At 43.8% G+C, this 70,861-nt stretch overlaps 4 protein-coding genes across 13 annotated transcripts in view; 2 read left to right on the plus strand and 2 right to left on the minus strand.

Annotated features, from left to right (window-relative positions):
• The first annotated feature begins 6,335 nt into the window (after window positions 1–6,335).
• On the plus strand, window positions 6,336–12,058 carry hpxb (hemopexin b). The gene is made up of 10 exons (XM_030071094.1): window positions 6,336–6,394; window positions 6,856–6,878; window positions 7,781–7,849; window positions 8,286–8,437; window positions 8,723–8,876; window positions 10,100–10,312; window positions 10,987–11,079; window positions 11,205–11,335; window positions 11,461–11,608; window positions 11,832–12,058. The coding sequence occupies exons 1-10, from the start codon at window positions 6,336–6,338 to the stop codon at window positions 12,056–12,058; spliced, it is 1,269 nt and encodes a 422-aa protein (XP_029926954.1).
• A 2,023-nt stretch (window positions 12,059–14,081) lies between these two features.
• LOC115372291 (radixin-like) lies at window positions 14,082–41,429 on the plus strand. 2 transcript variants are annotated; one of them, XM_030070051.1, is made up of 15 exons: window positions 14,082–14,288; window positions 17,708–17,801; window positions 25,979–26,062; window positions 27,491–27,586; window positions 29,412–29,534; window positions 30,503–30,654; window positions 31,073–31,156; window positions 31,972–32,118; window positions 34,485–34,581; window positions 34,753–34,916; window positions 35,399–35,529; window positions 36,217–36,377; window positions 36,575–36,667; window positions 37,562–37,798; window positions 38,272–41,429. In XM_030070051.1, the coding sequence occupies exons 2-15, from the start codon at window positions 17,790–17,792 to the stop codon at window positions 38,434–38,436; spliced, it is 1,746 nt and encodes a 581-aa protein (XP_029925911.1). In that variant the 5' UTR covers window positions 14,082–14,288; window positions 17,708–17,789; the 3' UTR covers window positions 38,437–41,429. The 2 variants fall into 2 exon arrangements, with proteins under 2 accessions (XP_029925911.1, XP_029925919.1); XM_030070059.1 differs by lacking the exons at window positions 14,082–14,288; window positions 17,708–17,801; window positions 27,491–27,586; window positions 29,412–29,534; window positions 30,503–30,654 and having other exon boundaries at window positions 26,004–26,062.
• A 1,215-nt stretch (window positions 41,430–42,644) lies between these two features.
• Window positions 42,645–62,479, minus strand: LOC115373856 (probable ribonuclease ZC3H12C). Its single transcript, XM_030072456.1, has 6 exons — window positions 62,282–62,479; window positions 51,779–52,713; window positions 51,241–51,380; window positions 50,816–51,050; window positions 50,097–50,203; window positions 42,645–49,759 (listed from the first exon to the last, which is right to left on the minus strand). The coding sequence occupies exons 2-6, from the start codon at window positions 52,642–52,644 to the stop codon at window positions 48,159–48,161; spliced, it is 2,949 nt and encodes a 982-aa protein (XP_029928316.1). The 5' UTR covers window positions 52,645–52,713; window positions 62,282–62,479; the 3' UTR covers window positions 42,645–48,158.
• A 3,424-nt stretch (window positions 62,480–65,903) lies between these two features.
• Window positions 65,904–70,861, minus strand: part of LOC115371907 (mitogen-activated protein kinase kinase kinase kinase 4-like) — a 45,148-nt gene continuing 40,190 nt past the window's right edge. For all 9 annotated transcript variants that reach the window (XM_030069563.1, XM_030069546.1, XM_030069591.1 and 6 more), the window contains 6 exons: window positions 70,256–70,390; window positions 69,718–69,818; window positions 69,411–69,560; window positions 68,856–69,015; window positions 68,186–68,325; window positions 65,904–68,042 (listed from right to left, as the gene is read on the minus strand). In XM_030069563.1, coding sequence (XP_029925423.1) covers window positions 67,959–68,042; window positions 68,186–68,325; window positions 68,856–69,015; window positions 69,411–69,560; window positions 69,718–69,818; window positions 70,256–70,390 — 770 coding nt within the window. In that variant the 3' untranslated portion in view covers window positions 65,904–67,958. The remainder of the gene's footprint in view (window positions 68,043–68,185; window positions 68,326–68,855; window positions 69,016–69,410; window positions 69,561–69,717; window positions 69,819–70,255; window positions 70,391–70,861) is intronic.

The raw sequence follows: 70,861 nt of genomic DNA on the forward strand, positions 1-70,861 counted from the left end.
TGACTGCAATGAAAGGAAGAGGGAGGGAAGAGAGACGAGATGGGGGAGTGACAGAGAGAGCTGGAGGGTGTAAGAGCTGGAGGATGTGGGACAGAGCACAGAGAGCAGCGGAGGTGGAAGCATACACCTTGAATCCAGGTAAGATCCGTTTTTTTTTTTTTTTTTAAATGACAAAAAAACCAATATTTTTCATATGCACGGATGTATTCTCAAGCTATATTCTAAAGTACTGCCCGTCAAATTATGAATGAAAGCATCTGTCAAGCATTTGTTCTTCTTCAGAAACTTCAAATATGCAAAAATTGTTAATGGGGTCATTTGGTTTTGACAGCCTTTTCTTTATTAGCCACTGAAATGCCTTTCATTGAGCATTTCAAAGAGATCTTTACCTGTGAATGCTATGCTTTGCTGGGTAACTTGTGTTGAATAGGTCCATTGTTTTGGTTAGATACACTGGAATGCCCCTGAACATCCTGCATAATCCTCTCAATTATGAATGGTATCATTTATTCTATAGTCTCAGCACCTCAGCTTGGGCCATCCGGTAACTTAGCAACTAGTGCCTCTCATTCAACATTAAAGTGGGGTAACGTGAGAGGACACAGTGGCCTCACTCCAGGAGAGTGACTGGGATTTGTTACTGACACATAACCTACTTTTTCCCACATTCCAACAAACAGATTGATGACTGTTAGCCCATATGTTAGTTCGTCTGTGAAAAAAAGTAGCTTCAAAATCATTATTTAATTTACTTTTTTTTTTTTTTTTTTACATTGTAGCATTGGTGTTTTTTATGATCTCTTGCCCTCAATTTCTTTACGTTCTTTGTTTAACCAAAGACTCGACTGCCCTACATAAAAGACACCTAATGTCATCGATAGATAACCTCGTTCATCTTTTTTTAAAATGTGCGAAACTGTTTCTTATCTATTCACACTCTGAGGTCATATGTTTCCAGGGGGACCTTATTGTGAACACGCAGGAGGTAAACTGACACCTCACCCTTTCATCCTTGCAAAAGCCTCGTTGTTTTGCTCCAGGGGGTAAAAGGCTCTCTCTACCTAGGTCTACATTGTTAACCTATACATCCTGGCACTCACATTTACCCCACCAGGGACGAAAATGATTCATTTTATACATGGTCATGCAGACTTGGTAAAAAAAAAAAAAAAAACCAACAGCAAAGCACAGCCTCAAACAGGCAATACTGACTCTTCTCCTGGCACATCTCCTGTCCCTCATAAATACCTTGTGTTGGTGGTGAAAGGCAGAGCTCAATTTCAATGCCTTGAGCAGATAAGTAGTGATGTATCCACCAAACGTGACAATAGGGGTCTGTGTTGTAGTGGGAAGCAACCACCTGAGACTGTTGAGTTCCCATGATGAGTGACACTAAGAGAAGTCCCAATGTAACAGGAAACAAAGACTCAAAAGCCCCTTTGCCTCTGTTTCAATTGGACTGCATTGGTAATACATCAATGATTATTGATCATACAGTGATTGTACATTCAGTGTGGAAGTAATATTACACGAGAATGTTTACAAGAGACGAGGAGGGTACATAAATATTAAAGAAGTACCAAGAGACACATGTAAATTTAAAAAAAAAAAAAAAACAACTGACTGAGGAATGCAAGCATTTTGATAGAAAAAAACATGTTTTGATTAAAGATCTAATTCAGGACATTTCTTGTTGCTGCCAAGAGTAACAAAGTCTGTCCACAATGCTGACCTTAAGGGAGAAGAGTAGTGGTTATCTGAGAGCACTTTAACTTGTTTGAGAAACAGTATACACTGTGATATTGTGGGATACTGTTACACCAAGGGGAATTTGTGTCCCAATTTGGGAAAAAAACAACAACAACAGGAATGTACACATGTGCAGGAAATCTAAGCCCTCCCTGACTTTATACGATACACCTGAGGCAACAGGTAGGTCAAACAGCTTCCCTGGAGAACTGAGGAGTTTATTTACAAAACATTACAGGCTATCGAGTTTGGCTGAAGTTCATTTTTTAACCAAGTGTTATTATATGAACCCAGAGCTTGTATCACCTGCTGTCCTTAAATAGAAACTAACATTTGTGTGGATTTGGTGTAGCCTCTTGTGGGTGTAGATGATGTCTTTTTTTTTTTTTTTTTTTTTTTTTTTTTTTTTTGGATGTCTTTAGTTTTGATGCCACTGTTTTTTTCTCTGACTATTTTTAGTTCATTTTTTAAGACAGCTTTTATTTCTGATTCTCTTCACAGAAGCACATTCAGAGAGGGGTGAAAAGTGAAACCCCATTCAGCCCACAAGACTGCTGACATCTACTATCCACAATGTTAATGCGGTCTCATTCAGAGAGAAGAGCCCTCCCTGGGTTCTCAGCCTTGTTGACTCCAATACGGAGGGATGTGACCTCCCCACCTCCCTCATCCTTCTCTTCAAGAGAGTCCATCTTTACACCCATTTCCCTTAACTCACCACCTAACTGGATGACTCAGGCCCTCTCCAGCTTGGAGCAAGGAGAACGTGAACTGCAGACCCTCAAGGAACGACAGCAGACTGAAGTGGAGGAGGTGAACCGTGAGCTGGACAACGCAGTGATTGAAGCTCAGAGAGAAGAGCGTCGCCTTCTTGAGAAGGTTGAGCAGGACCACAGAAAGGCCCAGCAGCAGCTTGAACAGGTGAAGAGAGAGAATGCTGCTGCAGTCCGTGTTGTGGAGTCGCTGGTTGACCGTCAACTTCGAAAAATGGGCCAGTTGAAAGATCAGATTCAAAGATGGGGCAGTAGTGCTGGTGGATCCAACAAAAATCAGCTCCAAAGGGGAGTGGCAGAGGTCACCCAACCTTGGGAAATATCTCTGTCATTAAAAAGGGTCAGCTTTGTTCCAAGCTCCCAAGCGAAGACCTTGAGTTTAGGGGAAGTTAATATTCGTGAGCAAGGCATGACCTACCCCATTGGTGTATGTGGTGTCCAAGGACAGAAGTGTGCATTACACTCAGGGGAGATGACATTTCCAAACATTACCCCTATTGAAATTAGGAAGGAACAACCATCAAACGGAGCTGGACAAAGGCACAGTCCAGAGGAGACAAACAAAACAAACAGTGGGATGACCCGTGTTGTCAGGAAACTACGCCTGTCAAGCTCCGGGGAGAATGATGATGAGATCAAATCACCCACCTTAAAGTCCCCAAGTCCAAGGCGTCGTGGCTTATCTGAGTCATCACAAGATGAAGAACTGGAGTCTCTGTGTTCAGACACACAGGGACAAGACCTGTTCCTGGCTATCCCACCAGTCTCTAGTCAAGGAGAGTCTGAAGGTGATGAACATGATAGCAGTAAAACTGGAACCAAGAGGCGCTCCATCCTCAAGAGTCAGAGAAAGCAAAGAGCTCTCGTTATAGTCTCCAGTGAAGAACCATCCTGCCCCCCTGAAGAAATCTCTGACAAAAGCCTTGAATCTCCAAAAGCTAAACCCAGGGAGTCGTTCACCAGCCAAAGTCTTCTGGACCTGTCGGCAACTCATCGTCCTAAATCTCAAAAAAACCTATCCAGGAATAAGAACTCAAATGAGTCATCCATGGACAGTGGGAGCCCCCCATCTCCAGTGGACAGTGAGGATTCTTATTACACCTACACTGTGAGCACCCCACGTAATGGCTCCCTGAAGGAAGAGCACCGCCGCTCTGTATCCACTGCTGACCTCTCTGGAAAGCTGCGTCCTTTGATTAATGGTAACAAAGGTGAGTGTGAGATAATCAGGAGAGCCAGTAGGATGCGACTAGCCTCTGACCCTTCAACCTTTGAACAAGTCCAAGGAAGGGGCACAGAACCCGTTGGTATCACTTCAAGTTCTGATGAACGAGAATCGAGACCCCAGAGTCCGGTTAAACGGAATTTAACTTCTAACCGTGTGAGTAGATCTCTGTCCATGTCTGCCATTGAAGGAGACAAATTACACCAAGCCAAGGAACAACAACAACACACTAAGGACAAGAAAGAGAAGGCTGTGCCAGCTCTGAGGGATTTGGAGGAAGAAAGTGGCTCAACTGCACTGGATTCAGCTTATCTGGTCAAGCAGTTTGGAAAACAGGGATCAGGCCGCACTGACTTCAACCTGCCAAGTGGTGTCCATGCAACCGTGAAAGGCCAGCTATTTGTGGTGGACTGTGGGAATGCACGTGTTCAGGTGACTGACCTGCAGAAAAATGTTGTACAGCAGGTGTCCCCCTCAGGATCAGAAAGGTCTGCCCGCATCTGCAACTACTTTGATGTGGCTGTAAACTCCAAGGGCCTCATTGCACTGACCTGTGCTGCTGAAAGAGCTCTGCTGGTGTTCAGCCGTCATGGACGCCTCCTCCAAACTTTTGGAGGCACAATGATTGGTTCCACCAATGAAGAGCTGGATGCTCCCAGAGGGGTGACCGTTAATTTCCAGGATGATTTCTTGGTAGCTGACATCAAGCGAGGAACCCTGACTGCCCTGAAGCTGGACCCCAAGACAGGGGCTAGGTTGGAGCGTACAGTGGTCACTGGGTTCCACAGGCCCTACTTGGTGGCAGCCTGTCTCACCACTGGTCTGATGGCAGTATCAGAGCGAGGCAATGAGACTGGACGTGTCCCATGCATTAGGGTCCTGGAGCCTGGATGGAACACTATCCGAATCCTGGGGGTGTGCTCCGGCCTGGGTCCTGTCCTATCCTGCCCCTGGGGCCTCTGTATTGACAGTGATGGGGATGTCCTCGTGGCAGACTGGGGTAAGCAATACCACCGTGTGTTGCTCTACCCTGCCAAGGGTGTTGGCTGGCCCTTGGTGATCGATAACCTGAGTAGTCCGAGGGGTCTGGCGCTACTCCCTGATGGCCATATGGTTGTGTCAGACAGCATGAATCACTGCATCAAGATCTACCGCTACAAGTGAATTGAAAGGATGGTGGAGACAGAGCACATTCGCACAAATTAAGATAGAAACACCCATAGATAGACTTGCAGATGAATTATTGTGCAGATTTAGAAGGCTGAATTTGTTGTAATGGCAAACACTATGCTTGGTAATACAAGTTTTGTGGTCTTTTGAGTATCATTTACCTTCTACAGGTTCTACCTCTTACATTTACTCTGCTGTTTAACTTTGATCAGATTTCATAATGGTGATGGACTTTAATGATTCAATGCTGAAATTATCAGTAGATGCAAATGTTGATATACAACATGTAGAGGATTACTTTTTATTATCATCACATCATGATAATTACAGTACTGCATGCTTTTAAATTTGAGCTTGTTTTGCTGTTGTGTTTTTTGATTTGCAAATTCTTGTTCACAAAATTTAATAACCATGGCTAAAAATATATTAGCTTTCTCAAATTGATCTAGTACATGACTCATAATACTGTGTGCCCATGCCATGTTTTGAAATCTTGTGATGCCCACATTACAAAACATTGAAATCACTGATAACCAATGCAAATTTGAAGAATGAGTTGTTTCAATGTGGCTTACAGCAGATTTCTTTGTGTAATCAACCAATCAAGTGAGCAGTTTAGTTCTCTTTAGCTTGAACTTGAACCTGATGATTTTTCATTGTCAATCCTATTCGGTAGAAAGAATAAAACTCTGGCTGGAGTTAAAATTTTGTGTGATTTATCTTAATTGTGGTTGTTCTTTATTTTGAAGAAAACCCTTTTATGAATCTGACATCTGCATAATTCTCTCTGCTCTCTTTACTGTTTCTCTATTGATCATATTTGCCCAAACTCTCTGGCTTTACTATTCTCTATAGTGGCACTGGCCTATCCCTGCATAATGTGCATGTAATTATTAAAACTAGTGAGAGACAGGTAAAATGTTAGCCATGTTTTTTCCTACCTCTGATGGTTTATTTGTGACAAGCAAACAACATTTCACAACCACAAACTCGGAAGACAGTTCGTCAAAGTAAACAGCATGGTCAAAACACACACACACACACACACACACACACACACACACACACACACACGCACGCACACACACACACTACATAGACTTTCACTCATTTCCCAGAAACTTAACCGCCTAACCCCAACCCTATCCTTAACCTCCTTGACCCCAAAAAGCAGCTTTTCCCAAATGGGGACAGGACTTTTGTCCCATATTGCACAAGCCATTCCTGATTAACTGTTCTTAAGTCTGGTGTGTGTCCATGAAAGTAGTCAAAAACAGAACACACACACACACACACACACACACACACACACACACACACACACACGGTTTCCTTATATGTCTACACAAACATGAAATTTCAGTATAAAAGTGCAGGTTGAGGTTCCTCAGCTATGATCTCCAGTGAGACCGTGAACCATGAGGCTGCTCTCCAAAACCCTCTTTCTGTGCTTGGCACTGTCCCTCACCAAAGCTGCACCTACGTGAGTATTAATGAACTCTTATTTCATGGCTTTCTGTGGACTTACACTCAGAATAGGTCATTATGTCTGTAAAGTTCACTGTTAATATTATTACTACGTACCTGACGTGCCTTGCAAGGTCCAGTACTACTGAATAAGTGCCTCCCCGAGAGCCCTCACTGGTTACATTTTGTGTGTTTCACAGCTTGAAAGTCCTTCAAAGGGTGGATTTGGTCAATGACAATGAAACTTTTTAAAAACATTCAAAAAGGACATCCTGGTGGGTTAGGGTTAGTACCATGTACTACTGAGGCTCACTTAGCTGTTTGAATCTTGCCATTATCTGTTGCTGTGTGTCATCCCCTCGCTCTGCCTTCTCTTTCCTGACTCTTGTATGAAAAAAAAACAAAAAAACAAAAACGTTTAAAAAGGTATAGCTGTATAGGCTTGTTGCATTTCTTTTGTTTGTTAAACCTGGAACATTCTGGATCCTTACTTGGTTTATTTTCCAGCCGTATAAGTCTTGTGGTCAAATACAACAGTTCAAAAACTATTTTATGTTCTGGACCCCCAAGTTGATGTTCATGACGCCTCAAATGCACACTTTAGGTGATTTTGAGCGATTGACACTGATATGAAAAGGTTTGTGTTGAGAGTTAAATTTAGATGCCATATTTGAATGTTGTCAAATACATTCAAAATAAGAAGATTAAAACACACAATCTTTATGCATGCATTTTCATAATTGATGTACTCCCAACAAAAATTTCTGTACTGTGGCATAAATCCACTTTTTTTATCTTATCTTGGCGAGTTTTGCTACCTTTTCAAACAAAATTGAATTTGTTTTTACATGACGAAGACATGACACTGAACTGATCATTGTTTAACTATTTCATAACACCGTTTGGTAATTTACAAAGTCCAAAATTCGGATCAATTCCCCAAATAGAAAGAGTGGTTAGTGATTGTGCTATCTTGGTGGTTTATTAATGATTCACCCACTTCATCTTGACCGAGGGACTCTCGGATGTGAATTGTAGGGTTTGATGCTGACATTTCTGGGTGCTTTTGCAGTAAAATGAAGTGTCTTTAACTTCCACAGGCACCAAGGGGAGAACCAAGACCAATCAACACACACCGGTGGGTCTCTGATACACGATACTGTTAGACAAATCACCTGCTCCTTCAGTTGCATGCCTTCAATTGATATAGAATTACCTGCCACACAGCGCCAGTCAGTGAAACTCACAGCGGCAGGCCTTTCTTCTCACCAGCCTCTAGTATCTGCTGAACATAATCATCTACATTTTCCATGTTGTTTGCACAATCTCAGTTGTATTAATGCTCTATATTTCCACACAGTTAATGCTGAAGATGGCCAACATCATGACCATCCAGACCGGTGTGATGGCATTGAGTTTGATGCCATTGTTCCCGATGAGAACGGAGTGACCTATTTCTTCAAAGGTGTGTAAAGACCTGTTTTTTTTGTTTGTTTTTTTGTTTGTTTTTTTAATCTATTTTTATTAGACTGGGCACTAAATTCGTTTTCTGTAGTGGGACAGTAGGAAGGTTCTCGCTACCACACCATCCATAATCATACTGTATATTTTATTCAATTTGTTGCATTCATTCATTGCATAGAAATGAACAATATGTAACTAAAAGGAGAAAATAGAGTAGAATAGTTGAAATATATACATACAATTTTGAGTTTTGCTTGAAAAATAGCAACATTTAAGAGGGTCCCAGAGCAATACGCTATAGATACCATGTTCCCACTTTACCCAATGTCCTTATCATTTATGTTTCATCCTATCTTATGCTGTATTTTCAAAATTTAAAGACGTTTTTGGTGTTGTGTAATGAAACTCAACTCTGTGCCCTGATGTTCATCCATAAGACAACCATCTATGGAGGGGCTTCACTGGTTCAGCTCACTTCTTCAATCACACCTTCAAGGAGCTGGATGATCATCACATTGGTCACATTGATGCTGCCTTCCGCATGCACAACCCCGACAGTGAAGATCACGATCACATCTACTTCTTCCTGGTATGGTCTGCATACAACTTGATTTGTCCTGTGCTACATTTGAATTAAGATGGGGGGGGGACACATAGCGAGGGAGGTGGAGAAGTGAAGCTGCTATTCAAAGTGCATGGATGCGGGGCCAACTGGGATCACATTTTGGGGCCAACTATGTTTACCTTAAATCAGTGTTTCGTGGTTGTGTCATGAGTTGTTGAAGGATGCTATCCAGAAATAGCTTCAAAAGAACAATTCAAGATGACACGTTCATTTTTTAAATCTAAATGTGATTCTACTGTTAATATCCAGGATGACAAGGTGTTCAGCTACTATAACCACACTCTAGAAGAGGGTTACCCCAAAGAAATCAACAAGGTCTTCAAAGAAATCCCCAGTCACCTCGATGCCGCTGTAGAGTGTCCCAAAGGAGAGTGTGTCACCGACTCTGTCCTGTTCTTCAAAGGTACGCAGATAATCTAAGTTACAAAGACTAGTGCTAAGCCCTGAAATCTTGCTCTCCAAAAAAGGAGGGAAAATCGATTGATTCACTTGATTCCAATCACTTTTCATCCTTTCTGAGAGTTTTCCTGCAACAGTATCTTGAACTGAGGCGCACATCCCACTTCAGTAAGGATAATACTGCTCCCTAGTGGAGGAAATAAGCTCCAGTGTGCTGAATTTTGGCATGATGTTCAACATGTGCTAATAATGCAGCTTTAAAATGCTATTTTAACCATTTTATTTTATACTATCTTCTAGCAGTTTACTCTATAAGGGCAAAGTGCATAGACCTTAACACATATGGATATTGTAATGTGCCTGATAGCTTAGAAAATCACGAAAAAAAAACTTGCTTTGATCATCTAAATTATCCTGATTTACCACTCTTCTTGCATGTCAAGGAGATTAATATAAATATTTGCTATTATAAGTCAAATTTGATACCAGTATTTGACCGGCTGTTATTGAATAATAATTCAAGCAGTTGTCAAGACATGCTGTAAGCTATTCATTCTTAAAGGTTCTACATATACCATTAATAGACATGTATATATTATGACCAGTCATTACTATACCTTGGTGTAATTATCCTATATAGATGAGACCATAATTGAGACTACTCATAACTTTTATCTGACACCAGTGGTATTGTTTGTTCTGCTTTTATCCAAAATTAGATTTTCCAAGAACACCCTCTTCCTGGTAAAACAATGCACAAAGTTTCGCATGAAACCCCCAGGCCCATGATATGTTTTTAGGGGACATGTGTGTTACTGTGTTGCAGCTTTTTTCTAATAATTAGCAAGGATCTATGAGCCTTCCAAGTCTGTCAGCATTTGACATTTTAAACATAAGGCACTCTTATTCTCCTTTTTACAGTTCATTTTATTACAAGTCAGGTTTGTCCGTGTGTGCATTGTTTGCTTGGTTTGGGATCTATCTGTCTAGCAAGTAGCTTCGCTATGAAGTCCAGCAGAAATATAGAGAAAACAAAGAAAATAGGCAAAGCGCATTATGAGAAATGAGAAACGCACAATGAGAAACGGACCTGTTTCTTTGCAGTAATTACACTATATGTCTCAAAATGAACACTATCATTGATTTCTAATGTTAAAATACTCCACAAATACGTTTAATATTCAACCAGTAATTATAAATCCTGAGCAAAAATTGTCCCCCTGACAGGACACGTGGTGTACACTTATGACATCAGTACAAAGGTGGTGAAAGAGAAGACTTGGGACCACCTGCCTGTCTGCACCTCAGCCTATCGCTGGCTCGAACACCACTACTGTTTCCATGGAAACAGCTTCACCAGGTTCAACCCTGTAACTGGAGTGGTGGAGGGTACCTACCCAAAAGATGCCAGGAATTACTTCATGATGTGCCCTGGCTTTGGTGAGTTTGGCCTTAAAGTGTGGAGTGTTTTTGATGCCTGAAAATCTTACATTTTATGTGACATTAGGGCTGTTATGGTATCAGAATTTCACCCCACAATCAATTATCATAGCCAAAACAATTCACGATAACGATATTATCAGGATATCTATAAATCTATAAAAAAAAAAAAAAAATTAAAAAATCTAAAAATGCTACCAGCTAAATTCATCTTTGACTTTATTTATTATGTGTTTTGTCTCCTTTTTGAAAAATGAATTACACTTGAAATACACGTTCACAGAAGCCAAGAAGATGCTTTTTTGGATAGTAAATATGCATGTAAATAAATTTCTGGAACTACAACGGGTGAAACTGGCAATTTTTCAGTGTCCTGTGGTGACATTTTCCCCCTGAGGATGGTTGTCTCTGCAATGTAATACATTTCAATGTATAATGTAAGATTTTTTTTTCTGAGTTTAAAATCTATCTCTCAAAACTACATATTGCATATTGTACCTTTAAAATTAGTTTCTACTAGAATTGTTGAAAAATGTTCCATAAAGCCTTGTCAAATACAGGTAAATATTAAAAGCTTGAGCATGCTTCAAACACAACTGTGTCATTTTGGAAGTAAATTAGAAACAAATGTCTTCTGAGGAAGTAAATCTGCACTCCTCTCAACTTGATTCCAGGCCACGGAGGAAATTATCAACCCCCCAAATGCAGTGACGTCAAGCTGGATGCCATCACCACTGATGACGAAGGAAAACCATATGCCTTCATTGGTAACAGTGATATCCTTTGGGCTTACATGTCATTTCTATGGATAGTTATTTCTTTTGCACATGAGCTAACTTTGCTTTCATTAAGAAGAGATTTTCCTCCTTCGTATGCCCTTCAATCCATTCAGGCTCCAACTACATGCACCTGAACCCAAAAGGGCCACACAGACACCCCTTTCCAATCATCAGGAAGTGGAAGGAGGTGACCGAAGGGGTGGATGCTGTCTTCTCCTACACCGACAAACTGTACATGATTAAGGTTAGGTTTTCAAACCAGTCACTGTCCTTTCTTCATTCATCACAAATCTCCAGCTGTGTTGAGTTGTGGTGCCTTGAGATGTGACTAAAAACTAAAATCCAACCTGTTCTTACCGCCATCACCAGGGTGAGCAAGTCTACATCTATAAGTCCGGAGCTGGTTACACTCTCATCGAGGGCTACCCAAAAACCCTGAAGGAAGAGCTTGGCATTGACGGACCCATTACTGCTTCTTTTGTCTGTCCAAGCGAACACACTGTTCACATAATTCAAGGTAAATACTTGGTTTTGATTTGTAGTATTTTTATTTTAGATCCAGTAATTAACAGTGCCAACCAAATAACTAATTGATCCCCATTGTAATAAAGCATTAGCAAGAAGAAACAGCAAAAAAAAGAAAAAAAGAAAAAGAAATTTCCTCCCACATTGTGCTTTTTGTCCATGTTTGATCACCACCTATGATTAACAAACATCCTAATGTGCATTTCTGCAAACAGGAAGCAAGATGATGGATGTCGACCTAACTGCCACCCCCAGGGCAGTGACAAGTGAAGTGCCCTTGTCCATCTCTGACATTGATGCTGTTCTCTGCGATGCAGATGGGGTTAAAGTGTACAAGGGCTCTCAGTACTATGAGTATGCCAGTCCTATGGTCCTGGCTGTGAGCAGAATCGCCCCTGTTCCTCAGAATGTCCCTCGAGAAATACTGGGATGTCAGGATTAGGAGTCAGAGATGATTAACGATTAACCAATATTCACATCCCAGCTCCGAATAAAAGCACGTTAACCACAGACACCAGATCTGTCACCATTTGGATTTGTTGACCATTCCGGACCAAGCATCCCAACATGCTGTTTCATCGAGTTGAAGCATGAGTTTAATCCCAAAACTAGGCTCCCTAAGGGATACCCACTCACACAAACTGACTGAGAGTACAGAGTCAACACAAATTACACAATTTCTTAACAGAGAGGGCAAGACCTTGGTAGAGGAAATGCTACCTTTGTACTGAATGATGAACGTCATTTATGCCTTGACATAACCCGGTTAATAAAACATGGAACAAAAACCTGAACAACTCTGCAGGACTGGAATTTATTGTGTCCGGCTCAGTATCCTGGTTATTATGAAGAACTGTGTAGAAACTTTTAGAAACATTAACAGCAGAGGTGTAAGAAAGAAGGTAAAAATAATAATAAAAAAAAAAAAAGTCGGTTGAACCATTGTACTATCATCCTTTTGCAACTGCATGGAAAAGATCACACCTGACACAGCTACGGTTTTTAAAATAGGAACTCGGTACGTTTTAAATAAGCTACTTCTTACTTTTACCTCAGTAAATTTTTACAGCAGCACTTCTACTTCAGTGAAGTATCAGCAAAGTAACAGTACAAAGTAACAGCAATTTGTGGTACAAGTGATAACAAAGTTTGGCCACTAGAGGCCCTGCTGTACAAAGACACGAGTTAAACAGCCAGAGCAATGGTGGGATCATATTGGGACATCTTCCTTACACTGAGTTACAACTCCTTTTGCACAGTCCCCATCTCACATGCCTCAAATCTTTATTTCTCTAGCTCGTCTGCTTCTCTTTATCTGCATCTCCTCTTTTGGGATTGGTATGGATTTGATGACGGATATCCATAAAGGATAGTGGCCTCCTACCTCATTTTATCTCATTATTGCAGTTTCTATAAAGAGTGTCCCTAATCGTTTTCATTCAGTGTATTAACACAGAGGGAATGTCACCACAGTGGCAAATTACTGAGGGAGGGGAAATTCACTTTGACTCCCGCTCTACAAAAAACTAAAACTGTCAGAGGTTTACATATTCAGGTAAATAATGTAAAACTAATTTTATACCAAGGGATTATTGTGGCATTTTTTCTTCTCCTTAAAGATCATGCTGGTTGAATATACAGCTAAGAGGGGGAATGGCATGAGACTGAGAATGGCATGTGAGGAGAAAGATCTTTTAGAGAGATGGATGCCTTAAAAGCATAAACTTGGAATATTATTGGAATATCATATTGATACCGTAGGAATTAAGTGGACTGAGTGTGTGTGTGTGTGTGTGTGTGTGTGTGTGTGTGTGTGTGTGTGTGTGTGTGTGTGTGTGTGTGTGTGTGTGTGTGTGTGTGTGTGCGTGTGGGTGTGTGTGTGTGTGTGTGTTGCGGGGAGGGTGGGGTGGGGGGGCTCATCTCCTCTCACCCACTGAGAGGAGCGCGTACCCCTACTTTTAAAATGAACCACGCCTGGCTTCCACTCTTCGCCCACCGACAGCCATATTGTAGGTCGCCACAGATAACTGCGTCAAGTTAGCCACAGACAGCCAGAGAAAGACCGGAACTCATGGGATTTCCCTTTCAAAATAGAGGTAAAGCAACCAAAGTATCAGTTTCGTTCCACGCGCGTCAATAATGTGGACGTAAATATCAAAATCCTCTCAAAACACCTCACTGGAATCATTAATTAGATACGGCGTGCAGCTATAGCCTATGTGTTAATCAAGCGGGGTTACGATTTGGTCCTTTATTTGTTTATTAATTACCAAAAGCCATACATATCCCCTGCGTTTTGCATATGCTGTGGATCTTTTAAGGAGAAACAAAAATTTCACCTGTCATTTACTTCAGAATCCACATTAAATTCCCTTTATTTGCGTTTGTGTAGGCCACATTCGTTCACGGTCATGCACAACGCTTTTATTTGGAAAGTCAAGACCGGAAGCGAGTTGGTTTGGTTGTGTCTGACTTGACCCTGGCTCCACAAATCGCCTTTACGGGTGGCTCTGACTTCAACGGTTTCCATGTCTGTTGGAATTTGTTTCAGCAAAAGCCCGAAGAGATAAGGAAGGGTAATAGAAGCGGAGTTTTCCCCGGTGTGGATATTTTGTAATATTTTAAGGATACCAGGCTTCTGTCGGCTATTTAAAGACACACTTCTTCCTCCGGTGAGTTGCCTCTCTCTCCCCCCCAAAAAAGATGAGCTTCTCAAGTTTGATGCAATAGCGGATATCCTCGTGTTCGGGCAATTCATATTTTATACGGTACGATTATAAAATCCACATTTGTTTGATGCAGTGCCCCTGGATATCTGCCTAACCGCCTGTAACACAGCCTTGCACAGTCTTAAGTCCAACATTTTTATCATTAAATGCTCTTTGATACGAGTTTAGCTCAAATAACGTCGGACAACATTTTCTGAAGGTTTCAAAACTTCACTTTCAAGTAAGCCAAGGCAAGTCACGGCAGAGGCTTGTTCCGTTATGTAGACTCAGACTACACCCACTAGAAAATGTCAGCCTTTGAGCGGGCCACCTTTCTGACATAGTAAGATTATTTTTGAATCAGTGAAGATGCTAACAGCAGAGGATTTGGTGGCTACCGCTTGAAACTCTCCTAAAAAAGCCCCTTTCCGTGGACCAAGACGTGTATTTGTCACCACTTCCGCCCCGGGGTGCTACATTGTATCGTTTTGTCGAAGCTAGCTTTGTGTTTGTAACAAGTGAGGAGTGTTAGATTGAACATAACGGAAGCCAGCTCTCGGCGGGCAAACAGGCTAATTGCATACGAGCTACAAGTGGGCATGCCTGCGTCCTCAGCACTAACTAACCCATATACACACAGCGGCCTTCATCACAGGCTCGTGCTGCACTTTGTTGCAATGTACATCACGTGGAGTGAGGCCACCATCAGTGATTGATTAGGGCATATTTTATTCACACCCCAAAAATATACACTGATCATCATTGCTCCCCTCCTCCTCAGGCACCAAAACTGACTTGCTTGAAATACTGTTGATTAGGTTTTGAATAGTCTTGGGTTCAAGATAAAGCTTAAAGCACAGGTGGGTACAGACTTTGGGAGCCAGTGCAGTAAAGTGCAAGGGGGTCAAGCCATGGGGTGCCGCTTTCAGCATTGCCAGGAACTCTGGCATGCCTAGATATTAAAATTACAGTAAGTTTTCAAAAAGTTCATGCATCACAGGTGCTTGTCCAACCAGCATCGATAAATGAAAATGCCCAGTTTCTACAAGTAGATCAGTGTATCTGTCCACTCGATGAAGCTGTGGGTGGACTGATATATCAGCACAGCAGACAATCTGTCGGCCAATATCAGCTTTACAAAGCATTATCAGTATTGGTCCAATATAATATTTACTTTGCTGATGGTGAAATTATACACTTGTGACTTTTTCCCCTTAGGGTGTGTCACTTACAACTGCAAAATTAGCAATATGTTAGAAAACTAACATGGTCTTATGAATAAGAAAACACTCAATTATCTCAAGACTGACCTGTCGAAGTTGAGCTAAACTCACATTTGCATTCCTTGTATAATTTCATGCAAATATGCACATCAATTTCCGCCTCAATGAAACATATTTGTGCATCCTTGGTCGAAGTCGCCATGACAGCAAGCATCCGCTCTACTTAAGTGCTTTTGAGCAAGATGCTGACTGAATCAGTACCAGATAAATAGTTTCCCCTCAGGGATCAATAAAGTATTTCTGATCCAGATTCTGATAGGGCTCTTGTTCCGTATCTGGCCTTACACTCTGATTTTCCACATGGAAAGACAAGTAAAAAAGAGAGTGAAGGAGATTTGTAAGTGACCAGTTTGGTGTGCTGTTGCTTTAATATTAGGATTAAAAGATAAAGTGGTATTGTGATGATGGCCCTGAGAGAGTGCAGCAGTCTCACAGGCCATATACAGTGTCCAGATCTGATTGATGTGGCATGTTGACATAACAGTGTGTCCCTGGATCCTTTCAGGATCCTGTTACAGCCCCACCGAGGGCATTACCAAACTGTCACTTCACGCTTCTGTGTCAGCCAAAGCGCACACAGTTTTGTGACATGCATGTTGCAGATGGCCACTGTGCTTCCTTTACATTTTACATCGTTCTGGATTGACTGTAAATATGAGCTGCCAAACAGGAAAAACTTCACGTGTGTCCGAGTGCTAATTATGAGTGGGAAATGCCGATATCTCACACTTGAGCTCACAAATTGTGGAAGTGATCAAGCACAGGCAGCAAACATGACAACCAGGGCAAGGTAATAAATTTGGAAATTGTCAGCTACGGTCACGTAACAACCAATTATACCAATGAGTGAGAAATAATATCTGCTGCAGTTTTTTATAGTTGATTTTTTTTTTTTCCCAACGAGCTAAACACAAGAACGCTCTCAAATAACAGCCAAACAAGGGATGAAATGATATGTTTTTTTGAGATAGTGCAAATTTTTGTAAGAATTGCATTTCAGACAGGCCTGTCTCAAGATAATTAAGTGCTTTGGAAACAAAAGACCATGACAGTTTTGTTCTGTTGTTAATCTCACAATTGTAAGAAATGACACAAAAAAATGTCATCTTCACAGTCAGCCAAATTTCGGCATTAAAAGAACTTTGCAGACCAATGCTAATGCTTTTTAAAGTTGATATCGGCTGATGTTGATAATCTGTTGATATATCAGTCGATCCCAAAGCAAGACAATGATCTCCTTGAAAATTACATGAAGGCATCATGAGCGTTGAACACTACTGTGCCTTATACAAATGATTGGCTGCAGAGTAGGTGTTGCCGGAAACAACACAGAAGGCAGTGAGGCTGCTGAACGCTCAGTGTGTGTTTGTGTACTTTTACATGATAGAAGTTCAGGGACGAAGTGAGAAAGGGCCTGCAGTTATTTAGTGTGCTGCAAAACAGGTAAAACCTTGCATGCCAATAATTTGACCCAAAGAGAGATTGTATGTTTTGAAAAAGCATAATTGGCAGTGATATTTTTTCCAGATCTAAAGGATTATCATATAGCACCATGGCTGTCGTGCACTTTCACTTGCACAGCAATTTTAGGTAGTTTAGTTTCCTCATACATACACCCCTGCAATAGTTACCGCATGTCTAGTTGAGCAAAGTGGAAGCGTATGTGGGGCTTGGATGTGAAGCCACTTCTGTCTGCCTCTGGCTGTCTTGGGGTTTTGTGTCTTTTAGTTGTCAGTAGATTCAGATTTTGGATTGTTTTCAGTTTTTATTACCACTCAGAGTTTTTGGAGCTCAAAACTCAACTCCCAGCACCCATTTATTTTTGATGAAAATTCTTATTTCCTCTCCACTGAGAGCTGCAGTTTGTTATTTCACACTTTATATTGTTCTGAACTCACTACAAAATTTAGGGCTTGGCCAGTGTTGGAACTTTGGGCCTAATATCAAATTTGAGAGGGAAAATTAGCCAGTTTTGATATCTGCCAAATTAACCAGTTACTTGCCATAGGGTTTAGTTTAGTTTAAAATAGAATATAAAATGCATATCTACAAACATATCATGCTGATTATAATAGATTAAGTTGTCTTTTTCTCTTTCAGGTTCTGTAATTCAGGTGTTGTTGCCGTCCTCTGACGGATTTGTCCTCTCAGCTGAAGGGTGTAAGGAGGAGAGGAAGCCAAGATGCCTAAACCGGTAAGAATCTGAAGAAATCAAGACTAAAGTTGGCACACAAATGCTTATATCATACTGTTTTCCATACTGATATATAGAGGTACAGTTCAAAGTCATGGAAACACTGTGGAACACCTGTGCAAGGCACCTGTTAGTAGATTTTCATACAAACCACATATTTGTAGATCTTTTGTGGAACAAATCTCTAACTTCTACTTTGTTTGGGATGCCAGTTTATCTGCATTTGCCTCTGCTATCCCCAGACTGCAACACTGGATCTATTGTGAATTTGTAAAGCCAAACAGCATTACAGATGTACACAAATGGCCCATGTGCCTCTGAAACATGAAAGTTGCTTGTGTGTTCCTGCCTTGTCTGCTCATATAAACTGATCCATTAAAAGCTGCTCTCTAGTTGTCATAACATTCAGTGTGCACTGCTGCCGAAAGCTAAATTTGAGAGCTCTGGGAAGTGGCAGTTTCATCCCTGTAGCTGCTCCCACTCTTCATAGTTGTCCTCCAAGTAAACAACAGCCAGAGTGTGAAGCGAACTGCATGGCCTGCAGGCCTCCTCCATCCACAGACACAGGCCATGCAACTGCAACACTGCAGCCATTGTTACCAGCTAGCAGGGTGGCTAAAACAGGGTGTTTATTTCAAGTTTCTGTTGTGGAGAAGATGCCACATTCATTGCCAATTTCCAGTCCAGAAACCTTTGTGGACGTGGAACTATAGGCTAGAAATGGTCTGTGCCATAAGGGAAGCACATATCCTATCTTTCTTTCTAAATTTTCAAGGGAGGGTTAGAAGTGTGTGTGCGTGTGTGTGCTGGGGAGATGATAGTATAAGCACAGCAAAGTGGTGATGTCATCCTCCACTTCCCCCTCTTGTCCCCTGAGTCACCAGGGCACCGTCCCAAAACGGCTGCTAGGACAGCAGAGTGCTGGACGCTCTGCTGAGAGCGACGTCTCTGTCGCAGACAGTATCTGACTGAGAGAGCACAGCTTGTCCCAGGGAGGCATGGACATAATAAACCACAGAGACCGGCCTGTCCAAAGCAACGTCCTCTGTGTTCGAAGCCAGAACACACAAGTTTGAGCCCCTCTAGGTCTGTGTGTTTCAACACCCATATGTCACCAAGCCATACAACTAGAACTTGAAACTGAATGACTGTACGGTGTATGTTGGGCTGAAGGGATGGGCCTTGAATTTGTTTTTCAAAGTAGCCGTGGAAAAATCAAAGTGTTTATTTGAATAATCAGAACTTTAAAACTTGAAGGCAGGATTTCCCCCCACATGTTGCTTTGCCTCTGTGTGAACTTTGAAATTGTCACTGTTTGTTTGCACGTTTTCACCAGCAGTTTGAAGGACACTCCCTCACACTGGCTGGGTGAAACGACAGATTTTCTCATGTGTGAGCCTGCAGGAAACATTACCCAACATAATAATAAAGATATCAGTGATAGCTGTCTAACTAGCCATTTGGTTAGCTTACTTGCGTAACATCACTCCTCATCTCCTCTCTTACTTAATACTAGTCAGCGAGGACAGGCTAAATCTAAGTTTTGCAACAAGCCTCGTTTGCAGCTCTTTTTGCTTCACTTGTATTTTATGTTTTTTTGCTGAGTCTATCATTGCCTGGAAAAACATGATGCAAGTTATGCAAACTACATTTTTTAAAAAAAATGCAATGTAATTCTGTAAGCAAAACAACTGGAAACTGGGATACTTTGTACATCTGAATAGGAAGAATGTTTTTGAATGGCTAAACTTTTTTAATTCCTAATCGGAAAGTTGAGAGTCTTCTCTGAGCTCCAAGTTCTCTGATACTTTTGTACTTAAATCAGCATGGCAACATTCATAGTGAATCATATCAACGACCAAAAAATAGTGTTCATTCTTTTAAACAGACTTTCAGGTTTCAGGTTTTATCTGTACAAGGCATAATCAAACGTGCAGAGCTAGATGACAAAACAAACAAACAAACAAACAAAATAAACACACTTTTCCTCCCCTTCATATGCTGTAGCAATAGATAAAGGCTGTTTCAAAGTTTTGGCTGCTCTGATAGGCAGCCTTTACAAAACAATTTTCTTTTGGGCATCCATATCATACCCACCTGAACCATTTGATTGCTCTTTAGGTGGGAAATTTCAAATTGAATTAGTTTCACAGTTTTGAACATGCAAAAGCTCCAACACAGTGAACAATGTTAAACATCCTGAACACAACAGCTAGAGTGTGAAGTGAAATGTTTTGACCAGTGAAATCCTGTATAGTATGCCTTTTGAAATAAATTTCTCTTTAAGATAAAAAAACAAAGTTGGGTATTTGCAGTGGGCCCATCTGATTTAACTCAGTGTGAAGGTCTTATTTTCATTAAAGCAATGTCGGAGTACACAAAAATAAATGACAACTGAAAGCATTGACAGGTTGAGCTGAAACAATTGAAGTGGGGGATTAGAGATTGACTCAGTGACTGCATCGCTCAATGAATAATGCACTTACTCACTCATGTTGCTCATACCTACTGACATCATATCTCACAACTACCCAGCCCTAGAATCCCTTATGTCAGCGGGGGGTTGTTTATGAGCCGATGCACCCCACAGGAAGAATCACCCCCACTGGCTTCCTAGCGTGTGCCTGTTTTCCTGTTTGCCACAGCAAGGGACCCGCAGTGTGAACTGAGGGCCCCCGTTAAACCCCCCAGTCTGTGTCAACATCCTGTCTCTAGACGCACAAAAGCAGGCTAAGGAGAGAGGGGCATTGCCAGGAGTAGAGAGAGAGGGAGAGATCGTCAGGGAAGGAAGGAGTAGAAAAAGGATGGAAGGGACAGATGAAGTTGAGAAATGATGGGAAATTGAGAGAGGGATACTGGAAGAGGGAGCCCCTTTACTTTAACAGACCAAGTAGGGGGAGGGAAGCTTGGTGCTAGGCAACACACAAACTGTGCCTGCCAGCTGACCCTTTACCTTATTTACAATCTAAAAATAGGTCAAACAGAGAATGACCAGGGCCCCTCTTTTTCCCTCTGCACTGTCCCACAACTGCAACTTTTAAAATCTTCTCAGGTCCTATCCGTAAAGCAGTACTAGTGGAGTGGGATGCTTGACTACAACGCAAGCCCCCCGGTGTGTAGGTGGTAGTGATTTCTCCTCCCTCCTTCGCCTCCCCCTCATAGGCCCGCCTTCCTCTGCAGGGGGGGTTAATCAGACGGGCAGACAGCTGCTCAGAGCCCAGCAGGCCAGATTAGCAGCTCTACTGATTGAAGTGTGTGTGTGTGTGTGTGTGTGAGTCTGAAGGCCTCTCTCAGCAAAGCCCCTCTAAACAGCTTACAGTAACTAAACAGCTGCACATTTAACAAGGGGCCCGTCTTAGCAAGAACGCATGAACTGAAATGGAGAGGGGGGATTTAGAAACCTTCCAAAATGGCACAGAGAATGAAAAACACAATTATGCAGGCTTTTTTTTTTTTTTTTTTTTTTTTAAAGAAGACTCTCGTACACACACTTGTTGCCTGGTGGCCCTTGTTGGCCACATTTGCATGCTGATCACCGTCTCTGCTCAGCCCCGATTAACATCTTGAAAATCTCAATTACTTTGATGTTTTCATTAACAGTGTTGTTCCAAATGGAGTGATTCCCCCCAATTAAAAAAACAAAATCACTTTTCCAGGCTTCTGCATTCAGAGACGGGGATGTTGAGCTTCAGTCAACGATCCTCCCCCTCCCAACCTGTTCATTGAGAGCAAACCTGTCCCTTAAACAGATTGTGTTTGCTAGTCAGTGTGTCCTATGTCGCTGTATGGACAAAGTCGTTTAAGGACAGGCTTGCAAAAGTCCCTCCTTGGACACTTCTCAGTTGTCAGAGTGTATGATTAGCTGTGTCAGTGCTTCGGCATGTTGTCCTCCCTCTTCTCCTCCCCCTCTCTCTCTGCAGGAGAGAGAGGATTAGCTGACCGTCTGCTCTCTCCAGGAATCCAGCTCTTTCTCTCTCTTTCTCTCTCTCTCTCTCTGCTCTGTGGGTTGGCTGAGATGCACACGCACATGCACAGCACAAAGGTTGGCTCTTTCACAGCTGATTGCTGGTGGCAGGCAGGCCCCACACAAACAGCAGAAGGGACATTGGAGGCTGGTCAGTTGGAAACACCAGCTCAGCAGTACGTTCTTCATAACTCCCCTCTTTGAAACTCAATGAGGCAGTCGCTCTTGACCCCGACACAAAGTCTTAATTCATCAGCCAGTGAACCATCAACAGGTTATTTTGCTGGTACGGCGCTTGTTTTGTTCACTTGCAAACACAGAGGGAGATTAATTTACCACGTTTTAGGAAACCTAACTCTCTGTTTTGCCGTGACCTGTTAAATTGCCTCCCCTTAGCTGTCTCGAGTTGTTATAATGCGATTTTGTTGCTGAATCTTTTTGGGGGAAGGTCTCAACAACTGTGGTGAGTTTGAGCCTAAGAGATTTAGAGAATGAAACATTAAGTGGGCCAGCTGTGGTGGAGTGCAATTGTGTGAGAAGCCGTCAAAACTTGTTGCCATCTTCCCCTCCACAACCTTGAACTCCTTTCTTTGGCCCGCTCGTTCAGAAACTGGCGTGAGAAAAGGGAAAGTAGGAAGTTTTAAAGCTGTCAACTATTCAGATCTATTAAGCGCTGAGCCGCTTTAGTCATTATTCAGCCACTAAATCTCAGCTGCTCTGACTGCGTACAAACCTCAGAAGCACAATAATCGCTGCTGAGAGTGGGACATTTCCACAGTTCATGGATGAAAGAAAGTCATCCATGGGTTCATTTGTGAGACCTAGTCAGTTTTGACAGAAAGTTTCAGGCCAGCTCTTTGAGGTTTTCCAAAACCCAGCTTGAACATTATAAGAATATACTCTAATAATGGGTCTTTGCTTACATTTGTGGTAAAATATATCCAGTTGCCCTTCATCACTGGAGGATATTCATCCATATTCTTTGTGTTGAACATTTATATGTTGGTGAAAGTAGCTCGTGCAGAGACCCAAAACTTTACTTCAGGCTAGTAACCTGAACACCGTACCTCGAAAGCCTAGCATGCTAACAGCAGACCTGGCTTTCCTAGTTAGCATTAGCTCAAGTTCTACAGTGTAACCCAACACCGAGCTTTCTCATTGAGCTGACATTGACAGGACTGTGCTGTAATATCCAGCTGATGTTAGTGTGTGTTGGTGTCGCCGGTGTCCAGAGTGACCTGAACCTCAGAGGTCAACTTCACCACTCCAGCAAAGCACCAGGAGCTACATCTGAGTTTAGTTTGCTGAAAAAGTCACTCCTTTGATTCAAGCATCGCTTTTCCACCCCCGCATACATCAAGCTTACAGTTCCATTGAGGGCTGATATCCCAGACATGGATTACGCCTTAGTCCTGACCTGGACTAAAAATACAGTGCTTCCCTGTGCAGAATCCCCGTTGAAAGACACATTGGCGACCAGCATTGCCAGAGAGATTTGGTCTCACAGAGGACTAAATGTTTGTTCTGATGCGGGAGCAGATTTAATTGCAAATTTGCCTGGGCTGAAGGCAAAACACAATCATTTAGTCATTTGGGTCTAAATCGTTTCCCGGGGAATCTGCCCACAGTTTCCAGCTAAGCTCAAGTTTGGCTTTGAGCAGGTTAGATTATGAGCATGCTGGATACAGTTTAATCCCTTTGAAATGATATTACCAAATCCCCTGCCCAATAAAGGAGTGATCACGCTGTACTGTTCATGGGAGGAGGCCATAGAGCAGAGAAAGCACTACAACTTTTCATGGGTAATTAATGACAGGGAGACAGAGGCCGATCACTGTGGCCAGGGCTCCATGTGGCGAGGGGAGTCCAGCTATGTGCTGTATAGGCACAAGTTTCATGGATTATTCATTGCAGGGATATTGAGAGAGAGAGAGAGAGTGAGCGAGAGAGAGAGAGAGGGGAGAAGGATAAAGGCAGAAGAGTGAGGCAGTGTTGAGAGGAGAGGGAGAGAAATGCATAGTAAGCGTTTCTGAGGTTTTATGGGTAATTACTGTGAGAGGAAAAGAGGACAGTCCACTGCCTCTCTCTCCTCCTTGTCTCCCTTTTTGCTTTCTCTCTGGTATGAGTGGCTCATCTACAGTAACCATGCTGTAACTCAATCCCAAAGGGAGTGCACCCAGGATCATCTCTCTCTCACTTCCTCTCGCTTTATCTCCCTCGCTCTCTCACCTTTTTCTCCTCCTGTCTTCTCTCCCCTGCACTAAACTTTTTTTTCCTTTTGCTCTTGTTCGCTCCTCCTCGTTTTTATCTCGCTTTTCTCTCGCTCTATCTCCCTGTCAGTATCACGCGCCTCCCTCTGTCTCTCTCCTCGTATCGTTAACCATGACTGAGGCAACATGCAGCCCAGTATGTGCGTGGGTGTGGGAGGAAGGATGTCAGATGCCTCGGAGGTCAGCCCCGCTCTGTTCTGTTCCATCAGCTGCTGCTAGGCCTACTGCCAGTGCCGCTGAGCAGGCCACAGCCAATGACTGAGCTCGATCCTCAGCCCTGCCCCACCAGAGGACTCTGGGTAGGAGGCCGCCAGGAAAGGAAGCACTCTTTCAACCTGGCAGAGAGCTGAGAGTGAAAGAGGAGAGACAAACAGATACTTTATTAAACTTGGCTTTACATTGAGGGACGTTAACACACTCTTTGTTTCCAGTCTTCTCTGAAGAACAAACTTTCTTTCTTGCACACTCGCTTGCTTGGCTGTGGAAGAAAACCGGTCAACACAATTCAAAGTTACATGTTGTATAATAGCACTGTGGGAGATAAAGATGAACATGTAAACAACGTGGATATGTTTACATCCATAATTTCACTCGTGCAGACACAGAGTGTGTTGTTAGACCCCGGGGACTATGTGGAATAAATTTATCACCTTTGAAGATGTTTGGAAGGTCTTAATTTTTAATGTTTACAAGGCTTGCAGTGTTTACATCAGGATCTCAGTGCAGTGGCTTGGAGAGGAAGCTCCTGCCTTTTCATGTGAGGGACAGCCCGAGCTGTAACCGTTTCAGTAACCAAACAGCTCCTTTGCCCAGCAGCACATCATTTACTAGACTCTCCAGCTCAACATAGGATTGTAACATAGGCAGAACATAGCTAGTGACTTAGCTAGACTAGTGAGGATGCAAACTGAAATATAAAGAATGCTCCATTAGCATCAGTACTAATTTCTTCCTTCCTTCTTGAGTCACTTACAGTCAGGCTTTGATGTCTTCATTCTTACAAACTCAGTTGACTTTTTTCATGAACACGGCTATTGAGTGAACAATCCAGTTTTAACCTTGAACTGGAGCCCTTTCACGCTATCACCTCCATGCTTGTGCTTGTATTCTTGTATTCTTACCATTAATAATGGTTGCTCTCTCTGACTGTTATTTGAAGGCTTTGGGCCAGTTTGCTATAGTGCATTCACACCTTGTGCCATATTCCACAACACAGACTACTCAGTCCGGAGTAGATGACAGATAAACTCAAAGAGCTAATCACAAAAAGCAGTCTTTGCTGCTTGAGATACAGAATGTCATGTTATCGAAAGGCTCCAGTAATAGATGATCAGGGGTACACTGGTGGTATAAAGTCTTTTGTTTTGAAATGATCAGCACAATGATAGAATGAACAATGATTATATGGCTTGGATTGTTAAAATATTGCTGTAGCTGAAAACATTAAAGCCACTGTTCAATACTACTCAATACTTGTATATGATTGAACTTTGCTACGCTATGGATTTATACAAAACCATACTCATTTGCAGTCTGATGCATGATTATGCACAATATTGATGATGGGTAAATTGAGTAAAAAAAAAATTTTTTGATGCATATGTCTGTGTGCTGTATTTAAACATGCACTTAAGGGGAAGTGTAAAGGGGAAAAAATTGGGTATTTATTTATTTATTTTTGGAATTTCTGCTTTGACAGTCAGAGTAGAGAGGGACAAGAAAGGAAGGGAAGAGAGAGGGGATGACATGCAACAAATAGCTGGGGGTCGAGTTCGATTCTAGGGCGCTACAATGAGGACTCAGCCTCAACAAGTGCTACGTGCCCCAAATCATCTGTATTTTATTGCAGTGAAAACCAATCTGCTCCAATGTTAAATATGGTTGCAGTACTATCTTTTACTTACTAACAAAGTAATCCTTTTTTTTTGTGTTGTGTTGTGCAGATCAATGTGCGTGTGACCACCATGGATGCAGAGCTGGAGTTTGCCATCCAGCCGAATACCACGGGCAAACAGCTCTTCGACCAGGTAAGCATCAGTGAGATAAATACAAATGCAGCCTGGGTATCGGTTTCCAACAAACATTTTTTTCCCCATGTAAGAAGTTTTAAAGGGCACCCTATCCTTGGCAAAGCATCTTATCTTTGAGTTTACATGAAGTCAAGTCCTGGACAAAACATCTCTGTCTGGAGAAAATTGCCAACTGTTAGTCTAGCAGAGTGACCTAGTGGCGAGACTGTCCTTCAGCTGGAGCAGCTGGGCCTTTGTGTCAGCCAGCACTGGCCGTGCTAAAGTGTCCTTGAGCAAGAAATCGAATCTCTGCCAGCTCAGTAGATGCTGTTGTGCAGCTGATCCTGTGCTCTGAATTCTCTGTGGACTCGGGCAACAGAAAAGAGAGTTTCCCTATGGCAGATTGCTAAAACATATTTTGGTTGAAGGCTTTTGCTCTTTAAAAGCAAGCAAATAAATAAATAAATAAAACAAGGACATGTTGGCCAGCAGTTAAAAGGCCTTTTCTTCTCAGATTCCTGTATTACAGTCCTTTTTCAAGCTGCTGACTTTATTGAAATAAAAATGTGACCTTGTTTATATGTTGTTTGTGAATGATTCTTGATTAGAGTGCCAGATGGGTGGAGTACCACAAAGCTTAGACAATTACTGTTCAGTATTTAAAAGTCAATTTCTGTGACTGACAATGTGAACCCAGTCCACACATACACACACACACACACACATTTACCCAGATGAGTTACAGTCACACTGTACCCAGCATATAAAATGCATTGACAGGTCGATTTAGAAACCTGCTACAACAGCCAATTAATCAGCCTGTTTAAATTTAATAGTGCGCTCAGGACCCATTAATCTAGCCCCAGGTCGAGCAGAAGACATGATGAGAGCTTCTTCTAGTCAGACACGAGGCGAATCAAGCGCTCCCTGCATGTTCCAGAGAGGCTCACCGCCTCCCTGGCTGTGTTTACTCCTGTGGAACATCTAGACTAAACAAGCAGAACTACACACACACAGTCTAGTGAGGAGGAGCTGCTTTTGCACGACGTTTTAGGAAGAAAATGTGAAAATGAATGTTGCCGAATTGTTGCCGTCTTCCTATTTTGTTCCAAAGAAAGAAGTCAGTTCCCCACACAGTTGACTTCTTTCTTTGGAGTTGGATCTTCGGGGACTTTGATTCCCTGCAACACGCAAAAGACAAAACAAGTGCTGTGTGTGTGTGTGCTGCCTTCTACTCTTTCTGTTTTGTGCCTTCAAGCAATTCACCAGATATCCCATGAAATGCACCAGTGGCACACGATGGAAAAATGCAGTTTTTTGAGTATGACGTTCTTGCGGGCAATGGTCTTTGTTTGCACACGAATGTTTCCATTGGTTGATGTGAAAACGCTGCATCGCAGTGGCTTGCGGCTGCAGGTGTGACACTTGTGTGTGTGTTGTTCTCAGGTGGTGAAGACGGTGGGTCTGCGCGAGGTCTGGTTCTTCGGCCTGCAGTATGTGGACAGCAAAGGCTACAGCACCTGGCTCAAACTGAACAAGAAGGTCCGTCTCCTCCGCCGTTTTAAATTCTCTCGCCGCTCACACTTCCCCCACCCACCTTCACACTCCTAGTTGTTCTGTCGCTCGCACCCTCACTCTTCTACTTTCCTCTTCCTTCCTGCCTCTCTCTGCCTTTGCACCTTCATCTCTTTTTGTCGGTCTCTGTCTCTCTTTCATTTCTCGCACTGTATCTTCTTTTCGCCCTCGGTGTTATTATGTGTTGTTGATGGTCGTCAGTCTGGGGTTTCCTACGAATCTGCACTGTGGTTCTGTGGTTTGGAGTTACAGATGCGCTCTTTTCACAGGCTTCCTCTGTCACTTAAGCCAACACGCCCTCCAGCCCTAATGCCTCTCTGAAGCACTATTAAAGTGTTTGTGTGTGTGTGTGTGTGTGTGTGTGTGTGTGTGTGTGTGTGTGTGTGTTTCAGAGCACGCCTAGCTGAAAAATCCCCTTATATTTAAGAACTGTAAGCGAGCATGAGAAATAAAGGGAGGGGGTGCAAGAGAAAAAGTGAAGAAAATTCCTTTTACATTGATGTGTAAAGGCACACATGCTTACATTGTGTGTGTGTGTATGTGTGTGTGTGTGTGTGTGTGTGTGTGGACACCCTCCAGCCATTCTGGACCAATGCGAGGCTGTCAGGGTGATCTATGACAGGATTTCTTTTAACAAGTGGGGCTCCAGTGGAAACTATTCTGTGTGTGTGTGTGTGTGTGTGTCTGTGTGTACAACTGTGCACATACCGCATACGTACCCGCCCAGCCAACTAGTACACGTCCACAGACACAGACAGATCTGTTATGACTGGCAGAGCTGGAAGTAACTAATCATATTACTCATGTTACTACAATTGAGTAGTTATTTTTTTGTGTACTTTTATGTACTTTTTGAGTATTTAGTCCGTCAGAAAGTGTACTTCACGACTGAAGTCTTGGCTGCATTGTAAACCACATAAGCATCAGAAACTGGGCCATCATGAACCGACAACTGGTGGAGCTTGTGATGTTAAACATTCGGTCAACAGAGAGAAGAGGAATCTGCCTTTTACTTTGTTGGTGCAATTTTTCATTATTTCCAGATTTCTAATTAAAAGAAACTGGATTGAACTTTGCCCTTGTCCTTTTGGCCTTTTTTTCTCTAAAGCCGTTTGTCATTGGGAAACACAGGTGTTCGTAATGACATTAATTAAGGGTCCTCTCTGTTTAAGTGCAGCAGAGTGTTTCCAGTGAGCCGGCATGAACAGTAGCAGGAGCCTGAGCGGAGCATTCATTAATGTCATCACTAACACCTGTGTTCACCTGCGATTTCATGTCAAAATGGCTGCTGTGGATAAAGGTCTATTGCATGTAAAAGATTACAAAAAGTAGCTCTCAAAACTTTTACTCTGAGCACATTTTAGATCTGCTGCTGTTGTTGTACAGCACTATTGCTGCCAAAGTAAAATATCAGCAAAGTATCAATTCTTCTCTGCGCTTTTCTATCACTGGTAATGATCTGACTATTTCTGTCCTCATCTGACAGTATTTTTCTAATACTTCATTAATCTGCAGCAATTAAGAATGCATGGAGCTCAATGATTAAGTTGTGTTTTATGTGCTCTGTTATAGATGGAAGGAAAGTAAAAAGAATATTATAATAATGCGGCACCATTTTCTCTCACTGCCCCTGTAAACTTAGTGCACAAAAGTCCCAAGCTTTCTATTGATCTGCTCCCCCTTTTCTAGACGACTCATGAACACATGATGATGATGATGATGACCGCGAGTTCCTGATCGCCCTCGTAATTGATTGATTAATTGATGAATGGCTGTTGGTTATATTGTCCAGGTGACGCAGCAGGATGTGAAGAAGGAAAACCCTCTGCAGTTCAAGTTCAGAGCCAAGTTCTTCCCGGAGGATGTCTCTGAGGAGCTGATTCAAGAAATCACCCAGAGACTGTTTTTCCTGCAGGTGACTGACAGCTCGCTTTTCTGGCACATGCTGATGACATCATTGCACTTAGGATGAGGCTTTTGTGAACGTTGTAATGTTGTTAGGATGAGGTTTGAGCAGAAAAGGGTATGTAAAGTGAAATGCCTGTTCAAAGGGGAAAAAATGGGGTCAATAGTTCAAAATTAGCACTCAGTGGATATGGGATTTTTGAGACTGATACCAATTTTAGTGGGGTAAATTTCTCTGGTTACTGAAATGGCAGCCAATTATAGTTAATTTTTGATCTGGAGTGAAAATTGACCTTTTCCATGTAGATTGTGCACCAGTTTTGCTCTGATATGACTATGCAAAGGTACTCAGAAAAGCTGCTTTCTTAAACAAATAATTTTATTATATAAGAAGAATATTCAGCATTATTATACATTGTCAACCAGTTGTAGAAATGAGAAACACTGAGAAATTAAAAAATAAATGAATAGCTAAATTAACATCAGTACTCTTCAGTATCTGTCAGTTGCTTACCATTTAAATAAATAATAAATAAAAATCATTTAACTTTGCCAAAAACATCTTTATCTGCATTATGTTCTGTAAAAAATTTTTTTTTAAAAAATCATATTGGAGCATAACAATCAACATAAACGCTGATACAGATATGATACTGATTTATTGGTGATAAGCCAATATTGGCTGATTGATTTCTCAGCTGGGCATTATCTAAAATGCATTATAATGTTACTTTAGTAAAGGTAATAAAATGGTTAGTTCAAATCTCTCACAGGACACAGAGTATGCCACACTGTGTCATGTAAATCATGTAAATTTAATATGATAATTTCAAAATTTCAGGCCTGTATTTATTTACTTCAGAAGGAAGCCATGATGAATGTGCTTTAAAATGAAGCTGAGGTCTCACCTAAACCCCCCCCCCCCCCCCCCCCCCCCCCCCCCCCCCCCCCCCCCCCCCCCCCCTCCCCTCCCTCCAGGTGAAAGAGAATATCCTGAACGATGAGAACTACTGTCCACCAGAGACGGCCGTCCTGCTGGCCTCCTACTCCGTCCAGGCCAAGTATGCCGACTACAGCAAAGACATCCACAAGCCTGGGTACCTCACCCACGACAGACTGCTGCCACAGAGGTACACACACACACTCACACACACACGCACACACACACACACACACACACACACACAATATCCAGGTCTGGTATGTCACAGTCTGTATGGCTTTACCCAAATTGAGGCATTTCAGGGTCAAACCCTTGAGTTCTGGATGCCTGTGCACTAATCAAATGCCTCATAATTACTGATCAGTAATTACTTAATAAACCAAACTCAATGTAACAATGTGTAACAATATACAGACTTTGTACACACACACACACACACACACACACACACACACACAGTGGAATGTGTCTTGTTCTCTTGTGGAATGTTGTCTGATTTCCTCTCTAGGAAAGAACTGTGTGTTGTTTTACATTCTTTCAGGTTAGGTCATTCTGTATATCTTTGTGTGTGTGTGTGTGTGTGTGTGTGTGTGTCTGTTGGGCAGAGTCCTGGAGCAGCACAAGCTGACCAAGGAGCAGTGGGAGGACAGGATACAGACTTGGCACGAGGAACACAGAGGAATGCTCAGGTGTGTGTCCAGCTTTCCTCATCACATTCTCCAGCTCAGCAGCGAGAGAGAAAGAAAGTGTGTGTGTGTGTGTGTGTGTGTGTGTGTGTGTGTGTGTGTGTGCGCGTGTGTGTGTCTGTGAGAGCAGTCATGTTTGTGCTTGTTGCATCCCGTTGTGAAGTGGAGCTCTGTCTCCGTGTGTCAGGGTATTGTGAAAGGCTGCACCATTGTTTGCGTAGAATCATGTTAGCTCAGTTTTAGTTATTTTGTGGCCTTACCAACAAAACTGAAACATGTTGTTCACTTGCTGAATCACCGTGTTATTTATTTATTTGTTGTTTGTGTATACAAATGAGGAGTTTCTTTCTAAAAGGAGATTTCCATCAACATTTCTGAAATAAATAAAGTACCTACTTTGACAAAGTAAATGATGGTACACAGTTGAAACAATTTGTCCAGACTTTTGAAAGGGTAGTGGAGACATTTAGGCCATAAAACTTTGTAATATGTCAAAAAACTGACAGTATCCCATGTATTTCTAAGAGACCTTTTTGTTGATGGATGACATGGAGTGATGGAGCACATTTGTCAAACTTTGGCAAGCCGGTGGGCCAAAAATCTTCAAACTAGGAGAACTTTTGATAGAGGTGTCATCTGCTAATAGACTTAATTAACTAATTAAACATGTACAGGCTGCTTCAAAGGTTTTGTGAAAGCTGCCTGAGACAGTCTTTGCTGTAGAGAGAATGAACTGCTCAAACGAAGGCTCACTTCAAGGTGTGGTCCTTTAAAATTTAGTTGAACTGAAATCTCAAACTCTGCCCCCTCCCCCGCAGAGAGGATGCCATGATGGAGTATCTCAAAATTGCCCAGGACTTGGAGATGTACGGCGTCAACTACTTTGAGATCAAAAACAAGAAGGGCACAGAGCTATGGCTGGGGGTGGACGCCCTGGGCCTCAACATCTACGAACACGAGGACAAGTAAGGCAAACACACACACATGACTGAGTTATCCAGTAAAAATGACACCTGCTCCTACAAAATAACTGTTCCTTGTCTTTGCTGTTTGTATGTTTCAACCTCTTTCCCCTCACAAAATACATATATAGCATTTTAGAATGAAAACTTTCACACATTCACATGATAAACACACACAAACATCTACATAAGCATATCCATACAAAACGGCACAGAGCTGTGATTTGGAGTAGATGACTCAGCCACGACAAACATGAGGACACGTTCATCTGATTGGAGGCCAGCTTGTCACAACCAGAGCTGCTGTTAGATGTGTTTCAGGTCATTAAAACGATGTTACGCCTCCTTCATCACAGAGACTCACTCATCACAATGTCAGAGCCGGAGCCTTATGTCAGGTTTACTTGCGCGTTAAATGAAATGTGTGCGTCAACTTTTAATTTTGTGTTACAACTTGGTCGGCTTTTGCAGAGGCACAAACTGCAAGTCACCGTGCTGCGTTCAGGGGCAGCTTTTAAGTGGATTGATCACAGAATGAGGTTGTGGGTGGGCGTATACATATTGCACTAATTTCAGGAAGAAGACATCAGAGTACGCTGCTTTCAACTTGCATCTGCACCCGTCACTTAGCCAGGGCTATTAGCTTTTCCCTTTTTGATAAAAGTCTCATCTGAGTGCATCTTTTAATATATTGAGTAATGAGATCTTCAAGGACCTCAGTCATCTAAAAACAGTTGGCAAGGGACTCCACTGCTGTCGAAAGGACGGGGATAAGACTTGAATGGGCTCTGCAGGCTCTTTCTGCTATAACCACACAGGATTTTCACACTAAAAGCAAACTGCCTCATTGGATCTGAGCCCTGTAAACAACTCGTCCTTTTTATCTTTGACAATGTTAATTAGAGTAATGATGGATGGTGTAAGGCAGCAAAGGGGATAAATCTGCCAAAAAGTTGCCATTTTCAAACAAGTGTACCCACAAGTTATGACAAAATAGCAGAAATACATCAAGAGTATGGGGGTTTTCTTAAAAAATGGACAGTCTGAAATGCTTAAAATGATATTAGTAATGAGCATCATATTTCAATCCAAGCCTCAACAACAACTTAAATCCTGAATGTCGAATCTTTATTGTCAAAATGAGGTTGCAGGCAGTAATTAGACATGAGCATCCACTCCACTGAAGGAGAGTCTTTGCTTTCCCCGTAAAAGCATGTTGTTCTCCATTTTGGTTCAAAGTTAAATCGGTAGGATGTACCGCGATGATGGCCGTAAAGAACCGAAAGCTTGGCCAGCAAAATCACTTAAAAGCATAATCTGGATAAACAATTTGAAGCTATAAGCCGGGCTGTATACGTGTCAACAGGTCAGGCTGCAGCGGCTGACTTTGTGGAAACTAGCGGAGTGGATCTCTCGTTCACATTAAGCCCCGTGCTGGAAAACAGATGCGTTCAGCCAGGAATATCAAAAGCAGGGGAATCATTTAGTGCTCACGAAGTTGGACTCTGACTGAATGTCAGTGTAATATGTCCAGGAAGTGTCTGACAATCATGCCCTTTCTTTGTTTGTGAGGCACAATGAGAAAACGGCATTAAAGTTGAAGAAAAGGACAATATCAAAGAAGATGGACAAGGAAGGAGAGTTATTTTTAGAAGTGGAAAAATGGAAAGAGAAGGGAGGTGAGGGGTGGGAAAGGAAGGCGGTGTCACTTCGGGGTAGGGGCGTCTTTCCTGTCCTCCCTGGTTGGAGAGGTTTGTTCCTCTGTGGAAGAATGGATGGATTTAATCACAAATGACAGCATTTCCTCCCGCTGTCCTCCTGCTGGGGCGCATGGCCTTCCTCTCCGACAATCGCATCAGGTCATCGCAGCTGGCAGCCTCCTTCCTTTTCTCCCTTTTCCATTCCTCTTCCACCTTCCTTCTTCTATTTCTATCCTTTTCCTTCTCATACTCCCATTTTTTTTTTTTTTTTTTTTTTTACTTTGCTCCTCCTTGACCGGGCATCTCCTTTTTCCACCCCATCTCTCCTCCCCCTCTCTCTTTTCTCTTCTTCTATTCATATTCTGTCACTCCCAGCACCTGTAGATGTGTGTGGCTCTGAGACAAACCCTAACTCAGAAGCTGCTGAAGTTCACACACTTTCACACGTCAGCCATTTTAAGCTGGTATCTCCCTTCATAGACTTTGTGTCTAAATAATGCTGACAGATTGTTAAGTGAAATGACTACTCAGTCTCATCATTTCCTGTGAGGCGGCGTCTTTACACCCAGCGCCATCTGCTGGCTTCGTTTCATAACACACCCTACGCATGTCCGTGTTTGAGGAAAACCTTAACAAACATGAACCAGATGTTTCCATTTCTGCTCCCAGGTTGACACCAAAGATTGGCTTCCCTTGGAGTGAGATTAGAAACATCTCCTTCAATGACAAGAAGTTTGTCATCAAGCCTATTGACAAGAAAGCTCCTGTGAGTCTGGCTACATCAACATCACCATTCTTTATAAATGTCATGTAACAAGAATATTCCTGACATTGTTTTAACTTCTTGATTTTTCAACAAATAATTTAATTGTACTGAACATTTCTTCCTCCACATATAAAGATTAAATTTCTACCCTCCCTTTTATTCCCCGTGCAGGACTTTGTGTTTTACGCCCCACGGTTGCGTATCAACAAGCGCATCCTGGCTCTGTGTATGGGCAACCACGAACTGTACATGAGGAGGAGGAAGCCCGACACCATCGAGGTGCAGCAGATGAAGGCTCAGGCCAGAGAGGAGAAGCACCACAAACAGATGGAGAGGTAATGAATGCATACATACACATACTTGCACACAATTTGTGCCTATTGCCATTGAAAAGTCTTCTGGGGAAGACAAAGAGAGAATAAAACAGTATTCCTTGGTCTGGAAAAGTTGGGAAATTGTATATATCCAGAGTTAAAGAAATCACACAAACATGCACACATTCTTTGAACGTTGCACTTTGAAACTTGTCTGAATAGGAATGCTGGAAAGCTTGCATTGTGAATGTTTTACACTGCAAGGAGTTTCTGATAAAAATAAGCAGCCTCTCCACTAGAGGGCAGACTTGCCTCTCTTACACATTTGAATGGAGGCTGAAGGAGCGCCTGAATATTTTATGCAGTTAAAGATACTGATAGTTTAGCTCCATTCAGCTTTTCTCACTTGTTACTCAGTAAATATGTTCAGTAAAGCAAATTAAAACTGATTTCTCACTTAAAAATGCTGGAGTAATGTGACACCCACTTTCAAAACTTCCCAGGGCCCAGCTGGAGAATGAGAAGAAGAAGCGAGAGCATGCAGAGAAAGAGAAGGAGAGGATAGAGCGAGAGAAAGATGAGCTCATCGAGAGGCTGAGGCAGATTGAAGAGCAGACGCTCAGAGCTCAGAAAGGTATTCATCTTTCCAATTCTTCACCCATCATCATCACTCTCTCTCTGCCCTCCTTCTCCTCATGTTACAAAATTAGAGAATCCCTCAAGGGCCCTGAGTCAAGGCCAGCCCTGTCTCATCATCATGCTCTCTTTCACCAGGATGAAAAATTAATAGATGAGCTGAAGCCATCACTTTTCCTTTTTGGGGATTTATATCTTTCTTGAGACTCTCCTGACAATTAGGGAGGCACTATAAGCTAACAGTGAGGTGACAGGACTTATACAACGATCTAGAAAGTCCAGAAAAGAGCATAAAATGACTGACAGTTTCCAGGTATTCAAAAGTTAGCCTTATTTTTCTCAATTAAAATTAGGTTTTTTGGCTGCTGATCAGATTAAGGAAGCAATTTGAAGATGTCCCTTTGGACTTTCCTTTGCATGAGCATCTGCCCTTATTTTTTATACTTTATTGACTAAATAAATCAATAAATTCATTTTAAAGAATGACAATATTAATGACAACATTAATACCCAATGAGAAAAATCAGTAGTTCAAACCTAATGTTGAGAAACTTTTAATAGGAGGGGTCGTATTTATCCTAGATCTGTAACAGGTGTGTGTGTGTGTGTGTGTGTGTGTGTGTGTGTGTGTGTGTGTGTGTGTGTGTGTGTGTGTGTGTGTGTTTGTCTGTCCGTTCGCCCACAGAGCTAGAGGAGCAGACTCGCCGGGCCCTGGAGCTGGAGCAGGAGAGAAAGAAGGCGAGGGAGGAGGCTGAGCGGCTGGAGAAGGACAGACAGGCTGCAGAGGAGGCCAAGTCCGAGCTGGCCAAACAGGCCGCAGACCAGATGAAGAACCAGGAACAGCTGGTGTGTGTTTGAATATCAATACAAGTGCATGTGTATATATCCTGTGTTTGGGTTTTTGTGCACTGAAGTATCTGTAGTGTGTGTGTAAGAGATTTAGTGAGTGTGTAATGTGTTGAGCACATTACATTTGTTATGTGTAGGGTTTTTGTCGTGTGTGTGTTTGTGACAGCAGGGTCTTGGTCTGTCTTTTATCCCAGGCTGCTGAGTTGGGTGAATTCACAGCGAAGATCGCTCTCCTGGAGGAAGCAAAGAGGAAAAAAGAGGAGGAGGCCACCGAGTGGCAGCACAAGGTACTGCATCCCACCTCCCACTCTCTGTAGTCACAGTGGTACATTGTGTTTTTCCTGACATTGGCTTTATTCTGTCATCTTCAATTCAAAACAACACAAACACCAGAAAATCCTCTCCACCACTATATAATATGGTTTTTGAATCTTATGGAAAGATAGTATTTCATTTAAGATACCAAAATTGTAATAGTAGGGCATGGAAAACCTTTTTTTAAACATACTAACATGATTATTTCTCTCTTCAGTACAAATACAAGCCATTAAGCACACCTCTAAGTGGAGTCAGTCAAAAAATGATGATGCTTCCACTGTTGATTTCCATTTGTTTTTTTGAAGTGATATTTTTTTAGAAACGATGTAACATTTGAACCGAATGATTCTTCCATTTCCATCCGAGCAGGGGATGAAAATAATATTATTGAAACTAAACTGAGGCTGTGCACTTGCATAAAGCCAGGCTTACAAAATTGATATTACATGAGATAACCTGAACCAGTTCATCTTGGGTTAATATCAATGGGCAGGCGCTTTTTTATGGTACTACACTGCCTTAAATTCACTGCCAGTATTTCACTCGCTGTGTGTGTGTGACTCTGTTACTCTGTTCACACATGACTCAGGAATATTATAGTATCCTAATCCAGGTCCGTCCTGTGTAGGAAGCAGTTGGCATCAAGCCTGACATGACCTTTGTGCTGGACCTTAAAACACTGCCAGCAGCAGATGTGTTTACATTCTGTGCTCCACACGGCAGACAGCATGACACTTCCCAGCTAACCAAGCACAGTTTGACCTGGCCGTGTGCAGGGTCAGCCAACCTGGGCCGACTCTTTCCCACAGATGTGAGACAGTCTCTCTTACGCTCTCCCTCTTCCCTCCTTTCCCTTCCCCCAGGCCATGTCCGCCCAGGAGGACCTGGAGAAGACCAAGGAGGAGCTGAAGGTAGCCATGACGTCGGTGCCAGTACCGGCGGGCGGCCACAACGAGAGCGAGCATGACGAGCAGGACGAGAACCACGCGGAGGCCAGCGCCGAGCTCTCCAACGAGGGCGTCAGCCACATCGACCTGCGCAGCGAGGAGGAGCGCATCACCGAGGCACAGAAGAACGAGAGAGTCAAGAAGCAGCTGCAGGTGAGGGAAAGAACAGGTCGACTTCAGAGAAATTTAGAGTTTGGTGCTGTTTTGGATGTGTCTCGGTATGATTTTCATAATTTTGGTAATGGCACTATTTATGAAAATTTTCTAAACAAGTGAAATTACATGAAAGTATTTTTGAGAGACATGAATTCTTGAATAGGCATGTTTTTGGAAACACAAAAGGTAGATAATGTAGGGACACAGTTGGCTTTGTGTCAATCAAATGTTAAGTTCTGATGTGATGCTGATGTTTAATTTTTCTTGTTCTCTACCTCATTTGCGTCCTCTCTCTTTTGTCTTCGCTCCTGTCAAACCTCCTTTCCCCCCTCGATTTCATCATCTCATGCCTCCTGCCCTTCTGTCTCGCTTTCCTCCCACCTCTACTCTTCCTCCCCTTTCTCCTTTCTCTTCATCGTTACTCCGCTCTCCCCTCTTCCCTCCCTCCTCCCTGCCGTCCACTCTCCCAGGCGCTGAGCTCAGAGTTGGCTGACGCCAGAGATGAAACCAAGAAGACGCAGAACGACGTGCTGCATGCCGAGAACGTCAAGGCGGGCCGAGACAAATACAAGACGCTGCGCCAGATCCGACAGGGCAACACCAAGCAGCGCATCGACGAGTTTGAGTCCATGTGAGCCCCCCACCCCAGCGCCCCCCCACTTCTCTCTCTCTCCCCCTGCTTTCCCCTCTGGGACACTTGTGCCCCAGCGTCCCCCCACCCACCGGCTGCTCGCTTTTCATGGACAACAGATGCTGCCGTCCTCGCTATCCCGCTGCCTGACTCCCCAACCCACGCGAATCTTGAGAAATCCAGAAAGGCGCGGCTGCCACCTTGTCAATCTTTGCCAAAGTTCTGCCCACATTTCCACTCGGAAAGCGTTGGATTTCTCCCCGATACAGAGCTGCCTACGCACCGCTCTGCAAAATAATCACCACGCTGCAGAGAACAAACCATCATTAATGCTTGTTAACCTCAAGCGCAGGGGAAAAAAGAAACTATGTAAAACCTACATGGAAATGATTTGGATTTTTTGTTTTGTTTTCGTTCTTTTTTTTTTTTTAAAGCAAACACAGCCATTGAAAGCTATTTTTGTTTTTGTTTTGCTTGACAAGCTTGTATGCAAAGCTTTAGTATTATATCCTGTGTCTCTAGTTAAAAATGATTTCCTGTCTTCTAATTTTTTAATATCTTCTCCTCTGCTGTTTTTTTTTGTTGTTGTTGTTGTTGCTGTTGACTCATTTTAACGATGCCCTGTTTGTTTTAGTTGTCTGTTGTTCACTTTACGGTGGGCTTGATCCCAGGTGAGGAGTCAAAACTTGAGTTTGGGGTTGAATTAGGTCTTTGTCTCTGTTACATCACGTCAAAACATCTCAAACGCTCGACATGCTTACGCTTTAGTATCTGTGAGTCAGTGAAGAGCTGCGTTAGGGGTCGCTCGACTCTTAATTCAATCAATTTAACTTGTAATTTGAAAGTGGAATTCATAGGTTTATATAGAAAATTATATTGCAATCTTAGTTTAATGTTAGAGCATCAGGAACAACATGTTCAACCTTTGGTGGATTGAGTTGAAGTGAAAGTGAATCTTAGGGAAAGAGCCACGCCGCCTGTCCCGAGGCAGGTTTGGTTGAATGAATGTAGCAAAGGTAACAAAGGGAAACCAGTGTTTTCACATGCAGAGGTGATAGGATCGCATGGAGTGAGGTTGTGCCACTGAGCTATCGCCCTCGAGCTGAAAAGTGTTATGAAGATAAGCTAACTGATTGGTGTGTAGCCGTGTGTGTGTGTGTGTGTGTGTGTGTGTGTGTGTGTGTTTTGTATGCGTCTTCTCCAGCTGTTCCCAGTGTTTGATGTCCAGTCACCATAGATGGTTTTCTCTGCCTGCCAGCTCACAAAGGAACCCAGGGATATTGAGACGGGCGGACAGACAGACAGACAGACAAGTGTCCAGGCTGTTAGTCTGTCCATCCATCTGTGTGTGTGTCTGTGCGTCTGTGTGTGCATGTGTGTGGCTGTGGAAGGCCTGGCACCTCTCTGGCTGGGGAGCTTATGAAAACATCAGTCCTCGACCCGGGACAAATCTCTACCTCAATACTGTTAGCATGGTGACTGACCACTTAAACACTCTGGGTGTCTCGTCCCCCCTCCCTACAAAAATTTAAAAAACAAACAAAAAAAAACTACAAATGTTTAAAAAACAAAATAAGTTGTGATTGAGTAGTTGATGTTAGGTTCTTGGGCGGTGCTCCTGGGCAGGCTGAGGCTGTTGGAGCTCAGCCTCAAGCTGCTTTGTGGCTTTTCGTTGGTTAAAAGAAAGAATATATTTCAGTTTAACGTTGACATGGCTCCAAAATGTATTGTAGAAAACATTTCTAGTGTGTGAGGTGTTATTTGTTACATTTGAAGCTCTAGTTTTACACACCGGCCTCGTCCTGCTCCTGACCTGCTTCAATCCCACATCATCCATCCGATCCCTTGCACTGTCGTCCAGGAAATTTCCCAAATTGTGACAAAGACAAGCTCTGGTGTGAATGTCAGAAAAGAAAAAATGAGTGAGCACCAGTCTAGGGTTATGGAGAGGGTGTTAGATACGTTAGATGGTTGGACCTTCTGGGCTGACAAAAACCATTTGGACCCTCTAAAAGAAAGCATTCCCATGAAATAATTGTATAAACGCCTTCAGTATCTGCACCTTTTGCAACATTTCAACCTCAAGGATCCAAACTGCAGACCTAGCAGTGGATTCTTACGACTTCAAGACTCATGAATTGGTGCAGCGGACAAGGGAAAGTACCTGTTCTTGACCTGAAGGGCCAATTCCTGTCCGGGACGTCTGTTACTGAATCCTGCAAATCTCAAATGGACAACAGGCCAATCCCCTCCCTTTTAAATCCTCCGTATTTTCCTCATCTAACCGCGTCCTTTATGCTCAGACAGCAAATTGACTCCGCCTTTTGCGGGGTGCTAAAATAATGTTCCAAGGTGCATTTTTTTGAAATGAGTGAACCTCATATTTTTCTTTCTTTTTTTTTAAATGTACAACATGATGAAATAAGTTGGTATTATTTGTTACGCTTTACTTGACAGCTGGTGTCGGTCTGGATTTTTTAAATGGCCAGAGTTTTAAAAAAAAAAGTCAAAGCACTTGTGTGTGAAACAAGACACTGAAGCCTGCCTTTTGCGTTTGAATCCACAGTGTCCGTCACTAGAAGGGCCGTGTGTGTTTGCCATAGCAAGTGAATAGTTTATCCTGTGCTTCCAAGCCCTGTTTTTGTATAGTTTTCAGAGACCGTGAAACCAGAGCACGCATCGGTTGACTTGGCGGCTTCACTGGAGGGGAAAACTCTTCTCGACATGTCCACACCCACAAACCCCACGGATCCGGCTGCAAGGCTTCAGTTAGAGTTCGTTTTTTTCTTTTTTTTTTCTTTGCAGCAGAATATTGTTGGCCTGCCTGTCCCCTCCAATGAAGGCAGCCCCAGATGATGCCCGCTCTGGCACCAGCTGTCACGTTTTGCCGTTGAGTTCCCCCCCCCCACCCCTTTACGTTAGTGTTCCTTAAGATAGAAGGCACAGATGGATTGCAGTCCATTTCATTGGTTCACAAATAAAGGTTTCAAATTTTGAGCATGTCGTTTGGGGAATTTTTGCATTCTTTCACATCACTCCCTCGTATATGTCATCATTTTAGGTGAAAAAGTTAATATCTACTGGAAGGTAAACCTGAATTTATGCACTTTTGCAAGCTGGAGGAATCCTTCAAATAACAGGTTTTAAGTCAACAAGACCAAGTTAACACTGTGAGTCTGTTTTTTTGTGTTAAAAAAAAAAATTATACACCACACTATTTCTGAAAATCTTGTAATCTGTTCAGGATCCAAAGCATCTTCATGCAAAACAGACAGCCAACATTATTTGGATACAGAATAATAAAAAATAAGTGGCAAGCTTTCAACGCACATTCAATAGTTTTTATGAATTATTGAAATAATACAAATTTAACAAACACAAGAGGGAGGGACAAATTGGTACTGTGCACAACTGTTTCAGCCGCATCTTAAGTTTTACACCAGGCATAAAATATAAAATAAAAAAATAAAAAAATCCTAACTGGTGTGTCTGAAATTACACCACCTCACCTTGTTTCCACCTTCTGAGTGAGGATGAAGACCAAGAGGAAGGTGACGGCTTCATGGCACCGCTGGGCCTCTGGTGTGAGGATGACATACACCTAGAAATACATTTTCATGTTCGAAATGTGTTGTTGTCTTGGAGCTGCAGCCTCCATGTTCCTGCAACTCAACTTGTGTCTGTATCCTGTAACAAGTGACGATCTGAAACATTCAAACTTGTTAAACGACATGTTTTTCTTTCTTAATTAAGCCCCCTTTCATTCGTTAAATGCAATGTCAACATAATATTTTTTCATGTATTATTTCTGCACCACTTTTCAAATGTGTTATTATTTTTTCTTCTAAAACTGGGGCAACAGAAACTCCTCCATCAGCTACTACTTTAAGTTTGATTACAAGAACTGTTTTTTGGTAGCAAAGGTCTCAATTCAAATAGCAGAAAAGCAGCAAATTAAGGGCTGTTTTCTCTGCATATTAAATGAAAAAACAAGTTTCACTATTCCAATAATCCTACTGAATAATATATTATAACAGGAAAATATGAAGTAGGAAATGAATATTTCAGCCTCAGAGATCATTATATTCCAATGTCACAGAATTGTGATTCATTGTTAAACTGCAAAATATATCTAAAATTGGAATGCACAATACAGTTATAAACAATTAAGCATCAGTAAACAACAGTGTGAATTTCAATGGACACCACATGTTGTGTAACAGTGTTATCTTTAATGAATAATCACAATTACAGTAGGGAATATGTTACAATGATCATTCAGTTAGTTCAGTTATTTCTACTGACAAAATGCAAATACCATTTGAAAGAAGCAAAAAGGATTTTCATTCTATTAGAGTACAGTGGCTTGAAAAGCATTGTAATATCTAAGAAAAGGTCAGTTTTACATACTGGACTTCATTATAAACAGTAAATTACCATTGTGATGAAACCATGGTTAACTCTGTAAACTCTATGTCTGAGAAATATGAGCGTATTTCAAAACTGGGAAAGAAGTTGAATCCCAGATAGCATTGTGTCAAAAATGTTGAATTTACATCAGAATCTTGAAAATTCAGTGTCAAATTAACACTGAATCATGTGGAGGATTGCTTTTGAAGGTGACAAAAAGGCGACACTGAATCAAAAATGACTAATGCCTCAATCAAACATGGGATTTCTGACAAAGTCCAAGTGCTTTTCAGCTTTCTGAACACTTTTAAGTTTAGCCTGAAAAGCTCTGAAAAAAATACAGATCAGCAACGTAGGAGCTGGTGGCTCACAGGGTTGATAGTGGCATGATGTGTGTTGAGGGCCTGTGTCAAGATTTAGAGCCTGTGGGTTCAAGCCTCACCCAGCCCATGAATTTTTGAGAGCTGTAGTCCCAAGAAAAGTTTGAAAAGCTCTGAGGAAGAAAAGATACTGAAGCCTGTGAGACCTGGTGGCTCACAGGGTTGGATGGAAGCCTGAAGAGTTAGAGGTTGTGGGTTCAAACCTCAGTCTTGCTATGAATTTTGAAAGCCAAAGTCCCTGTGTAAAGCTTGAAGTTCTCTGAAGCATCACAAAGCAAATTAACCCAGTGGCTCAGAGTGTTAGGCTGCTGCTCGAAAGCTGAGAGGTTGTGGGTTCAAACCTCAATAAAACTACAACTTTTGAGACACAACAATCCAAGTAAACATTGAAAAGCTCTCAGAGGTGTGTGGAAGCTGGCTGCCCCAGTGGCTCAGAGTGTTAGGCCACTTTGTCAAAGTTTGGAGGTTGTGGGTTCAAGCCTGAGTAAAACTATAGATTTTGAAGTACAACACGTAAAGTGAAACCCAAAACTCTCTAAAGCATCTAAGAACAACGTGAGCCAGTAGCTCAGGGGTCTGAGCAGCCGCACGGAAACACCAACATCATCAGTTCAAGACCAGACCAAGGTGGACACACAGGGCAGAGCAGATCCAAACCACAGGGTGGAATCAGGGTGCGTGGAGACATGGAGACAGGTGGGGTGTAGTTGGATTCAGGGTGCAACAGCCCAGGTGCATCAGGTGAGATAGCTCAGATTGTCAAGTGTAGGGCGAGACAGGGCGAGACAGGGCGGGAGCTCAGATTGTCAAGCATAGTTGGATTCAGGGTGCAATACACCAGGTGAGTCAGAGTGCCACACCAAAAACTGGTTGCTCAGGGTGATAGGATTGTTAAATAGGCCTGTCCACATAGATTGACTCAAGGTGAAACAGAGTCATAGGTCTGACAGTCAGATGACCCACACACCCCTCCCCAAATGAGATGGGAAGTCATGCTCTAATTTTCTAAAATCTTTAGAAGACTTCAGCTCTACCCTTCCCCACAGTGCAGCTGCATAGCAACTTCACCCCCCCTTATATGTGCACTGCCAATTATACTCAACCCCCCCTCCCACATCATGTCACTTACATACAGCATGCACTAGGCCCCTAACAGCAGCTACACAGTGCCCTCACCCCTACTGTAAGCAACTGTCTATTACAGTCACCTCCTACCTTCACACATCAGATGCATTAGGCTCCTCACATTTGCAACCACCCTACAGTTGCATAGTACTCTAACCCCACTGCCAATTACACCCACCCTTCACATATCAGGTACTGTACACAACTAGCCTGTTTGGCTCCTAACACTTGCAGCTGCCCTACAGTGAAGTTATGTAGTACACCCCCCACCCACTATGCAAGTACAGCCAATTATACTCAGTTCACTATTTTAACACATCATGTCAATTACACATAGACTGTATTAGGTTCCTAACAGTTACATTTCTTTGGGCTGGCCTCTAGAAGCCATTAGTTATACTTTATCACTACAACCCAGATTAACACCAGCTTTTATCAATGCCAATTGTTCAACCCCAGGGTTTGAACCCACAACCAAACCAGATTGTGGTCCCCTCAAATCAGTTGCTCATCTATCTGAGCTATTTCCAATTAGCTCATGCATAGTTCTTTCCTTTATTTCTACATCCAAGTGCAACACTGATAACAACATAGAAACTTTCAAGAATGAACAGGCTGGGATTCAAACCTGTGACCTTGCAGGTGAGAGGCACCTGCTGATCTCACTGAGCTACAACCTCTGTCCTTTGATCCACTGGCTGGTTTATGTGAATGTTGAGTGTTGATGGACAGGTGTGTCACAGTGACCACTCCTCACATTCATCAGATTATTCTTGTTAATATGATGTAAACATGGACATTTGATAGTGTTTGAATTTTAATATGGTAAATCAGTGAAATAACTGATGCTCGATTGACAGCACTATATTTCAGCGTTTAATGACAGACGTGTTGATGCAATAAGAAGTTGATTCAATGCCACTTTGCTATCTGGGAACCAAAATCTCCATTTTAAATTTCCACTGAGTGATGAACCACTGGACTAATAGTCAGTCATAGAAAACAGGATAGCATTCCTACTTGGCTACTCACTGCCAACAGCAAAAATATCAGTTAACAGGGGTGTGTTACTGAAGTCATTAAATGTCATATGAAACAGAAGACTAACCAGCAGAGAAACAGGCCAATTTTGTGTACAGAGAGTTCAGCCTAAAGCCACATGCCACAATAACAGCAAGGGAAACTTTCAAGACAAAAAAAAAAACAAAAAACAGCTATATAAACAAATTCAACATGCAAAAAACCAAAACAAATCAAAACATGCATAACAGTTAGCTGAACATAGTTCAGAGTATTGGATGTGTCATAAGCACAATGCCATGAAGAGGCATTACTTTGGGCCCACGCTCAGGTCCCACACTGACACACGGTGCCAGGAGGCCCGAGAGAAGGCGCTTCTTCAATACACAAAAAGGTTCTCTCTCATCAACAGCACGTGTTCTTGTACAATTACTAATCACTTGTACAATGTGGCACGTTTGAGTCTGGAAAGAAACCAACGGGCTGGATTTCGCTGGCTTGTGATGAACTGAACGGCGAGCTCACTCAGACGTCACTCCTGCGGTGGCCATTTTGAACTTACATTGAGATAAACATTTAGCATTTTACAGATTCCCCTTTGCAAACAAAATAAAAACAACGCATCAGAGTCTCAAGAATCCAGAGGGATTCACAATTAATGGTAATATATTTAGCGATCAAAGAATCCAGTCTACTGTGACTAATTTTGCTATTGTGAAGTGATTTGAAGTCCTCACTTTTATGACCAACCTCATTCCCACCCTGAGTGTGGCGTAAGTTCAGAACGGCCGCCGTGGGAATAACACCGAACCCAAATATAAAACCTTTAACCCATGAAACAGGGTTGGGGTCCGTCCAGTCAACTCTCAGTACAAATGGAACTGATATACTGGTTAATGGCGGGATACTAATTCTCTTTTATTTCAAAGACTATACAAAGTTTTTTTTTTTTTTTGTATTTGGAAAACTATCTACTTTATACTGGACTGGATGACGAAGTTGAGAGCAATGATTTCATGTGTTGAAAAATGAACTGACCCCAACCTGGCCATGAAAAGCCTCACTCATTTTCACTTGTCTTTTCAGAATGAGCAGGCTGTAATGCAGCAGGAGGCCTATTACCAGCAAAACCATATTTCTCACACGGCATGTAATTTGAGCTCCTTTAGAGTGTAAGCCAGCCTCAAACCCTAACGCGGATAAATAAGTTGTAATACCTAAACATAGTAGGCAGACAACTCCTTTTGTTTCATTACATATTGAAATAATTGTCTCAAAGCTATTTCCACAAGATAAAACGTTGGAACATCTCAATTGGAACGTAAGTGTTGTCAATGCACTTCATCATATAGCAATACATCAACGGTGATTGATAAATAGGAATCAACAAGTCCATGTACTGTATATAACATCAGCGACTTAGTTAATGATACAATTTGTATCAAACAAAGTTTTTCTCTGTCTAGCATGGATTCAGCTGGGATCTGCTACAGACAACGGTGGACGCTGTCAGGCAAAAGCACAGAGGGGCACCAAGCCAGGGGGAATCTATTAAATATATTTACAATACATACACAGGTTTTATTTACTGATGTGGAAATGTGCTCCTCTGTCTGTAGCAGATACCAGAGTTGACCCAAAATAAAGGGCCAGAAAGAGAGAAAGAGAGCGAGAGGCAGAGAGAGAGAGAAAGAGAGAAAGAGAGAGAGAGAGAGAGAGAGAGAGAGAGAGAGAGAGAGCGAGAGAGATGTCCCTTACTAAAACTAAGGTACACACGACAGGGTCACCCATCTCTACAGCTACGACTGTGACCAAAATACTGACGTCATCTCAAATAAGACGACTATCATTCAGACACCTATTATTACCATCGTGAAAAAACACAAACAGCAGCACAAGACACACAAAGAGATTGATATAATACACAGACCTTGATCAAACAGTAGCTTCAAGTCATCCTAAGCACTTGTTTGAAAGTCATTTTGGATTCTTTTTCAGTGACTGACAACTTGCCTGACACTCTCTGCAAAGTGGTGAAACCAAAAAAAAAAAAAAAAAAAAAAAACAGCCATCTTGTGCTATGAGCACATGAAAGCAGAAAAGCGGTTGGTAAATATTTGCAAACACTATTTGGCTCTGGTTTGAGAATAAGTACAATGTACATAATGCATCTGCAGATTCCTTTAAACCACAGGCCAAAATGCTGAGAGAAGTGATAATCCTTGCTTGGCTTGATGTGATGGTAACTAAGTGGTGATTTGATGGACAGTACAAAAAAGTGCCTTGTGAATTCAATGCATAAATCCTGCATGTGAATGAAAAATAATAAGCTACTAAATAAATACAAGCAAAGAAGAAGAATTGAGCAGGTGTATACCAATCTTCACAAGTCGCACTTTGTCACTGTAAGACATTTCATCAGCTGACCATTGTCACCCTTCATGTCATTAGGTAGAATTGATTCAGCTCCACTGACCCTTGACCATTTGGATTATCAACAGCATTTTTTTTTCTTTAAAACGTCTGCATTACCTCATCAGTGTCTTTATAGAAGCATAACAATCCAAATGCATGTCAGCATTTCCAAAAGTGTCATCATACCAGACATGCCTGTTCTGAAGCATTACACTATTGGACGCATGTAACTTTGGCCCAACACTTGTTGCATCCTGCCGAGTTTTGAGGGACGTGATTTTCCACGTTCTCCAAGTTTTCCAGCTGAGGATGCTCCACTCCCCATTGATTTCCAATAGGAGACGACAGTGTTCCTGATCACAACTGCGAGGTTCGATCAATAGCCTGACTGGGCTTTTTCTGCCAAGATGGCAGCTGCCAGCTGCTGGGGGTCTGTGATGTGGGGGCTCCTGGCCATCACCCTGCTCACCAGCTCCGGGGGGAAGATGTTGCACAGGTTGACGTACACCTTCTCCCTAACGTCTCCATAGTGACCGTGTGCAGGGGACGCTGGGTGGTGGGACATGTAGGAGGGCGGGGCATGGGAAGGCACAGTGAGGTGGGAACTGGGAGGTGGGTACGGAGGGAGAGATGTGGTAGACGGGTGAGGTGGGTGAGGAGAATGGGCCGGAGGCGGCGGGTGGTTCAGGTAATGCGTTGGTGACGGGTGGAGACTCGGGTGAGAGGAGTGGTGCTGGTCGTAGCTGTCTTGTGCCCAGGGGGGCGTGTGCCAGGATGAATGGCGGCTGTCCAGCAGGCTCTGGTAAGCAGATGGCTCGTAGTGGGACGGCTGCGACTGGGGCTGCCTATAGTACGAGTCCCAACTGGGCAAAGCCTTTGGCCGATGGTGGTGGTGGGACGTCGAGAGGTGTTCGTACAGGCGTGAGTCCGACACGCTCTCTGCTCGGGTTGGGGCCAGACAGCGGCCAAGGGGAGACCCAGGGGGGTGAGGGTTGGTCTGGGGCAGGGAGTGGTAGTCCCCTGGGCAGCTGGAGCGGGCGGACAGTGGCTGGTGCTGGAGGTGAGGGGGTAAAGGGTACAGGGGTCGCTTCGGGGGAGCATCCGGAGGCTGATCGTGGGCACAGTTTTGCCCGCGTGTCAGGCTCAAGTGGTAGCTGTGGACCCCAGTGTTAGACGTGTGGATATTTGCGTAGTCGGAGGGATGAATGCCCCGAGGTTCATGATGGGGATACAACCGGCTGTGGGGATTCGCGTAATGGAGCCCGTCTTCCAGTAACGTGTCCGAGGGGCATCCGGGACACGTTCTGTCGCTGTAGGAGTCGCAGCTGCTACTGCAACTCACACTGCTTTCACTGCCGCATTCAGAGCCGGCAGAGCCCATGGAGCCCAGCCGCAGGTCCGTGTCATTGGGGAAGCGACAGTCTGGGCTCCGTCGGGAGGAGAGACTCAGGCCCGAGTAGGCCCGCGTTACTGAGTAGTAGCTCAGATCTGGAGACTCACAGTGGGGGTAAAGGTCATGAGTGGAAGGTGGTAGGAGCCCGTGAGGAGTGGCCGCTCTGGACGGCTGGTCCTGGAGGAGGCTGAGGCCAGATGGAGGGCCTCCCGGCGCAGGAGACATGGTTACACTCCCACTGCAACTACTGCTGCTGCTAGCACTGCTGCTACTGCTACTGCTGCTGCTACAGATGCTGTTCTTCTGGCTTTCCCCTCTCCCCTTCGCCAGCAGCTTCTCCTCAGCATCGCTGTAGGACAGAGCTCGGATGCTGGGGTCCGACTGCCTTTTCGGGGCACCTTTTTTGGCCTCAATGCTGCCAGCCGGTACACTGTGGCTCTTCACTAGCCCAGCGTCGCCCTGGTTCTTTGTGGTAACGCAGGTCTTGGCACTGGCACGCAGTTCATCCGCCACAGCACGCTGGGGCTGAGCGCCTCTCTCTGGGTGGTAGTACTTACATTTGTGACCGTAAGTGCACTTCTTTCCTAGAGGCAAGGAAGGGGACAGAGGACACCAGGTTGACCACAGCTGAAGGGGGAGCCATCAAGTCAATATGCCATCTTTTCACTGCTAAACCCATTATGAAGACAAACTGTCACTTGAGACATGCATGATGTGATATCAGGGTTATAGTCAAATATTTTCAGCTTTCACCTCAAACATTTCTAATAGGTTATACAGAAAAATTATTTCAGTATTGGACAACATTCTGGATGCACTTTGAATCAATCATCATTGTCCTGTTTCTTGGACAAAATAAGACCTGCAAAGATCATTTTTATGTGCATTTGGGTGAGTTTTCGCAAGTATCTTTGCTCTCACCGTATGGACAAGGCTGTTTCTTCTGTTCAGGCATGATAGGTCTTTTCCTCAGGAAGTTGTCTAGGCTAGGACCATGACGGCCAAGTGGGTCATCTGGGGGCATGAACCTGAGATTGAAAAAGCCATGGGAATTTAATCAGTAAGTGTTGAAGGAAAGTACCTAAGTGTTTTTTGTCTATACACACTCCGCACAGTTGGAGATTATCAGTACTTGTTTCCCTACCTTCTGAAGAAGTAATTTGCCTCCAGTCATTTTCGAACCGTATGCAAAACAGCTTCCACAGAAAATGAAAATTGCACGAGCTAGATAATCCATCACAGTAAGAATGAAACCTTAATTTGGTTTAGTCAAAGTTCCTGTTTTATCAATATTTCATGACTGGCGATCACCTGAAACCCACAGGAAAAATGGATATAGACCCTGAAAAACATGTCACCTTCAAAAACACATCCTCACATTCATTGCCTTCAGTAATTTATCTTGTCACAAGAATTCCCCTTTAAAAACAACAGGCAGCTGACAAATAATGTCACAGCAAATGTCACGGCAGTCATGAAAATCTCAGTCACAGTTGCCCTTTTGCATCTCAGAGGGAGAAATTACCCTGAATTAAACCTACATGAAACATGAATGTGTGCACTAGCGCTCTGAGCACAGGTCTATCAGGCTGAGATTATCACATGGAAACCTGTCTGCCCCCTCGACCGCCCCTCCTTACTTGTCGTTGACGAATGAATACATCAGCAGCCGCTCGTCGATGAACTTCTTCCACTCGGGCTTCTCGTTTGCCAGGTCGCGGTAGTTGTCATTGGAGACGATGATGCCGTCTGACTCATAGGCCAGCTTGACGATGAAGCGGTCGTCATAGCAGACCACACGGCGGCCCTGGACGCGCCGCGAAGGAGTGAAGACCAGAATCTTTTCCTTCTCTAGGCGACGCAGGATCTCCTGATCTGTGGGCAGAGGGAAAGATGGGAGGCTTTAAGAGAAATGCTGCCACGGTAATCCCAAAACTGGCTTCAGCTTCACTGTTACATAAATTTTACACAATCAATTAAACATATGTGCCATGACTGCTGGTGTGTGTGTGTGTGTGTGTGTGTGTGTGTGTGATCAGAGGGGGTCCTGATGTCGTGCACCGACCTGTTATGGGGGCGTCGGGGCGGGACTGCTCTTTCCTCCAAGCAGGCACAAACACCGTGATGTCATGGTGACCGCGCTCAACGAACCAATCAACCGCCAGCTGGATACCATGGCAGGAAAACACTTCCTTGTTGCCATGGCTACAGGCCCCCGAAAGAGAGGCAGCAGGTGGTTATCAAATAAACATTTTGCGGTTTGAATATATGGAAAAATGATGGATACTAAAACGCCATTTTTTTCACCACTTAAAATTCTGGATCCAGATGCTGACAAGTAATTACAAACTCTCAGCCTTAATTCTGAAAATTTCAGTACTGAAACAATTAATTGATTAACTGAAAATTTTGATTGACTGATTAATTTGTTTTAGTGATTTTATCAAGTCAAATTACTAAATTTAAATGCAATGATTTGGTTGCTTTTCTCCATTTTATATCATTGCACAATGGATGTACTCTTAATTATTAATCAATGAACAAAATAAAACTATCAACGGGTTAATCAACAATAAAAATAATTGTTTCCATGTAATATTCACCTCATGGCCACGTTACTGCCATCCACAACAATGGGCCGCAGGTTGTCCTGGTCGCCCACAGAGTCTGCAGGACAGGGGGAGTCTGACCGCTGGCCCTCCAGCGAATCAGAACAGCCACACGAGGAAGAGGAGGATGAAGAGGATGAGGTAGAGGCTAATGATCCAGTCGTCTGCTCGCTGTCTGATTTGGTGCCCAGTTTGACCAGCTCTCCCAGTATGTCATTGATAAGCGTGTCCGGGCCGAGCTTAGACAGCACCAGGCGCACCGTCTCCTCAGAGTAGCCCAGCTTCAGGGCAAACTCCAGCTTGGCCTGGTACTCCTTCACGCCGGAGCCGGCCCTGGGCTCGTCCCCCGGCCCGGCCCCGGCCCCGGCCTCTGACGTTGAATCGGACACAGATGAGTCCGGTGGAGTCTCGGACGGGCACGGACACGGGGAAGCGGACGGGGAGTGAGAGGGGGTGATGTGTTCGGGCTCGGGTGGCAGTTCGGACGGGAGCTCTGGAGGCCCCTCAGTCCCCAAGTCCACACACGGGGTCCGACAGAGTGGCTGGTGGGTGTTCTTGCTGTGAGCCGGCCCGCCCTCCCCTCCATCTGGGTCAGGGCCGGCAGCGACGGCGACGCCGGCACTGGAAGTCAGCACTGCCTCGTACTCGGCGTCGGACCCGGGGTTCTCCTCCGCCTCCCCAGGGGAAGGGGAACTGGCGGTGCTGCTGTTGCCGGAGCTCTCCCCCTGCTCCTCCATAGCAGGGGGCCCGTCAGCACCGCCAGCCTGCCGGTCAGCCCCTGCTACGTGGAGGTATTCCAAATCCAGCCCCAGGTCGAGGATGTGGCCTGCTCCAGTCTCCACATGGTCCTTCTGGCCCATGGATCTGTCACAGACATCCAGCGCACCGGGCCGACTGCTGCCCGCTCACAAAGCTCGACTCATTGGCACCTAGAGAGAGAGACCAACACATGAATTATTGTTGCTGAGCATTATTCTTACTTTTTTATTATTTACATGTACCTGTCTGTATGTGTGGATGTTTGATATGTGCGTATACAGGAAATTTGACAAATTTTCCTGATGTGCTATCTCTCCTATTTTCTGCTTTTCGTACACAGGGCACCCGAGTGAGAGAAAGTTTACTCTCTTTCACTTTCTCTTTCACTTGACTGTTATCAGTTCACAGCAGAAACCAAACTAGAGGAAGTGATAAAAAGATTAATGTAAATACCTCTGTGCGCATTTCCATCACAAAATGACTGGCCAGAAATACTTCAGTGAACAAAAGAAGCTTTCTTATATTTTGGCAGAGGTTAATGATACAGCTCCTAAATATGTTTGCTGCCAGAAATGTGTGTGTGTGTGTGTGTGTGTGTATTCTACTAATGATATGATATTCCCTAATAATATTCTCTGTTTCCATAATGATTGGTAATGGACATTAAACACAGGCTGCACACTCCATAATGTAAGATTAAAGTTTAATGATCCATGTAGGAAAACTGGGTAAATGCCGGAGGAGTGGGAGTTATGCACACTCATATTTCACACGGCTCAAAGACAAGTATCAGCTGGAGTTGCCTGGGAGCCAGAAGAATTATTGAAACATGTGAAATAAGACCTGTGAAACAAGATGAAATGTAGTCAAATGAGTGGGAGGATTTGCATTGAGACACCTGAATATATATACAACAGTCAAGGCTGACAGTTTAGTTTAGTTTGAATTCTCTGTCTAGGAAAATCAAGCCTCAGACATCCAAACACTGGGAGGCCCTGAGCTGATATTTACATTGGCTCTGACTGGCTGCCTTGGGCACTGGGGGTCTCCGGCGGGGCACAGATTGGCTGAGACAAAGGGCCAGTGGGGGCCTCTCACCCTAATTAATGGACTCCCGCTTTTTCCGTCTGGCCCCAGCGTGTTTTTATAGGGCTACGCAACGGCACATTCATCTAAGGGGGAACAGAGGGTGAACTGTTCAGAAAAAAACACACCCAGCCGTTGGCTCGGAGACGCACAAACCCTCCCCCCTCTCACTCTACCTGGTAATTAAGGCCCATATGCTTCTTCCCATTGGCCTGGAAGAGTCACTCTTTATAACACAGAGGGACTCTGAGGTCACGGAGCCAATCAGCATAGTGCATCTGGGGGCCCCGGGGCGTAGGATGCAGTTAGCACTAATCTGATTGGTGTCAAACGGTTAAGAGAAATCCATGCAAATAAGAGGAGGCATCTTGGAAAGTTAATCCAAGATCAGGAAAGCGGTAATCTCCTGAAACGAAATTGCAAGCACAGCCTTTTCTAATGATGCTGAAATTAAAATTAATGGAATTAAGACTTTCTTTTATTTAATTTCCATGGACATTTTCAGTATAAACTGTCAAATTCCTCCTGTGTGTACCTTCAACAAATCAATCCTGTGTCAGTGTTTTTTTCATTATTAACTCCCCATTATAAGTTCTCTGAATCAAAATATCCTGACATCTCTCAACCCAAATCCACGTTATCTGGCTGGAATGGCGAGTGACTTAAGCCTGTGGGTGGAAGGGGAGGAGGGAGAAGAGGGAGAGGAGGGGAGTGAGTGCGCATTTTATGAAAAAGGGCTGCCTAGCAACGTGGCCGTGGTACTGTTGCTAAGCTACAGCTGTTGAAAGCATTTCCCCTTCCAAATGCCAAGACAGAGGCTGTGGCGTTCACTTGGCGAGACCCCCCCCCCCCCCCCCCCCCCCTCCAACACACACACACACACACACACACACACACACACACACACACACACACACAGAGAGAGGTCTGATGTGCAGGAGGGAACAGAGGGAGGGGCTTAAGTGTGCCCGTCAACCCCTCCACCACCCTTCACCCATCCGCCCACCCACCCAACAATGAACCTGCAGGGGTGATTAGGACTGGGACCTTGGCATCAACCATTGTGGGCGTTCATGGTACTTGTGTACGTGCGCACACACTCACACACACACACACACACACACACATGAACACATCATCTCCCTCACAAAGTGACTCATGCTGCTGCTGAAAGAGCGGCGCTAGTGGGAGCATTTCATGGCGCGCTGTGCTCCGCTCTGCTGTTCTGATTCAAAGCCAAAACCAATTTTTCATGTGAGCCTCCTCAGTCCAACACACACACACACACACACACACACACTGACACACACACACACACACATTGAACGAAGGGTTCCAGACTCTGATGCAGCAAACAGGAAGCAGATCATGTTTGAGATGACTGTTTTACATGTCACCACATCAGACGTGTGCACAGGTGTGTCAGGAGGCCTGCTCGGGTCATGGAAAAGTGACGGTGACTAAAAACTCTGGTGGGGAAAACCCAACCACCGGCCAATCCGAGCACGTTACAACCAACACCAAAAATGCAAATCGATTCAATTTAAATGAAATCTGACCCCGGCAGCGAGCCCCTAATGATTACACAGGCACATGTAGAAAGATTTTACAAGTGAAGGCAGGGGTTTTTGAACATTTGTCACGTTCCGGAAACCAAAGTGACTCTCATTAAGCTGTAGACCGCCGTGCGAAGTGACTCTGCCTTAGAGACCCTGACATGAAAAGAAACTCCACGATGCGTCAAGTATTTCATTATCTAGATGTAATACTTCAATGTGGACAAACAGCTTCTTTAACTTGGAAGCTGAAGTAGCGACAAAGTCAGAAAATATAATTTTTTCCATATTGCACAATGTCAAATACATATTGTGATTGAAGCTACATCATTGAAGTGAAATATCCAAAGCCAAGATGCCACTGTTTCAAGGCTGCAGCATCACATCAAAGATAAAATATAGAGATGTCTCGGGCATCATTTTATACACATTTCCCTGCAATTCAGCAGAACATATTTTGGCATCTTTGGAAACCTGTGCCTTCGCAGCATCAGGCCCACTCACAGTGGCCGAACGCCAGGCCGACCCAACCACAATTATGTCCACAGTCTGCATGCTGCAGGCCGGAGGGGGGGTTGATTTGTTCGCATCTTTCAAACATCAGTGGGCCAGCTCCCACACACAGCAGAATTGGTGGCGCGCTTTGATGGAGGCAGTAATGAATATGTAACACAGTGCTTACAGCGCTTTGTGTGTGTGTGTGTGTGTGTGTGAGAGAGAGAGAGAGAGTGAGAGTAAAGGAGGTGGGGGGTGAGAGTGACTGGAAGGGTCCCGGTCCTGCGGTGTGAAGGGGCGGGCTGGGAGGGGTCGGGGGGGCGGTTGTCTGGCAGTACATCTCCACATGCTTGACACTGTGCAATAACTATGAAAAAAAGGGGGCTGGAGCAGCATAATCAGCAGCCAAATACAGTATGTGTGTGTGTGTGTGTGTGTGTACGCGCACGTATCGAGATGGAAACATGGAGGCGTGCTAGGCTTTCCCCGCCAGCAGGGCAACAGATGTCTGCTGAGCAGTGTGTGTGTGCAACTGGTGTTCCCCCCCCTTCCCGCACATGCACACATACACACATACACACACACATACACACACACACACACACGCTGCACCCCTGTCCCACACAGCCGACAGAGTGAGAAGAAAGACGCAGCGGGACAGACAGGCAGCACTGACACTCACAGAGAGGACAGCCGGTTGGACTGAGGCTGCGAGATGTACACACACACACACACACACCCACACACACACATATATATATATACACATATACAGAGTCCAACATCTTGGCTCAAGCCGTGCTTGCTGCAAACATCCCACCAGCCTCTTCTGACCCAGATTAAGAGGCCTACTTTTTTTAATACCCCCCTCCTCCAAAAAAAAAAAAAAAACAAAAAAAAAACATAACATTAGCCCATCCCCCGTCCGCTCCATATCAACACAGATTACAGATTACACTTCTGGTAATGCATTCTACCATTGTTTTATGGTGTGTGTGATTATTTCTGAGTATATTTCCATCAGAAACTTTGTACTTAGAGAATTATGTCTTAATCTAATTATATATGTAAAGCACTTTCAGCTGCAATGAAGGGGTTAAATTTCATCTTGTGCTTTGACAATTCCTTTCCCGACTCATCATTGCTCATTTCTGCTCAGAAACAGAGGATGACCAGCACATTCTTCTCTCATGTTGAGCTCAGTAGAGAGGAATCCCATTATTTCACAACGATCTGTCACTGTTTTCTGCTTCTTTTGGATCAGATTATTTGGTGAAGTCAACGGTTTATGTTGTTTAGGCCCGAGCTGCCGTGCTCTACTCTGACCTTGAAGATCTAAGGAAGAGGAGGATCAAAGGGGAGACAGGAGATGCAGGAGCGACCTGTCACACAGGTACCACTGCTGCAGACGGGACACCACAAATTGTCCACTTCCTTCCAAACCTCTCAAAGGCCTCGGCTGTGTGGGACTTCACAACAGAGATAAAAATCAAGGCAACTGATTTGAATGTAACAGAGACCGGCTGGCTGATCTAAGAGGCCAAATTTAGGTGTGACATTCAGCATGCAGGCAGATAGAGGTGGAAAGTTAATAATACTCACCGGTGACTTCAGAAGATTTTGGCCTGTGATGCGAATTAGGAAAAAAAAAAAAAAAACTCAAGGTGGTAAATTAGCTCATTCCTGCCATTTTAAATCCGTGAAGCCCAGATTTCCAAAACTTTCAAAAGATAAGTTCCAAAGTTGTCCCTCTCTCTCTCTCTCTCTGTCCTCAGCTAAATCCAAGGATGAGTCTGATCCTCGGCCACATGCACAGAGCATCCAACTCCAGTCCAGCCAAGGCCCTCTGTCCTCACTCACCGAGTGTGTGTGATTTCCAGAGCTGAGTGTGTGTGTGTGTGTGTGTGTTTTTTTTGCCTCCAGAAGAAGCAAGGCAAGTTGGACAATGAGTGGCAGAACAGATGGACCAACAATGTCTGCCACCCCCCCCTCCTGGTTTGAGTGGCTGGTTTTCGACCAATGGGAGCGCGCTTGGTCTTACAATGAGATGCAGGGACAAGAAGAAAGGGGGAGAGGGGCGGGGCCTTGAGGGCAGATGCCTGCAACACCCAGTCTCCCTGAGGCACGCGTACTCAACACACTCCTTTGGGCTTGTCTCTCTCTCACACACACACACACACGCACACACTCTGCCCTCCTTGCTCTGAAAGGGCTTCCCCTGTGTGGCCGATGAATCAACGAGGGGGTGGGCGGCTGAACAATGGAGCGACACAATGGGAGGCTGGGGAGGGCAGCTGCAGTGTGAGGGCTGGTGCTATTACGGCCCCGGGCGGCAATGGAGAACACCTGGCTATGGAGAGCTGCAGTCACTCTCCTCTCTTTGTCTCGGATTGGGGGTGGAATGGGGATGGGTGGGGTGGGGTGGGGGGGCGGTCAAACTGAAAGAAAGGGCCAAGGCTCGCTGAAAGCCGAGCGTGGCCTCTAAGAGAGTGCTAGCGGAAAAGAGGGGGACTGTGGCCGCGCTGAAAGGGAAGAAAGATAAGCGTGGGGGGGGGTGGGCGAAGGACATCAAAAAGTTTTATGTCCCAATGAGAGCAAAGAGGGGATGCTTCCTCATTGTTGTGGCACACTTAAGGGCAGATGACTCGGAAGCACAAAGCCTTAGATTTCTCTCTCGCTCCTTACTATGTGTTTATGCAGCCGGTTACAATAAGAACCGGGCTGATAGGAGCCGAATTTCTTGCGTTATTGTGGCTACAAAGACACGCCTGAGTCTAAAGGACACAGTGACACGGTGCAAGGACGCGACTTCTCTCTCCTGACGTCTACGCCGGCTAAAAATTAAACATCCCTTCTAACCATAATGCCTTATTGTGCCATGAGGGCATGCATTTTTGGCCCTGGCAGCCACAGTCAGAGTGTCTACCTGTTGAGTCACACCAAGCCACTAAAATGTGCACACAAGTCGATGTGGCTTACTGGCAACGTGGCAAATACAATAAATTTGCCTGAGAGAAGAGATCAGCCTCATGGTTGGAGTTTAAATTGACAGGAGAACCAGCAGCTTTTAGAGAAAGTGCACTTTTAATAAATAAGCCAGAGAGGAATGTTTAGCACGTTTTCATCAGTGTAAATTATTTGGGCAGTGCGATCCCCTCAGACTTTCTCCTTAATGAAACAGAAAGCTCTGATTACGAGCCAAGTGGGTGCAAAGGGCTGAGTGTGGACCGTAACTTGCACTCTGCCTCGGAGACAACAGACCCACAACATGAGGGCCTTCACCTTGTTTTACAGTGTAAAGTGAGCATGAAACATGTGAGATTGTCTGCCACTTGAGCACTGAAGTGATGCGGCGATGCGGGTGTCTGCCGGCATCGTGGTGGTAAAGATTCCTGATTTACCAGTCGATCTTCATTCTGACCCTCCGCCAAGCTCGTGAGCTGCTGGTATCGGACGAAAAGAATGAGATCATCGATACAGGAGGCCGAAATCAGATTTCTCCTCAAGGTTAAAAAGCTAAGAGATCGGTGGGGGAAGACCTCGGAGTTGACTGAGATGAGTCAGCTGAGGTGGTTCAAGCACCGGGCAAGGATTTGGAAGTAACCTCGATGCCAGGCTGGAGGAAGCCCCTCGATCACCGTGGAAAACAGCCCAACCAATCAGACCCACCAAAATTTGTGTGTGCTCCATATTTTGCCAACCATTTTTTTGCCCTCACTCTTTCCCTGGCTGAACAGAAACCACAAATCCTCTCCGTTGGGTAAAACTAGGTGTCCGAGGAAACAGGGGCGTTGATCAAAGCCGTGAGGAGGTGTGCTGGGAAGAGCCCCGGGGTCAATCCAGGGAAAGTTAGAGCATCTAGCCTACATCTCCCAGCATGCCTAGAAGTGCAGAAGTGAGATCCACAAAGGAGGAGCTGGACAAAGCTGTCCGGGAAAATGGGCTCCGCCTGCCCTGTTGGCACCGAGAGCCTGACCTGGGTTAGTGGTTAGGTAGTTATTCTGTAGGAGTTTAACTGAGTCAGTGTGTAATTTATGATAGAATATGCTGTTTTTTATTACTACCCAAGATTTATTCAGCAAGTTTTGAGCATTTTCAGTCAGTTCTGTGGAGTTTTGCTGTGTATTGTGATAGAAATCGTACGTATTGTGATACGTATTAAATCATGAGATCCTTTGCCAACATCCAATTCTAGTAATTGGTAATGGGCAGCACCAAGATACAGAAGACACTGAAACTATTACCTCAGCGGTTTAAGGAGGGGGAAAAAAATCAGCGAGTAGAGAAAGAAGGAAGTGAAACATCATGGAAACAGGTTATTATGTCATGAAACGTGTCCCAGGTATCACAGTGTGTGCTCTCCTGAAACGTGGCTGCTTAAATAAGAGCTGCTGGTGGCCAAACAGAAAAGTGTTCTTAGTGAATTTGCCTGATTAAATAATAAAGTGCTGTGGGTCGGCTGCCTGGCTGGATCGAGGGTAAACAGTGCGGGAGGTGCGGCAGCTGACCCGGTGCGCGGCGCCTGTTGTAACCAAACACAGAGCGGGTTTCAGTTGACAGCGCTCTGTTCGCCATCTGCTCTAATGAACAGGTGTGTGATCAGAACAACTGCAGACCTGCTTTTCCTCTTGGCAGACAGATAAACACAAGGCACGGACAAAAACAAAAAACAAAAAAAAAACACAGGTTAGCGGCACAGTTCACTGCAGGTTCAGGCCGCATTCACGCAGTTTCCTCCTCTGAGGCAAGAATGAGAAACATTCACAGAGGTGGTGAAAGAGCAGGAGAAACAGCCGAGTCAGACATATTTTGTTTTATGACCTCATATCTTTTAAAGACAGGCAGCACTGAGGCGGGTCAAAAAGAAGTAAAAAAAAAAAAAATTCTTGGCATGCTTTCTTGTTTGGTGAGAGCAGAGGCACTTACCACGTTTAAATTATTGAAATTCAGTTTCGTTTTTGTCAATGATGGATTACTGATCGGAAACCATCTGAACTCCCTCCATCTGGCTTATGGCAAATGCTTCAAATCAATTGAAAACAATGTCTGCCCCTCGTTTTTAGCATCACAAGCAGACCTTTTGACCTCTCTGGTTTATCTCCTGACCCTTGTGTTTGCACTTCGCACTGCTAAACAGTGAGCACACACTACCAGGTTAAAAGGTCAGGATATCATGGGAACATTTAACAGTATGGCATCTGTGTGACATCCAGATCCACATTAATACAAAGTGGAAAGAGAAAACCTTGGTGGGCAAAAGGTCCAGTGTATCAGTGGTGCAGGTCTAAATAAGTTTTCACATTTTTAAACTCACAATGAAATGAATTCATGTTTCACCTTGCTATCAAATTCCCTATATCATAATAAGCACTTATTTATAATTTAACAGCATTCATTTTTTTTTTTTTTTTTCCAAAGGGAAGAGAGCAAAACCCTGTTGCTTCTTGTTCCTGGAACACAGTGTATTTTTAGTGATCACTTCATGGTGTACCGGTAGGCGTACACACACACACATCCCGGCCAATAACAAGATCATAGATTTCTGAACAATCTCCCATCATCTCCAACCTGCAACTTGACAACTCACAGAGAAATGAGAGCGGTGACATCCTCTCACACCCCGCCTGGGTTACCTAACACACTCTGGTTTCATCCCAGCAGCTGGATTTTACTCATTTTGAGTAATCTGGACTTTGTGACTGTTCAAAATGACACGCTTGTGATATCAAATTTCTCTTGATGACCAAAAATAAACCAAATTATGCAAACAACACCCCACCAAAACAGTTTCCGTCTGACTTTACCAGCACCTGTGCCTCAAATTCATGAAACCAGTTGCAAACAAGCTTTATAGGCATTATGAAACTTATTGAACCCTTGAAAACGACACAAATATGACTCCAGCCTCACCCTAGAAACCCAGAATAAACTACTCCAGTCATGAGGGGAGACCAAGGGGGGGTCTCTGAGGCACAATATGAAACAAAACCGAGCAGCAGCAGCCAGGATCTCCAAGCCAGGGTGGTGGACAGAAGAAAGGACAGAAGAAAGGAAGAGGAGAGGGTGGGAGAGGCTCATGGGACAGCTGCTGGGCCGAGCACACACTCACACACATCATCATCATCATCATCATCATCAAAAGCCTGGACAGTGTCTGCTCTGATCCTCAGGGAGCCCTGGTACTATTACTAGCAGAGAGTAGCAGGGAGACAGGTGATGGGTGGAGAGGCACACACACATATGGCCTGGATTCTGCATCTTTGTCTAATTAAATTCACAACAGATAACTAGTTGGAGCCTGAATCCTGCCCGGGCCTCCTCCGTTCACTCTAATGCACACAGGAAAATCATGAAAAAATAAAATATGTCACACACACAGCATCGTTTCAGAGGCAGACTGGCCGCAGCTGCTCCCCCCGCCTGTTGAACGGGGCCTCATTCTATACAAAGTCCATAAGGATGTTGGGGAGCGCGCACAGGGGCGTGCACGGTCACTGCAAACCCAGCACCGTCACGACCTCGGCTCGGCTTCACCCACGGAGAACCGCCGCCCGTCACGCCGGCGCGTCCGGTCGATGGACGAGGAAAAACACACACTCACCTGGTCCCTGCCGCCGGTGGAGCCGCGGTTCAAAGTGTGTGTTCAGACGGACGAAGGTTCCCATCACATTCTGGCGACGCAAAACATCCGGCCAGGCTGCAGCGTGACCCAGCCGAGCGAGCGGCGTCAAGCTGCCGGCGCCGAGCGAGCGACTTCCGCCCTGCCCGCGCGCCAAAATAAAAGCCCACGTGTGTCGTATGTGGAATTAAAGTTTCATTGATCCCGAAAATCGACATAAAACAAAATAATTTCCATGAACTGTGTGGAAGGTGTGTAGGTATTTGTGTTTTGAGTTTTTTCTTTATTATTTGTGGAGATTATTATGTTTTGAAGGCTCAAAGTTTCACCAACTTTGCCAACTTGATTTAATAGTTATAGGCAGGGGCGCTGCCAGGAATTTTGGGCCCCATGAAAAAAATATGTATCTACTCGATTATGGTTTAATAATTTTATATTAGTTTTTACCTTTCTTTGGGGCCCTTGGAATTGTCCTAACTTTCCCCCATATACGGCGCTCCTGATTATAGGCTCAAGAGAATTAATACTAACATGCCGAATCATTTCGATTAATCGATATATTACTCTATATTCTAAAAACACACTTATAAGGTGAATTATATGTAGTAAAACTAATGTTTTCCATAAGGCTGGACCGAGTGTGACAGTCTCTGACAACCAGTACCGGGACTGCCACATGGAAATAATATTTTTAAAAAATTCATTATGAGTATTCATCTGTTTTTTATATAATTTGCAGATGCATTTCATTATACATATAGTGTATGCAAGGGTTCAAAGTGAAGGTCTCTAGATTTATTTTAGTATATTTAATTTTTTTTTTTTATCCCTCCCCATAATACTTTTGCTTTTTACAAAAATCATAAATTCATCATAAGAACATGAGGTTACACTGAACAAAACACATGCCATCACATAATAGAAAATCTTAATTCTCTTTTTTTATGCCTTTGGTTTCAATTAATGGATTTTTCTGTTATCTTTCGGTGGGACTCTAGAAATTCAACCTCAGTTCAAAGTCACTCGGGAGATTTTGACGTGTTCACCCGCTCCTCTTCAACGTTAACGCCCTTGAGTTTGTGGCTTTTATTTTGAATCGCGCCCACAGGAAATATCATCACGGCTTGTCGCGGCGAGCTTCACCGAGCTCGTGCGGGGATGGAAGCGACGGCGAGTGGGATGGGCGGTGAGGCGCACTACAGCGCCATCCTGTGGAGGAACTGATAATGACAGCCACGTCCCATCGTGTAATCAAAACTTTCAACTTTTTACACGAGTCGACGACTGATAAAACGTATTTAATATATGTTGATCACATGTGCACAATTCAAATGATGAACACATGCTGTAACTGATGGTTTAAATCGGGAAATAACTTCAATAATTGCATGCATTGATATATAAAGGCACTTATGTCAGACTATTTATATCTCCCTTCTGTATTTTCCCACCAATACAGAACTTAAGCCGTTGAAACTGCCAGCAGCAAAACCCCACAATGGCTTAAACTGTACTTTTTGTGTATTTTGTATTTTATAATGGTGCCTGTATTCTAATTACTTCTGTCTGATCTGTCACGCTGCCTGTTTACTCTGCCTTCAAGTCAAAAATTAAAATCAGTACATACCAAATCTAAGAAGTGCGTCCCTGTCTGTCTCTCTGAGTGCAGCAACACTGTCTGGGGTTCAGCCCTATCTGAACTGTGAGGCTGCTCCTTCTTGCATGTTAAAGCGCAGCCTCCAGTAAAGGGACTTTACACAGTATTTGCATTAGTCCGTTGCCACCCAGCTGGCAGCACCGGCTCTACATGTTTTATTTGCTGGGCAGCTCAGATGAAGCTGCTCCAGCAGGCACGGGGAAATGGACGGACGCTGTAAGAGCAAGAGGTGGTTAAAATGCACCAGCACACTGAAGCAGATTAGTTTTATTTATTTATACTGACTCCCTCTGGACGTTTGACAAGCCGAACCTCTGCTCTATCCAAGGCAAGGCTACATCAGAAATAAAACCACAAACTGCAACATCAAATTAAATATAAACCGGACTGTGCATCAAGATCTAATCGAGAAAAATATTTATCTACATATGTACACAAAAATGTCCTATTTTTCCCCACAATGTTGGTTCCAGATTTTCTTGTGCAATTCCCAAACTTTCCTAAACCTGGAAGTGATAAAACAAGCTTCCATATGTTTCCAGATTTCCAGAAGAATCCTGCAGAACAAAGACCAATAGCACATGGCTTAGAACATATTTAGACTTTTTGAGCATATGTAGTTAATTAAAAAAAAAAAAAAAGCTATTTAAGAGAATGACACCACACTGTAAATTACTTAAGATTTTATTCAATGGAAAAAAGACCTTCAGGAAAATACAATAATTCCCATAGTACACACAGAGAGGACATAAATTAGAGAGGCATGGCAGAGAGACGTTTGAAGGAGGAAAAAAAAAAAAAAAAAAAACATGTCGCCTGGCACCTGGGTGGTAGAAAAGCTTGGATCGACGTTGCTGCAACGCTGCCACACAGCCAGGGTCACACTGTGCACGATGAAGGGTGTACAAGAATCAGTGAAATCACACTCTCGAGTTGTGGAATCTGCAGCGTGAGCAAAGGTCGATGGTTATTCCTGTACAACAACCTCGAAATGATAGTACAAAAAGGGAATAATACAAAATACAAAAAAGGAGGGGGCGGGGGGGGAGAAGACTGTCCTCAAAATAAACCATAAATATTCATATCGATGCACATTGGTTTAACAAAACAATTGCTTCTGTAAACATTTTCAACATAAGGAGTGTGCATTACAATTTAAAAACCACTGCAGTCGCATACTTATCTGAAGGGTTACATGATAAAAACTGCAGAAAACAAAACTAAAAACTAGGTCTCCCGAGTTAAAAATATGCCGCTTTCGTTCACGCTTTCTGGAGTGGTTTTGTTTAACACTGTCGTTACAAAAAAAAAAGAAAAAAAAGAAAAAAAAAGTGTGACTTTTGCCTTCTTTGCTTTTCACGGATCTCATTCCCAAATGCTGCCCTGCTCTCAGGACGTCCCGCCTTGGACAGGAAGGGCACCAGCATGACTCAGAGGAGGGTCAGAGAGTTGAGTTTGGGTTAAGGAATGAAGGAAGGGGGGGGGAGTGTTGAAACCTTGGTTATTCCATTTATTTGATCAAGTTTCCACACACACACACACACACTCTCACAAGTTCAGGGTGGTCTCTCCATCTCGACAGCGGAGTGAGACCGCCAAACATTGAGCGACAGGCATCGAGGAAATCTATGAAGAAAAGCCAAATATTGACAAACAAGTCCAGTCCTGTGTTCCAGGTTTCAGAGAAAGACGGGAGGAACAGAGAAAAACAGATTTATAAAATGCAGAGATAAAATACAATTCTGGGATGTAGCAACGGTCCAGTTAAATTAGTGTGTATTCATCTCAAAAAAACAAACGAGAATGAAACTGCCTGTCTGAAGCCAAAATGGCAAAAAGAGGTCCAATATTGAATGACACGGTTGGTTCAAACTAAAGTGTTCCTACAGTACGCAAGAGCCCGAACTTCTTCACTTTCAGCCCGTCAAACCCCACGCGGGTTTTCAACACAAAAAAAAAAACACCTTTTCCTTCAGCTGGAGACCATTCTAAGGCAACTGTTGAGCCCAACATGAAAACAAAAGTCTCATTCAAGATACAGAGTTGGATGATGTCGGACGTGATGGGGCTTTAAACGTCACGCGGGCGGAGGGGAGTCGCCGACACGACGCTCAAAGCTCCTTCTCAAGCCCTCCGAGCGAGCGCCGTCTTACTCAGAGGCCTTCGCACCTCGCTGGCAGGTCTGCCCACCGGCTGCCATGCTACCTAAATGGCCACCCGCTCTAATTCTGCTCGTCTGATTCACAGTTTATTCCAGCCCTGGTTATGACTGATGACTGACGCTGAAGGAAAAATCCACCCGACAACACTGGAACACTCAGAAAAAAGCTGCTGCTGCATTTCTGGCCCCATTTCGATGATTTATGGCGAATTTGTCAAGATAACTGGCCAAATGTAGTTTCTAGTGCAGCTACGGTGGAGTTTGATGGGAGGAAATGTTGGAACGATCTAAAACACACATCAGATTTTAGTGTCAGTCTCTTAAAAACGGAAGAACAATGCAATGCAGGCGTAAGACGAGGTGTGTTTTGAGGAAGAGGGTCAAATCTTTCTTTGTCTCGGCGGAAAAGCACTCTGTCTTGCTCTAAGACATTGTTCACACTGCTCTCTCCATCTATATGCACAACTCAAAGCTGAGACGTCACTGTCGGGCTGTCTAGAGGATGTCAAAAGGCATTCTGGGAAATGTAGGAAGTCACTAACTGAAGCGAGATACACAAGCCGACAATAAACGGCAAAATACTTCCCGGAAGTCATAGATCATAGGTTACATAAAACAGCGTTAGAGTGTGTGACGGTGGATTTTTCCTTGATAAATTCATTGAATGGTGCTTCCTGCATTTTTAAAGTGTTATTTATGTGCAGCAAGTCACATTAAAACTGTACAGTGTATGAAATGTCGGGGGTAATTCTGCTGATTTTAGGAATACAACATTCAGTCATAAACAGGGCTAAGCGTCTGTCCAACATGACCTATCGGAGGCAATGTGGCACATGTTGAGGAAAGTGTAAGAAAGCCCTGGAGGAGTCCGTGTTTGCTTCCCTCAAAGGTTCCTGTGGTTGAGTATGTACAAGCGGACAACCGATACCCTGTATGTGATGGAAATACCAAGGAGGTTCCTTAAAAAAAAAAAAATGCATCAATCGATCTTCACTTTAAGGAGAAGAAGGCAAACAAGTGAAGAACGAGCAAACCAGATTTGCATGTCAAGCATGATTCACGGGAAGAAAAAAAACGGCGGCTGTGGCATTTGGATTAGTGTTTATCTGACAAAAAAAAAAAAAAATGCTTGACATGGAAATCTACCCTGGTGGAAAAAAAACGGTGTTAATTTTACCTGAACATGACTTGTACTAAACACAGCAACAAACAGCGAGGACCCGCAGAGGGTCTGGCACGTATTCGCCTTCTTCAATACATCGACAGCCGCATGCAGCCGCCTTTTTTTTGCCCCAATGCACCCTCCCCTTCTTTCATTGTGTCTCCCTTTCTCAGTCATTCACATGCTCAGTGTCTCTCTCTCTCTCACACACACACACACATACACACAATGCTAAATTGTACTATGACACATAAAGGTTTAGCATCAACAGGCAACGGATCCCACGTCCCGCAGTGGAAGAGGAGGGGATTGGCTCAAAGATGGAACAGCAGGGCTGGGGTGAGAACAACCGGGAGGCTCTTGGTTTTTTTTTTTTTTTTTTTCGTTCTCAATGGAAACAGAACGGCCCTCCCGCCCAAAAAGGGAAACTGCCCCTCCCTAGTCCAACCCTTCCCCCTTTTGTGATTATATAGTCCAAATATTATTTTTCTGTCCCGAGGAAGACATATCCCCCCTCCGTCTCGATGCTTTAGTGAGGGTCATTTCTCCGATTCGGGTTCAAGGTGGTACTCGTCTTCATGGTCGTTGGTTTGTCGTCACAATCGTCGTCCGTTGGTCGCTGCTTCAGTGTGGTCGTCACGGTGTCTGGCGTGTTCGCACGTGAGCGCCGGCATCCCGACTACCAGCTCATCAGGGAGGAGCGTCCCAGGGTCATGAAGTAGACCTGGCTGGCGCCGCCGGAGCGCACAGATGCAAAGAAGACCTAAGAGACGCAGGACAAACAACAAACATACAGCTCAATGGTACCATTTTGTAGCATTTCTGATGGATTAGTAAGACAGGACGACAGATGTGGGGCAGAGGGTGTGATGTCTAAAAGGTTGTGAGATGGAGTTTTGTTCTCACCTTGTCATTTCTTTCACAAAGGAACTTGAGTCTCTGGGCTCTCTTGTGCATGAAGACGCCGTCCAGGTGGCCCGTCTCCACCGAGCGGATCTCTATGGCCTTCTCTCCCCAGCCCATGATCTGGTTCGACCTAATGTAGGCTGCATACACACACAGACAGACAGACGGTGTGTGTGAGGTGTGTGTCTTGTGTGTCGGCTTATATTCCTTCAAACAAAAACAGACGTATTTTATTGCTTCCATGTATTTGCGTTTCTCACTCTTGAGTGAGAGTGGCTGTGCGGCTAATTATAAAAACAAAAACTGCACTGTTTGGTATTGCTATTACAAAATCGCAAGATGCTTTGCATGATCCCTGGTTAACATTCATGAGGCACTGACTGAGAAGAAATTATACATAATACACTGTTGTACTGCAATTCATATCAATGTTTCTAAAAGAACAAAAAGTGTGCACAATTTGAATTGAAAAGAATCAGGATGTTGAATAAATCCCTTAGTTTTAATCAAAAATAACAAAATAAAATCCACTAATCCACCCAACAATATATTCCCGTTAACAGAATGCATGATGACTTTGGGTTAATGCGTTGATACCTGACTTAATCTATACGCTGTCACAAATGCACATATTTGGGTGTAACAGCTTCATCGGTCATGTTTCACGTACCCACTGAGGTGGGCATCTCTCCCCACTGCAGCACCACGTCCTTGGTGATGCGGCCGTAGGTGTTGACATAGACGCCCTCGTCCTCGTAACACACCAGCAGCTCGATCCCGTCCGTGTTGGGCAAGATGATGATGGCATGGGACTGGATGTTGGTCTGGATCTGGAGTGGTGGGGGGGAAGAATGGAAGGATGAATGAAGAGGAGGAGGACGAAGAGGTTGAACAGAAAGAGGTGAGAGAGGTAGAGAAGGTGCAGGGGTGAGGGAGTGCAAAGTGAAAAGACAGATGAGAGAAGCTGAGACAAAGAACTGAAGTAAGGTAAGGGACCCTAAACCAGATAAGCACTAGCCCACATGGGTCCATTTCCCAAAGTCATGACCTCAGGAACCTCATCTAAGAAGATTCCTGCAGTTTGATATGATTTAGTACAGAATAAATAAGAACACCCTGATCCACTCACACATCTAGGAAGTGAAATGACGGTCAAGTTAAACTAATCTTCATTTTTATGGGAATCCTCTTATCCCCCACACACACTCTGCACCAGACTACTTACATGTGTGGGCAGGTAGATGTCATACACAGCGCCAGAGTCCACATCCACAGCATGAAAGCCTGAGCAGGAGCCATAGATGACCTTTAACCTCTGGCCTTCCTCCACCGTCAGGTCGACCAGCAGGGGCTTATGCACCAGGTCACCAAAAGACTGAAACCAACAATGAATACAAGTTAATGAGGTCAACCTGCACAGGCCTCTGGAACCAGGGGACTGAAATCCAATACTTCATACATCAGCCTCTGTGGGGTGGCAGTATCTGAAACACGACGTGGAATGACTAAAAACATATAAATCCATTATTCACCTTGAAAGCCATGAACTTGTGGTAGGGTTTGGGGGCCCAGGCGTACACCTCCACAGAGTTCTTCAAGGCCAGCACCAAAAACTTGATCCTCTCGTACTTGACTAGAATAAAAAAAATTTTAAAAAAGAGACAAGTTTATCAATGCGGGGCTAGCAGAACAAAATAATTTGGTTCTCCAAAGGGTTCGAAAGTTCACGAATGAGACACCTTCCTAAATAATGAATAGGTGCATTGTTTTGGTCTACAGCAATCATCCATATTGCATTACAAAAAGCTTTGAAGTAACTGGTGTATGGCTTCACTGTTGGAGATATGGTAATGTTTGCCATCAAAATTCAAGAAATGAATGATGAACGTTAGACAAGTACATACTGGAATATAACAAATGGTTTTGAATTGGACAACAGCCAGTTTACAAGGAAGAAAGGCACCAGTGTGCACACCACTGAGGTTTTTCACCAGCTAAGCTCTGTCTTTCATTTCAGGTCCAGCAGTATCTTTAAACATAAACAGCCTGGAAAAAAAAAAGGGAACGTACCGACTTTGTAGTGGACGCAGCCCTCCAGGTCACCCACGGTGACCCAGCCCTGCTTCTTCTCCACCTCTGGGTCGTTGTGCAAAATCTTGTTCCTGAGCCACGACAAGTAGTACACTCGCAGCTTGTTCTTCTTACCTGTAATAGAGAGAGACAGAGAGAGAGAGACAGAGACAGAAAGAGAGAGAGACAGAAACAGAGACAGAGACAGGGAGAGAGAATAAAATTGAAAATGGTCTCATTCATATTTATGCATTTGCATTAAAAATGTTTTCTGAGTGCAATGAAGCCTTCGCAACTGTCACAACTCCAGTCACTGTGCACAGTGAGCTGCAAATGCCAATGATGATGCAATAACAGCAACACTGTCAAAGAGGCATGAACAAAATTTCTACCCAGTGTTTCAATGCATTATGAAACCTTCCTCGGCTGCTTTTACATGGCTGGAAACAAAGAAAATCATCACTGTTTGGTTCTCCCTGAATCGAAAAAGGGGATTACGCAAGCGGGATAAAAGACCACAGCTAAGGCTGGATTATTCGATGTCACAGTTAATCTTTTTCACGAATATTTAATTCACTTCCTTTTGTTAACTGAGCTACTTCCCCA

This window comes from Myripristis murdjan, chromosome 2, assembly GCF_902150065.1.
Source record: "Myripristis murdjan chromosome 2, fMyrMur1.1, whole genome shotgun sequence".
NCBI classification, from domain to species: domain Eukaryota; kingdom Metazoa; phylum Chordata; class Actinopteri; order Holocentriformes; family Holocentridae; genus Myripristis; species Myripristis murdjan.

What these genes read in the sequence shown, in the direction of transcription:
- hpxb (XM_030071094.1), top strand. Translation starts at nt 6,336, where the DNA reads ATGAGGCTGCTCTCCAAAACCCTCTTTCTGTGCTTGGCACTGTCCCTC. An exon ending in CTGTCCCTCACCAAAGCTGC is followed by an intron (nt 6,395 to 6,855) that starts ACCTACGTGAGT and finishes TTTGTTAAACCT; the next exon opens with GGAACATTCTGGATCCTTAC. An exon ending in ACAAACTGTACATGATTAAG is followed by an intron (nt 11,336 to 11,460) that starts GTTAGGTTTTCA and finishes CGCCATCACCAG; the next exon opens with GGTGAGCAAGTCTACATCTA.
- LOC115372291 (XM_030070051.1), top strand. An exon ending in AGAGACTGTTTTTCCTGCAG is followed by an intron (nt 29,535 to 30,502) that starts GTGACTGACAGC and finishes CCCTCCCTCCAG; the next exon opens with GTGAAAGAGAATATCCTGAA. An exon ending in GAGTCAAGAAGCAGCTGCAG is followed by an intron (nt 37,799 to 38,271) that starts GTGAGGGAAAGA and finishes CCACTCTCCCAG; the next exon opens with GCGCTGAGCTCAGAGTTGGC.
- LOC115373856 (XM_030072456.1), bottom strand. Translation starts at nt 52,644, where the DNA reads ATGGGCCAGAAGGACCATGTGGAGACTGGAGCAGGCCACATCCTCGAC. An exon ending in CCCCGACGCCCCCATAACAG is followed by an intron (nt 51,051 to 51,240) that starts GTCGGTGCACGA and finishes CTCTGCCCACAG; the next exon opens with ATCAGGAGATCCTGCGTCGC. An exon ending in TATTCATTCGTCAACGACAA is followed by an intron (nt 50,204 to 50,815) that starts GTAAGGAGGGGC and finishes TTTCAATCTCAG; the next exon opens with GTTCATGCCCCCAGATGACC.